Consider the following 72,089-nt stretch of genomic DNA (forward strand, 5'->3'; position numbering starts at 1 on the left):
TTAAATGAAGGTGATCGAATCAGAGATAGGCATTTTGGGACAGAAAATGCGATTGTTGGTCAAAAAACCTAAACACCAAAACTATTTGGCAAATTGACCTGAAAGTTGGTTGGAAAGTTCTTGGGTGTGTGTACGTAGATTTAGAATTGTTCATGATGTATCAATTTGCTCAGTAATATGCAAATTAGGCTAAAGATGTGTCTTTTTATTCAAAATCTATAATGCCAAAACTGCAGAGCAGATTGGGCTGAAATTTAGTAGGAGCAGGCTTAGTTTCTGGAGGTGTTATTCTGCAGTTATTATTCAAAACATTTTAACAAAACTAGCCTAGCAACCATGGCCACGCCTTTAGCAACAGCGAAATGATGGTTCATATTACAAAGATAACAGGAATTAGTAGGTAGGTGAATAAAGAATTAAAAAGAAATGTAAATATGCCTAGCAACAAGACCCCGCCTATAGCAACATCCAAATGATGGTTTATATTGAAAAGATGAAAAGTGGAAAGGGTAACCAAATGAGCAAATTTTTTTTAATGTATGCAAATATGCCCAGCAACAAGACCACGCTCATAGCAACAGCCAAATGGCGGTGTATATCATAAAATAATGAAAGGGATCAGTAAGGCAAGCAAACAAACATTCATAAAATATATGCAAATATACCTGGTAACAGACCACAGCCATAGCGACAGCGAAATAGTGGTGTATAGTTCAAAATAACAGGCAGGGGAAGGCACTTGAATAAAGATTCAAAAGTAAGCACATATGCCTAGCAACAAGACTACACCAACAGAAACTGCCAATTACAGTTTGCTACAACGCCATAGGTGCTATTTTCACCTACCATACAGGAAGTAAAGGTTATACTATGCTTTTTTCTGTCTTTCTGCCTTACTGTCTGTCTGTCTGTCTGTCTGTCTGTCGGTCTGTCTCTGTTTGTGTTTGTGTTTTTGTACGTGTGTGGACACGATATACCAAAATCTACTGCATCAATTATATTGATATTTCATTTATGGTAGCATTGCACACATTTCAATTAATACATACCTGATTCTCATGACCGATCTACCATATTTTGCATTTTAGACAGCGCCACTTATCGTCTGATCCGATTTTTTATGATGAGATGGCGACACTGCAACTACAGTTTCATCTTTTATTGTTAACATTGGGACCGTTATTGAAATAAATAGAAATAACAAATATTGCTTCCACGGCATTGATCATTAATGAAAACATTACCAACCAGCAACATGTACACGCCTATAGTTTTTTTATTAAATTTATTTTATTTTTAAAAATGAGTGGGAGACCCATCGTGTGTAAGGTGTTTCGATGAGAAATACGTACAAAAATAACCAGATGGATTGTTGTTTTTACCTTCCATAAGGAAGGTTATATGTTAAGGGGTGAAAAGTCTGTGAATGTGCCAGTCTGTCAGTCTTTCTGTCTGTGTGTCTGTATCCCATTTTTTAAAAGATCGGCTAACTCAATTCAAATTCAAAAAAAAGTGTTCGGTGGAGTAATGGCAAAAACTTTTAAAACTTTTTACAAATAATAGCCAAATAAGTGACATAAAATGTCAAGCTAATGATCGTACTTTAATGATAACATATCTTCAAAATAACGATAAAACTGTCTATTAATGATAAAATAGTGATACAATAATGATAAAAGTGATAAATAATCATAAAATGAGGATAAACCGTCAATTAATGATAAAATAGTGATAAACTTCAAAATATGGATAAAATCGTCAATGAATGTTATGATAACAATCATGGTAAAATAATGGTAACAGCGTTAAATGATGATAAAATACATAAAGGAATTCTAATTTGGCGGTGATCTCACCCCATAAATATGCGTATCCATTAGTTTGGTATCTCAAAAATTGACAATAGAAAGTATGATACGAGAACCACGTCTTTTCCGTGTGTTCCCAACTGTCAAATGCAGTTTCCAAAACCATAAATCATACGGGGTAATTAGCATTAACAACGCAAACCCTTACCATTTAATAGCTTGAGTCAGAGTGCAGTGTAGGTCGGAAGTATATAAATATGGGCGGCAGTTTCTCATGACCTGACCTACCACATTTTGCATTTTAATCAGCGCCATTAACTGTCTTATCCGAAGTTTTTTGATGATGATGATGATGATGATGATAAGATGGTGACACTGCAACTACAGTTTCATCTTTTATTGTTAACAATAGGACCTTTTATTGAAATAAATAGTAATAATAAATATTGCATCCACAACATCGATATTAGTGAAAACATTACCAACCAGCAACATGTACAAACACGCTTGTAGTTTTTTTTTTGAATTTATTTTATTTTTAAACTGAGTGGGAGACCATGTGTAAATAATGAGATGGATTGTTGTTTTTACCTTCCATAAGGAAGGTAATAAGTTAGGGGTGAAAAGTCCGTGTGTCTGACTGTATGTCTGTCTGTATTTCTGTCTTTGTGTCTGGTTCACCATTTTCTAAAAAGAACAAACCGTAAAGTGTTCCGTAGGGTAATGGCAAGAACTGATTAGGTTTTGAAAACTTGCCATGAATATCAATGAGCAATTATCGTTATTAACGGTTTTCGGTAATAAGGCTATATCTCACGAATGCCACCTTCAAATTCAATATAATTTGGTAGAGACATTTTCAATACCTAAGCACATCTGTCCTGAAAATATTATTGATGTAGCTTTTATTGTTAATATGATATTGGCATACTTTTGGTGATTCACATCTAAGCCACAAAAAGAAAGTTGTTGTTTCTGGTCAGAAAACGTTGTCTAAGTGGTGTGACGATTCGATTCTTTTTTTAATTGTTCATGATTAGTTCTGCAGTTGTCTTCCCTGAAGGAAAAATTGATTTCCCTTGGATCTGCAGTCTGCATTGGTTGGACAAACACGAAAAAAAATTAAGCAGGGTATTGACATGATGCAAACTGACCAGAAACAATTCTTTTTTTTCATGGCCTTAAAAACTCCTGCCATGAGATCGCATGTGCAGGCAATCATGCTGGAGAATTCGCCTACATGAATTCATACGATCTCTTCACTATTTCAAAATTGAAAATCTTGTTTTTACTTCATTTGATACTATTGCGTCTGAGCAGCCTAGGAAGTTGCGAGTGAAAGATATTCCAATACCGGTGATTTCTATAAATATTAGCATTCAGCAGGTGACATTCTAAATTTATTAGTATATAAACTATGAAAGTTCAATTTTACCTGCATTTTTACCGACAATTTTGAAGATCGAACTTGCAAGTAATTTATACATCGCAGTTTTGTAGAAGAAATATCCTGACTGACATACTCTGACTTCAATGTATCAAAATATATGAAGACAGACAACATTGCTGATGTTAGTTTTGAATGACACTTCCTTTAGATAACAATGAACAACCATTCACGTGAGCAGTGTACTCAAATTTGATAGGCCAAATATCTGATAGACAAACAAGAACTGCCGTTTTCATCATTTCCGAGTTATTGCTACTTCTCAGAAAAATGGCGCGCATCGGTATTAAATCCAACCTATGATCATGATAACCCAAACAAATTTTCAGACATGATCGGAACGAATCAGGAATGACTTAGCTAATGATATCACAAAACAAAGCTAAATATATTTCTATTTTGATTGGCGACGACACTGATATAGCTGTGCAAGAGAGTGAAATAGTTTACATGTGATAAGTAGACAAACCGACTTGAAAACTCGTGGCGAATTTAGTGAGACAGAAGCAGGTTCAACACGCATGCTGATGGTGGTGGTGTTTGTTTGACAAAAATATATGTGATAATGGTGATGAAAGTCGGAAGCAGAAACTTATAGGATTTGGCGCAGATGGTGTGTCTGTCAATCTCTGTCGAAACAAGAATGTATACACGTTACCCAGGGACGAAGTAGGGCAATATGACCATATCATTTCACTGTATTAATATTGTTAAACTGTTACGATGCTTATCATGAAGTATGTGAACTTCCTGATGACTAATAACAATTTTATGTGGGGTTTGAATTTCGTTTATTATTAGCCGTGGAAACTGATGTACATATCCCGGGTATCTAGGGGATCACGAAAGCTGAGTGAAGTCGAGGATGGCGAGCTTCCTGTGTTGAGAATAGGAAGCTGGTATTTGGGCAACATTTTTGACAACTAACTTTCACTGGGAATTGAAAAAAAATCACAAATGAAGAGCTAAGTTTCTTGCATAAATCATGAAATTGCAAGACAACCTTTATGGAAGGCATTCAGTTTAAATCTGGTTATATCTTTTGTCATATAGTATATACCAAATTATATGAACTTTGAAGCATGCATTGTTAGACATAAAATGTGTATTTTTTCATCGTCAATATATCTACCAAGTTACCTAAGACCCGCCAAAAAAATTATTATTGAGAGCAATATAATTATTATACGAGATATTGTCCAAGGCAGTATTCAATTACAGTACACTGTAACGGTCCTTGTCTCTCTATTTTGAGATAAAACTGTCATACTATATATAACGCTGCCAGTATAGGTAAGGCTACGAACATGAAGTTTCATCAAGTTGCATGAGTAACTAAATTTTATATATGACTGTGGGTTTTTTTTGAAGTCACAAAAAAGGTAAATTTTCGATGAAAAATGTTGAGAAGGAAAAGACAGGAAATGAAACCTTCAATGTCAGGATCTCGACCATGTTTCTTGCACCATCTCTGTGTTTCATATAACTGAATCAGTCTTGCTCGTGTTTACTGAACGTCTCCCACAGACTTTTCATAGCAATTAAGGCTGATCCAAGGAAAATCAGTACTGCTCCTATCACGTTTAAAACATTTAGAGATATTCCCAATACAAAATATTGTAAAATATATGATACTGGAATTTCAGTGTTGGCAATAATGGATACCGCGGCAACCCGTTCGAAGTAGATACTTTGGTACATTGCTGCTGCACCTAATGCATAGGTTATGCAGCATCCTGCTGTATACCATTGTAATGTTGGGTCCATGTTCCATTGGGGTTCCTCGATAACAAACATGAGTGGCAGGCAGATGATGGCAGTGACGCCGTTTGCATAAAGAAATGCAGTGAGCGTTTGAACGCTTTTACCCACGTAACGGGTGATGATCATTCCACCCGAAAAACCAACAGCAGCGACAAATAAACTAACATAACCAAAGATCACTGTTTTCGAGATATCGACGTGTTCTTTCGCTTCGTCGTTGTTTTCCTGACTTGAGTGATGGTCACCAAATATGAAAGTTGGTTGAGTTATAAGTGTAACCCCGACAGCATTTACCACGCATCCTAGAATATCAGAGATTTTCCACGAATCGCTAAGAAACAACAACCCTCCAAGAAGGCAAAATATTGGTCGTAAAGCAGATTTTACAGCTGTTGCATCTCCAATTGGAAGGACACTCAAACCGTACAAGTTAGCACCAATTGCCATCGTATACAACAGTCCCGCGCAAATAATAAGGATTACTAAGATTTTTTCACGCAGTAGTTGAACTTTGTTGCATATTGCTAATGGAAGGAAGCCAACAAAGCATGTGAGGGTTATCAGAAAAGTCTGCTGTAGTGGAGGTATAGCATCGTCTGACATAAGTCTGGATAGTAGGCCACCAAAGGCGATGGATATCCCTTGGAATAAGGCTAATGATACTCCAACTGAAGACCTCAAAATCCGTCTACAATCTATTCCTCCTAGTGTTAGGTTACAGCATTGCTTACCGTTTTCCCGATTTCCATCAGATTGAACTAGATGTGTTGTTTCCATGATATATTCCTTGTTGACTTTTATGATGACTTGACGGTATATATTCATGCGCTGGTACGCAGTGTGATTGTTTTAGATCCCAAATGATAATTGTTGAGCCGGGACGGAAAGGAACGAATGTGAATTATACGCCCATTTGCAGTGGGCGGACCGGATGGCGGCTCTACAAGGTACCCTAACTTCGTGGGGGTTATTGTCAAATTTGATTGCATACAGTGATGACCGAAGGGATTTCTCACTGAAAAACCATGGTAATAATGAGCAGCTGGTGATTTTCGTAATAAATTTGGTATGTGTGGATTTGTGAATGTCTGTAGAAAGCGTGTGTACATGTGTTCACAGAAAGGTGATATTTAAACATGGTAGAGATAATCTTGGACAAAACATCGTCACTGACTGTGTTTGTTCATTACTTGTGAAAAGCTGTTATAATTCAAACCCGGGATTATAATGCATGCCAATCACACATGTTCAAATAGGTACATACATCCATGAAATTTTGTGTAGTAATCAATGCTATCTTGAAGCAAAGACCCTACAAAACCATGCACTATGACAAGGCCTAAAAAATACTTCTTTGGTTCTGGTTACCCGACCCAAAGACCTATTATTATTGAAAACTAAAATGAGCAAAAGGTTTACACTACAGAGATAAAGCTATGCTAAAACCAAAATTACACAACTCACAGAAATTCTACAGTAGCTTGGTTGAGCACAGTTTCTTGTCTTGACTTGTAACTCTTTGTCAGCGATTACCTTGGCAGGGACGCTTGGGACTTGCTTGTAGACGTCAAAGAAGTAGGCGACGCGCTGAGTAGAAAGAAACAGTGGATCGTTGAGTTGGGGCACTTGTTGAATAAATGACAGTGTCTGGCTTAGTAGATAGCTTGGGGTCCTGGCTATAGCTGTATTCTAGCAGCTTACAGTAGCATATTACTGGCTACAGGGTAAATCAGTTGTGGCACTGAAAGTTCATAACTTTTGGCTTTTATAGCCTGTTGTAAACAAGTCCACATGGCAGAAACTGTCAAAACGTGTCTATAGTCCACTTGGAGACAGTACCACGACATCTAAGCTGGTTGGTCTGACCAGTGACGACAACAGATGCTTGACTGAATGTATGCCGATTTCCCTGGTGACTGAATGTTCACTTTACCCTTAGGTCAGTCAACTTACACTAAGTTGTAAACACCAGGTGCCCATGCACCAATATGTAAATAAAAGAGCTCAACATAATCACCTGTTATCTTGCCATCAAAACAAGACCTACACAGTGACTAATCTAACTGAATTAGTCAGCACTCTAAAGTGAGTTATCTACAAGAATTATTGAACAGGAAAATCATCTCTTGACACCCACCTTATTAATATTTATGAGTTGGTTAAACTGAGTGGCCTCAACCGTTGACACTCTCTCGTTCCCACTCACCGTGGCTAACTACATATAACCTTGAACTTAGGTCTTACCTCTGATTCCTACAAAATGAGAATTGTTTGGAATTTCGACGGACGAACAATAATTTTGCCTCAGAAGATTATATTAGATCTCTGACTCTCTGTCTGTCTGTCTGTCTGTCTGTCTGTCTGTCTGTGTCTCTGCCTCTGTCTGTCTGTCTGTCTGTCTGTCTGTCTGTCTGTCTGTCTCTCAAACACTCTATACAGATTCTGATAAAATAAATGTAAAAGTATTTAGTTCATGAATATAATGCTCTCGAAAAATTTAATTTCAAATAATCACTTAAAGGTAGATGAAATGAAGTTTTAGTGAAATTATAGATTCTCCGTTTGACGTTCTTTGAAGTATTTCAATATACACTAGCATAGATTCGCAGGTGACGTCGATTTTTCGCAACTACTCTGTTGTCCGAATCGCTGTCTGATTTAAATATTCACTTCATCTAGGAATTAGGGTATATACGATCAAGTACAAAAAAAACAGTCACAAAAAACAAGAATTTTTTTATTAACAAGTTTGGTGGCGCCATGTATTAATATCCATTCATATGTACAGTTTGTGTATGGCGACTCACACTTAATTGTAAAGCGCTTTGGGAACGGTGTGGGAAAGTGCTATGTAAAAACCCAACATTATTATCATTATTATTATTAATTCTCACATACAGCGAATTTCACAATACCGTTCAGTTTTTCTGTTTGATACAACTACACAGGAACAAATAAGAAACTGGACATGCTACACCTTAAGGTAGCAAGATTGAATGAGGACAGTTTCTTGCTACGTTTCTTGTATTTGAAATCAACTACATCTGCCACAATACAGACATCAAATGAACATTGCAAAGGACATTTTACACGCTCTTCATCAGGTGTACGTTTGGTAAATACCAAGCCTTAATGTCTGCATAGAGTTGCAATACATTGAAATCGTTTATTTCCCTGAGACTAAATGTAGCAAAAAATGCGGTCTTGCTATTGAAATGAGGCATACATGTATGCAGTTCCATATAGGTTACTGCGTGATTTTATCAAAAATAAATGGTGAATGGTGTTGTAAAATTCACTATAGTTAAATGTTGCAAACTCGTCTGCCATCTTTCAGGAGGCAACAACACTGAATGTCTCCTCGAGTGCAATTTGTCCTGATCAGTCTTCATCCTCCTTTTTGGTAAAACGACTGATTCCCCTAATAAGTATCATTGCATGGTCACTTTAATTTGAAACTACCTAAATTGGTATAACAAACCGTCACACAGTTTTAGCAATGAGTTGACAAAATAAAACAGACAAGAAACATTTCTGAGGTCAGGTAAGGAGTACTTCTTGAGGTCAAAGAAACATTATATTTCTTACTTTAGCTGAACCCGAGTACAAATTAATAACATTGATTTGAATTTTCTCACAAATTTTACTTCTTAACCTTCAATGTCAGGATCTTGACCACATTTCTTGCACTTGCTGAGTGCTTCAAAACTGAATCAATCTTGTTCGTGTTTATTAAATGTCTCTCACTAGTACTAGGAGTAGGGGGGGGGGGGGGCTGATACTATTTTACAGGTCTTAGCATAGATGGTAAGATAGAGAATATGATGATATATGTAAAGTGCCTGTGTAGTCGGAGATATCATTTTTCAATTGTTTAATGCAAGCATCATATGTATCAATGTATAGATTAACCAATTGAAGTCACTTTTTCTTGTGAAAATCTATGAAATTAATATGTACCAAACTGGATAACGGAGACCCCTTTGGAGACCCGCGACTATAAATATAAAGCGATGTTTTGTCAAAGTGATTCCCCCTCCTCCCCTTCGAGTGTTATTTTTCAAAATGACCCCCCACCCCTTTCAAGTGCTGGTCCCGCCACCAGCAACATCACCTCCCCACCCTAGCCCACAGTTAGTTAAAAATGACCGCCCGATTTACACATTCTTGGGTTACTGACAACGTAGTGCTTATAGAGGTTCTACTGCAAGAGGGCATATCATGTCATGTGACGTAGTAGTAATGGTGGCTCTGACGTAGCAGAGTTTGTCGTCTGCCAGTCAAGCGTTTGAATTTTTGTAATCTATAGTATAATATCCTTTAGATAACTACCGAAAATTGCCCTCCAATTTGTCTATTACACACCTAGATGTAATGTTTTGGTCGAAAAACAGAAAAAGTTCGAGAAATATCCGTGCATGAGATTTTTTCCTTTACCGACTACAATAGGTGCACTGTGGGTCGGCAGTATATAGATACTGACGGCATTTTGTATGTTTCTCATGGCCCGATCTACTTTTAGGCTATTTTGCATTTATTTTCAAAAAATGACGCCCTCTACCGTCTGGTCCGATTTTTTTGGATGATGAATTGGCGACACTGCAACTAGAGATTTTATTGTTTTCGTTGTTAAAATTGGGACCCTTAATGAAATATATCTTTCATAGTTTCCTTCTAACAATTTCTCATTTTCTAATATTGCATCCACAACAGCGATTATTAATGAAAACATTACCGACATGTACAAACACGCTTATTGTTTGTCATTTTATTTACTTTAATTTATTTTAAAATAGACTGGGAGACCAATCATTTGTAAGGTGTTTCGATGAGAAATACGAAAAATAACCAGAAGGAATGATGTTTTATATCTGTTGTCATCATCAACGTTAGTATATACCATATTATACGAAATTTGAAGCATGCAATAATTGTTAAGACATAAAATTTAAATATGTGTATTTTGCCATCGTCAATACGTACATGCACCAAGTTAGTGGTGAGATCATTTGGTATTTTATTCCATAACATATAAGACCGGAAAATTAAATTGATGATTTGCCCGGGTGGCTATTATATTTTGGGACATGTGCAATCATGTGTAATACAAGTTATTGGGGTTAGATGGGAGCTTCTTGTTTTTTGAATCATTAACAAAAATATCTACTTGAAACTCATATTTGTAAGTATATGAAATGGTTTGATAGGGGATTTGTATGCGCATCGTATTTACTACGATTTCTGACCCGAATAATTTTTTTTTGTACAAGTAAAATGTCACTTAAGTGCATTTTATACGCACTTCCCCAAACATCTAGTCCATGGTTAATATGTGACAGTACGAAAATGTTATAGAGCATGACAAGAGTAAAACATATAGTAATAATCTTATGGAAAATACCAGTTAATTTACATAATATTTCCTGGGTCTGTAAAACATGTTGCCGTCAAAAAGAAGTATTATGGAGACGAATTATATTTATTATACCAGATATTGTCCAGCAAGGCAGTATTCAATTATAGTACACTGCAACGGTCCTCTTTTCTATTTTGAGATTGAACTGTCATACTGTATATAACGCTGCCAGTATAGGTAAGGCTACAAACATGAGTTTTAATAAAGTTACATAAGTTACTCAAATTTATATATGACTGTGAAGTTATTTTTTTAAACAAAGTCACCAGCAAGGTAAATTTTCAATGTAAAATCTTGAGAAGGATAAGAATGGAAATGAAACCTTCAATGTCAGGATCTCCACCATGTTTCTTGCACTATCTGACAGTGACAGGTGTGTTTCATATAACTGAATCAGTCTTGCTCGTGTTTATTGAAAGTCTCCCACAGACTTTTCATAGCAATTAAGGCTGATCCAAGGAAAATCAGTACTGCCCCTATCACGTTTAAAATATTTAGAGATATTCCCAAGATGAAATATTGTAAAATATATGATACTGGAATTTCAATGTTGGCAATAATGGATACCACGGCAACCCGTTCGAAGTTGACACTTTGGTACATTGCTGCTGCACCTATAGCAGCAGTTATACAGCATCCTGCTGTATACCATTGTAATGTTGGGTCCATGTTCCATTGGGGTTCCTCGATAACAAACATGAGTGGCAGGCAGATGATGGCAGTGACGCCGTTTGCATACAGAAATGTTGTGAGCGTTTGAACGCTTTTACCCAAGTGACGGATGATGATCATTCCACCCGAAAAACCAACGGTAGCGACAAATACACTAACATAACCAAAGACATCTGTTTTCGAAATATCGCCGTATTCTTTTGCTTCATCGTTGTTTTCCTGACTTTCGTGATGATCGTTGAATATGAAAGTTGGTTGAGTTATAAGTGTAACCCCGGCAACATTTACCACGCATCCTAGAATATCAGAGATTTTCCATGGATCACTAAGAAACAACAACCCTCCAAGAAGACAAAGTATTGGTCTTAAAGCAGCTTTTACAGCCGTTGCATCTCCAATTGGAAGGACACTCAAACTGTACAAGTAAGCACCAATTGCCATCGTATACAACAGTCCCACACTAATTATAAGGACTATTGCGATCTTTTCATGCAGTAGCTGTACTTTGTTGCATATCGCTAATGGAAGGCAGCCAACAAGACATGTGAGTTTTATCAGAAATGCCTGCTGTAGTGGAGGTATAGCATTGTCTGACATAAGTCTGGATAGTAGGCCACCAAAGGCGTAGGCTATCCCTTGGAATAATGCCAATGATACCCCAATTGAAGACCTTAAAATCCGTCTACAATCAATTCCTCCTAGTGTTAGGTTACAGCATTGCTTACCATTTTCCTGATTTCCATCAGATTGAACTAGGTGTGTTGTTTCCATAATATATTCCTGTCGACTTTTATGATGACTTGACGGTATATATTGATGCTCTGGTACACAGTGTGATTGTTTTAGATCCCAAATGATAATTGTTGAGCCGGGACAGAAAGGAACGAATGTGAATTATACGCCCATTTGCAGTGAGCGGATAATATGGCGGCTGTAAAAGGTACCCTAACTTTGTGGGGGTTATTGTCAACTTTGAATGCATACAGTGATGAACGAAGGGATTTCTCACTGAAAAACCATTGTAATAAGGAGCAGCTGGTGATTTTCGTAATAAATTTGGTATGTGTGGATTTGTGAATGTCTGTGGAATATGTGTGTATTTACAAAAAGGTGATATCTAAACATAGTGGAGATAATTACAATGTATGTATAAAACGTCAGACTGGGTTTGGTCGTTACTAGCGAAAAGCAGTTACAAGTCAACCCCGGGATTAAAATGCATGTCAATCACACTTGTTCAAAAAGAAGTGCATAAATCCATGAAATTTTGCGTAGTAATCAACGCTATCTTCAAGCATGGACCTACACGACCCTGTACTATGACTGCCTAAGGAAATAAATGTTTGGTTCTGGTTACCCGACCCCATCTAGTTTTTCACTGCCGAGACTAAACTTTTGTTTTAATGTATTTGAGAAAAAAAAATAACGAAAATTGTGAAGTCTCCCAAGAAATATTGGATGCGAAAAGGCATTATGAAACTATTCTTCCAATCTGTAATGGCTGTACATCTGGGTAGAAGAAACCAATTAACACAGAGACCATATGGAGAACAACAGAAAACAGCTACGTGAATTTGGCACTCACATATGACAAATAAATGTTTAAAAGAAATAAAATAAAAACTCTACCTACCCCATCCATTCTCAAATTGAGCATAATTGAAACCACGCAATTTTTTTGTTAGGCCCTACTGTCACAAGATGGTCCGAAATATGGTACAATTTTAGAGACATTATTATGAATAACTTATTTGACTCGCCTCACCAACTTCTTTGGCTCCTCGATAACTTATTTGACTCGCCTCAACAACTTCTTTGGCTCCTCGATAACTTATTTGACTCGCCTCAACAACTTATTTGGCTCCTCGATAACTTATTTGACTCACCTCAACAACTTATTTGGCTCCTCGATAACTTATTTGATTCAACAACTTATTTGGCTTCTCGATAACTTATTTGACAAATAAGTTATCCACAATTATGTCCCTAATACAGCGCCATAGCACAACTTTGACTTAATTTGGAACGGGTCGAAAAGTTGAAGGGTGGAGTATGGAGATGCAGAAAGATGCACACAGGCACAGTGAAATGTACTGACTTGGCCAAAGACCTATTATTACTGAAAACTAAAATGAGCAAAAGATAAAACAAATATCCTCCTATAACTGCTGTTGATTATTGGCATCAACGATTTGAATCGGCATTTTCGATAAATTATTAATTCCTGCATCATACTTCATCAAGGACTGAAAACTGGTATATCTTACACATATGCATAATATATCAATATCAATCATGATCTAATCATACACCACCTACTCAGTATCATTCTCACATTTTGCGCCAATGTTTTGGCGCCAAAATGCACATAATTTCCATAATTTAGAAAAAAAAGTTAAAATAAACTACTTCCTTAAGACTGAGAAGTACCTTCTTTAAATGATATCAATAACCAAATCGCGCTCATAGCAACCTGTGTTTTAACAGTTTTATCAAGTAACTGAATATCAGTTGTTCTATAATACCATTGGCAAAATTTTACTTTGCTGCTATGAAACTAACTGCAGTTAATTACATAATGAATTATCATATAATAAAAAGAACAATGACTAGTGAGAGATTAGATAATATTATTTTCAATCTATTCTGTCATTTCTTCAGTAATTGAATGGATATTTGAGATTTTACTTTTTTCTTAATATAATTATAATTACAAATTAGAAATTTTCATGAAATTTTAGAGCGCTAATCGAATGTGTTGTTTTAGAGGCGCCACACTTTGGTTCAGGAATTGTTTGTTATTCTTATTTAAGTCATTCTTACAGGCCATTTTTACCTTCTGTAAGGTAGGTTATATATTAGGGGTGAAGTCTGTGTGTCTGTGTGTGTATGTGTGTGTCTGTATCACCATTTTCGAAAAAACGGCTGCATCAATTCAAACGAAATTTGGAAGACATGTTTCGTTGGGTAATGGCAAGAACTGGTTAGGTTTTGGTAAACATCCCACGAATATTAATGAGCAATTTACGTAATTAATGGTTTTCGGTAATGTACGTCACCCATCATACATGTCGCATACATGTGTGCCAAGGAAATTAAAGGCTGCCCTCAGTGGTCATTAGCTGGTTAGTCGTGCAAATGTCGGTCAGCGCATCACACAGCGTTTGTGCCAACCTTATCAGTGATATTTAAAGTATTGGGTAAGATTGTACAGCTTTGCATGTTTTGATGATGACTTTTATTTCAACTAAAATGTTAGATGGAGACTATCACGTTAGAACGCTAAAAATCACAGGCTATTTTTGGCACTCACCGGGGCCAGGGAGAAGTTCAGCACCTCGCCATGTGAGGAATGCCATTTTGATCTCACAAATCAAATATGTTTGCAATAGACTACTTTTAATTTATTACAATAGGAAGCATTGCCATACGGCTGTAGTATAAGTAATAAATGTCATATAAAATCAAAGTAAGTTGATTATTTTCCAAGCTGGGTTGTTCTTTTATTTGACGGATAACAGTAACATTACATGTGATAAAGAAGAACAGTTGTGGTTGTTTAGTCTACTGCACCATGTGTGACATCCTTTGATTTCCGAAGTCCATACTGAGCTTAACATCCAGATCAAAACTTTAGTAAGCAAGTCTTCAGTTACCCCCAAAATGCTAATAGTTGGTAGAGGTAGCATAAGTTGGATCTGATTACCAGAACCAGATGTGTCCAAAAACATGTGTACTATACGGGCAGGTACTTTGCTAGAAATGTTATACACCATAAGCTACGCCATCTCACATTCTGAATATTGGAAATTACTAATATATAACATAACATAACACAAGTGGCTGTGTCCATTTTTTTACAGTCACCAAGCCACTGCCGTTACATGTCCCAAATCGGAAAAAACCAACAGCTTATATAAATTTTATAACAAGGTAGGACATGCTTTTGACTATTTTTGAAACAAGGTTATCAATTTTTGGCCTATCATGCACTATTTGTAATTTTTATACACACCATGTTGTGGTGATTACATATACCATTGCCCTGCCATCCTCGATGTACTTCTTTCCCATATCTGAAATCTCGAACTCATATTCATAACTGGTAAAATATGTACAAATTTTGTGATTAACTTTAAACAGTAATTTTATGTATAACACTTAATTTTTTTCTTCATGTTTCATCTTCAAATGAGTGTACTGCAAATCTGATGCATTCTCAACCATCATGATCGAATCTCCTTTCATATGTTACTACATAGTGCAATGCACGACCAACTTTCACAGTACATTATTTTTCTACATTGTCACTAAACTTTGGCAAACAATATCATATTAACCAAAATTTTGTTTTTAACTGTAAAAGTTGTTGTCAAATCTGATAACGCCATTTATTATCTTTGAAAGCTGAGTTTTCATAACTATATGGAATTACACAGATAGGTCATTGTGCCCTAAAGGTTCAATGACCAAAATCAATCAAATAAAATACACACACACACACAGACACACCTATCTACCTACCTACCTACACACACACACACACATACATACATACATACATACATACATACATACATACATAGTACATACATACATACATACATACATACATACATACATACAAAGGCAAAAACCAAAGGCAAACAAGACATATTGTCAAAAGTCTAAACAAAGAAAAACATTAAAGCACAAAGAATATCAAACAATCACAACAGAAAACAAAAACAAATGGAATAATGACAATACACAAAAATATTTACATCATAATCTTTATAGCAATGGGCAATTAACAATCAATGAGGAAGAATAACTAATTGCACATGTTATGTTGTATTCCATCAAATCTCTGTAAGAACGAGAATATCAGAACTTCCCTAGCCTAATGGAAGGCATTCAGTTTAAATCTGGTTCTTTTAACTTTTCATGGAAACGATAAAAATAAACATAATACACTTGCCTGTGTTGCGAAGCCAGCTATCACTTCTCTGTCAGTCTCTGTCTATCTGTCTGTCTGTCTGTCTGTCTGTCTGTCTCTGTTTGTCTGTCTCTCTGAGCTAAATTTCTTGCATAAATCATGAAATTGCAAGACAACCTTTACGGAAGGCATTCAGTTTAAATCTGGTTATATCTGTTATCATCATCAACGTATCGTATATACCAAATTATATGAACTTTGAAGCATGCATTGTTAAGACATAAAATATGTAGTTTGTCATCGTCAATATATGCACCAAGTTAGTGGTGAGATCAACAGTTCAATGTAGGATAAAAACCTAAATTCTTTTTAAACCTCGTACCCCCTCCCCACCCCACGCCCCTTTTTGACTAAATTAGCCAAAATTGAAAAATGTTTCAGACAGCACAATCAAGTACAAATCACAAAATGGTTATCAGATAACCAATTACCTTAATAGTTACCTAGAATCCAGAGCTTACTTTCTGTTTTAAACGTAGCCATATCAGGGATACATATAATGTCATTTGCTATTTTGTACCATAACATATACGACTGGCAAATCAAACTGATGATTGGCCCAGTCGGCTATTACATTTTTGGACATGTACATTTATATGCAATGCAAGAAAGGTAGTTATTATTTAGTGAACCATGAACAAAAATACTGAAACTCACATTGTTATATGTGGCAAGTAATAATATGAAATTATTCAATAGGGGATTTGTATGCGCATCGTATTTACTACCATTTATGACCCGAACAATCTGTTCACGTATAAGTAAAATGTCAGTTAAGTTTTATACGCGCTTCCCCATATGTTTAGCCCATAGCTAATATGTGGCACAACGAAAGTGTTATAGAGCATGACAAGAGTAAAACATTGTAATAACTTATCTTACAGAAAATACCAGTTAATTTACACAATATTTCCTGTACGTGTCTGTAAAATATGTTGCCGCCAAGACAAATTATTGTCGAGACAAAATATAATTATTATACGATATATTGTCCAAGGAGATAGTTAATTACAATACACTGTAACGGTCCTTGTCTCTCTATTTTGAAATTGAACTGTCATACTATATATAACGCTGCCAGTATAGGTAAGGCTACAAACATGAGTTTTCATGAAGTTGCAATAATGACTAAAGTTTATATATGACTGTGGAGTTATTTTTTAAAGAAAAGTCACCCACAAGGTAAATTTACAATGAAAAATCTTGCGAAAGAAAAGGAAGGAAATAAAACCTTCAGTGTCAGAATCTCGACCCTTTTTCTTGCACTATCTGTGTGTTTCATATAACTGAAACAGTATTGCTCGTCTTTACTTAAAGTCTCCCACAGACTTTTCATAGCAATTATGGCTGATCCAAGGAAAATCAGTACTGCCCCTATCACGTTTAAAACATTTAGAGATATTCCCAATATGAAATATTGTAAAATATATGATGATGGAATTTCAGTGTTAGCAATAATAGATACCACGTCGACCCGTTCGAAGTAGATACTTTGGTACATTGCTGCTGCACCTAATGCAAAGGCTATACAGCATCCCGCTGAAATATCGCCGTATTCGTTTGCTTCATCGGTGTTTTCCTGACTTAAGTGATGAAAACCAAATATGAAAGTTGGTTGAGTTACAAATGTAACCCCGACTGCATTTACTACGCATCCTAGAATATCAGAGATTTTCCACGAATCACTAAGAAACAACAACCCTCCAAGAAGACAAAGTATTTGTCTCAAAGCAGATTTTACAGCCGTTGCATCTCCAATTGGAAGGACACTCAAACTGTACAAGCTAGCACCATCGTATACAACAGTCCCACGCAAATAATAAGGATTACTGCTAGTTTTTCAGGCAGTAGCTGTACTTTGTTGCATATCGCCAATGTAAGGAAGCCAACAAAGCGTGTGAGGGTTATCAGAAATGTCTGCTGTAGTGGAGGTATAGCATTGTCTGACATAAGTCTGGATAGTAGGCCACCAAAGGCGATGGATATCCCTTGGAATAAGGCCAATGGTATTCCAATTGAAGACCTCAAAATTCGTCGACAATCAATTCTTCCTATTAGGTTGCAAAATTATTTGCCACTTTCCTGGTTTCCATCCGATTTAACTAAACGAATCGTTTCCATAACGTATTCATTATCTGCCTAATATTAGGACTTGACACCGTAACGCTTTTTTAAGTCCATTGTAAATTAATAGAATATTTAAGGCATACGCGCCCTCTCTGGCAAAAATAAGCAAGTTGCTGGATTTCGGACGTCATATACATCGACTGGATTAATATTGACATTGTAAATTGTATATGGTAACCGTAAAATTGTATTCCCTGTAATATTCGGGCCGATCTTCTATCGCCAGTTGTGGTCATTTGTGTGTTTCTAACGATAGGTATTGAGACAAGTTATGTTTTCAATGTTTTCAGTTTGCACACATGTTGAAAAGAGATGATTTAAGTACAGCCATGCCAATGGTACCCGGTTTTATTCAATATTGTCTCTTAAATTAGTATCAGACCCAGCCGTAAAAACCTAACGGCATGGATGTGAAAATCCTCACCATGTAGTACAGAGTTATTATTTTTCAGTTGTTAACAAACATCTGCCATATATGTTTTTAAGTACAGATTAAACAAGAAAGACAAATTTCAACTTTTTGTGTGAAAATCTATGAAATTGTTATGTACCAAACTGACCTCTCGAGGTGAGACACTATTTTGGAGGTCTCGGCTTGGATTGTATGGAGAATATGATTAATTTTTTCAGTTGATTACAAGTATCATGTTTATCACAATATAGATTTACCGACATTATAAATTACAACAGTTTATGTTTTTAAAGCGAATACTATCAACTCTTTCAAAAACACTCTAGACAGTCACTGGGCTGAATACAAATACATCATTAACATAAACTTGGATAGTGTTTGATTTATATACATGTTACTATTCGTGGAACTTTGGACTATGGGCTGTTGAACATTTGAGTTTTTTTTTACGTTTGATCGGCTCATATATAGGCTTTTAGTCTTCAAAGCTGTACATAATATGATATGATGATATGATATGATGATAAAGTGCCAAACTGAGTACTGGGAGTGCGAGGGGGGGGGGGGGTTACTATTTTACAGGTCTTAGCATAGATGGTAGGATAGAGAATATGATGATATACGTAAAGTGCCTGTGTAGGCGGAGATATCATTTTTCAATTGTTTAATACAAGCATCATATGTATCAATGTATAGATTTACCAATTGAAGTCACTTTTTCTTGTGAAAATCTATGAAATTAGTATTACCAAACTGGATAACGAAGACCCCTTTGGAGACATGCGACTATAAATATAAAGTGATGTTTTGTCAAAGTGAGTCCCCATCAAGTGTTATTTTTCAAAATGACCCAACCCCCACTTCAAGTGCTGATTCCGCCACAAAAAACATCACCTCCCCACCCCAGACCACAGTTAGTTAAAAATGACCGCCCCATTTACCAATTCTTGGGTTACTGACAACTTAGTGCTTGTAGAGGTTCTGCTACAAGAGGGCGTATCATGTCATGTGACGTAGTCTTATGTGGTTCTTACGTAGCAGAGTTTGTCGTCTGCCAGTCAAGCGTTTTAATTTTTGTAATCTATAGTATAATATTCTTTAGACAACTAGCGGGAATCACGGCATGCTTTGTGTGTTACACACCTGGATGTAATGTTTTGGTCGAAAAACAAAAAAAGTTCGAGAAATATCCGTGCATGAGATTTGTTTCCTTTACCGACTACAATGGGTGCACTGTGGGTAGGCAGTATATAAATACTGACGGCATTTTGTATGTTTCTCATGGCCCGATCTACCCTTAGGATATTTTGCATTTATTTTCAAATATTGACGCCCTCTACCGTCTGGTCCGAATTTTTTTTTTTTGATGATGATGATGATGATGATGATGATTGGGACCCTTAGTGAAATACATCTTTCCTAGTTTCCTTCTAACAATTTCTCATTTCCTAATATTGCATCCACAACATCGATTATAAATGAAAACATTACCGACATGTACAAACGCGCTTATTGTTTGTCATTTTATATAATTTTATTTATTTTGGAATAGACTTGGTGACCGATCATTTGTAAGGTGTTTCGATGAGAAATACAAAAATAACCATATGGAGTGTTGTTTTTATATCTGTTGTCATCATCAACGTATAGTATATACCAAATTATACGAAATTTGAAGCATGCATTAATTGTTAAGACCGAAAATGTGTGTCCTGTCATCGTCAATATATGCTCCCAGTTAGTGGTGAGATCAATAGTTCAATGTAGGATAAAAAACTAAATTCTCTTAGTTAGGCCTCAGATCCCCTCCTCATCCCCCTTTCTAACTAAATTGGCCAAAATTGAAATGTGTTTCAGACAGCACAAATCATAAAATGGTTATCAAATCACCAATTACCTTAATATGTACTTAAAATCCAGAGCTTCTTTTCTGCATTAAGCCTAGCCCTGTCAGGGATGCTTATGATATAATTTGGTATTTTAATCCATAGCATATAATACCGGAAAATTGAATTGATGATTATCCAGGTGGCTATTATATTTTGGGACATGTGCAATCATGTGCAATACCAATCTGGTTAAAATCCGATGTAGATGTCGGCTAATCGTTCATTGCTATTTTACCTTCGTTATTTTGCCTGAATTGACCTTCATTGTACATGTTACGGTTTTATTCTGATCGCCTCCTCTACATCTGAACTGGTGCCCATGCCCACGGTGTTCTAGCTAGCCCTATCGGTAGCCAATCAATCAAATTCTATAGTGTTGTGATTAACATGATAATGTGTAAGAGATTACACGACAGGGATGTAGATAACAAGGTTACCCCGTCAGTTTTTTTTTGTCTTCGGCTGCGCCTTGGACAAATAACAGACGGTCAACCAAAACAGTCCTAATAAAAACAGAAGATGTTCTCTGACGTATAGTACACTACAACTATCAGTTATACAAAACTGAAGTTTCACACAAATTTTACTTCGTTAACATTAATGCCAGGAACGCCACCATATTTCTTGCACTGTCTGTAGTCTGTATGGGTGTTTCATACAAGTGAATCAGTCTTGTTCGTATCTCTCTCTCTCTCATTAACTATCCTTATGTTATTATTTTATCCTTATTTTATCATGACTTTTATCATTATTTTATAATTAATTGACGATTATATCCATATTTTATTATCATTTTATCATTATTGTGTCAGTTTTATTATTTTATCATTATTATTTTATCGTTAGTTGACGATTTTATCATTTTATCATTAATTTACGGTTATATCCTTATTTTATCTTTATTTTATAATTAACAATGCAAACTCATCACTTTGGATCGCTATGGTCAGGGTGCACTGTGGGTCGGCGGTATGTAAATTTATAGGGTGGGTGGGGGCAGTTTCTCATGACCCGTTCTACCATATTTTGCATTTTAATCAGCGCCATTTGCCGTCTGGTCCGATTTTTTTAATGATGAGATGGCGACACTGCAACTACAGTTTCATCTTATATTATTAACATTGGGAACTTTAATGATACAAATCATTATATTTTATCATTATGTTATCATTAATTGACGGTTTTATCCTTATTTTATCATGACTTTTATCAATATTTTATCATTAATTGACGATTATATCCATACGATATTATTATTTTATAATTATTGTATCAGTTTTGTTAGTATTTTATCGATAGTTGACAATTTGATCATTATTTTATTATTAATCGACGGTTTTATCCTCATTTTATCCTTAATTCATAATTAACAATGCAAACACATCACTTTGGGTCGCTCAGGTCAGGGTGCACTGTGGGTCGGCTGTATGTAAATATGGGCCGCAGTTTCTGATGACCCGATCTACCATATTTTGCATTTCAGACAGTGCCATTTACCGTCTGATCAGAATCTCGTCTTTGTTGTTGATGAGATGGCGACACTGCAACTTCAGTCTAATTTTTGTATTATTAACATTGGGAACTTTATTGAAATAAAAAGTTCGTAGTGTTCTAATATTGCATCAACAACATCGATTATTAATGAAAACATTATCAACCAGCAACATCTACAAACACGCATATAGATTTTTATTAAATTAATTTTATTTTTAAACAAGGTGGGACACCCAGCATTTGTAAGGTGTTTCAACGGGAAGTATAAAAATAACCAGACGGATTGTTGTTTTTACCTTGCGTATGGAAGGTTATATATTTGTGGTGAAAAGTCTGTTTGTGTCTGTAGCACCACATTCTAAAAACCGGCTAGCTCAATTTAAGCGAAATTTCGTAAATTGTTCCGTAGGGTAAATGCAAGAACTAATTATGTTTTGGTAAAACATACCATGAATATTAATGAGCAATTTACGTAGTTAATAGTTTTCGGTAATTATGCTATATCTCAAAAATGCACACTTCAAATTCAATATAATTTGGTACACACATTTGCGTTACCAAGGCGCATCTGTCCTGAAAATATTATCTATGTAGCTTTTAGTTTTAATAAGATATTGGCATCTTTTCGGTAATTAGACATCTAGGCCACAAAAAAGAAAGTTGTTGTTTCTGGTCAGGGAACGTCTGAAGTGGTGTGACGACGCGAATTTTTAATTGTCCATTGTTAGTTCTGCAGTTGTCTACATTGAAGGAACACCTGATGTAGGGAGAGAGTTTCCCCTTGGATCCGCAGTCGCCATTGACTGGGTATTTAAATGATGCACACTAACCAGAAACAATTATTTTTTTTACTTGGCCTTAAAAACTCCTGCCGTGAGATCTTTGCTCAAATGTTCTATAAAAGCTTCACATTATTACATGTTGCAGGTGTCCGTGAGCATCTGCAGGCAATCATGCTGGAGAATTCGCCTACATGACTTCATAGGTTCTCTTCAATATTTCAAAATTTACTCCATTTGATTGATACTCTTGCGTCTGAGCAGCCTAGGAAGTTGCCAGTGACAAAATGTTCCAATGCCAATGATTTCTAAAAATACCAGCATTCAGCAGGTGACATTCTAAATTTATTGGTATATAAACTATGAAAGTTCAAATTTACCTGCATTTTACCGGCAAGTTGAAGGTCGAACATGCAAGTAATTCATACATCGCAGTGTTGTAGAAGAAATATCCTGACTGACATACTCTAATTACTCCAATGTATCAAAATATATGAAGACAGACAACGTTGCTGACGTCAGTTTTGAATGACACTTCCTTTACATAACAATGGACAACAACAACAATAACAATGGTCATTTGTTATTTTGTACCATAACATAATACGACCGGCAAATCAAATTGATGATTGGCCCAGTCGGCTATTACATTTTGGGACATGTACATTCATGTGTAATGCAAGAAAGGTAGTTATTATTTCGTGAACCATGAATAAAATAAAAATATTGAAACTCACATTGTGAAATGTGGCAAGTAATAATATGAAATTATTCGTTAGGGGATTTGTATTCGCATCGTATTTACTACCATTTATGACCCGAACAATATTTTCACGTACACGTACAGTATAAGTAAAATGTCAGCTAAGTGCGTTTTATACGCGCTTCTCCATATGTCGCACAAGGAAAGTGTTATAGAGCATGACAAGAGTAAAGCATAGTAATATCTTCTCTTACAGAAAATACCAGTTAATTTACAGAATATTTCCTGTACGTTTCTGTAAAATATGTTGCCGCCAAGACAAATTATTGTCGAGACGAATTATAATTATTATACGAGATATTGTCCAAGGCAATATTCAATTACAGTACACTGTAATGGTCCTTGTCTCTCTATTTTGAGATTGAACTGTCAAACTATATATAACGCTGCCAGTATAGGTAAGGCTACAAACATGAGTTTTCATGAAGTTACATGAGTTACAAGTTTATATATGACTATGGAGTTAATTTTTTAAACAAAGTCACCAACAATGTAAATTTTGGATGAAAAATCTTGATAAAGAAAAAGAAAGGAAATGAAACCTTCAATGTCAGGATCTCGACCATGTTTCTTGCACTATCTGTGTGTTTCATATAACTCAATCAGTCTTGCTCGTGTTTATTGAAAGTCTCCCACAGACTTTTCATAGCAATTAAGGCTGATCCAAGGATAATCAGTACTGCCCCTATCACGTTTAAAACATTTAGAGATATTCCCAATATGAAATATTGTAAAATATATGATACTGGAATTTCAATGTTGGAAATAATGGATACCACAGCAACCCGTTCGAAGTAGATACTTTGGTACATTGCTGCTGAACCTAATGCAAAGGCTATACAGCATCCTGCTGTATACCATTGTAATGTTGGGTCCATGTTCCATTGGGGTTCCTCGATAACAAACGTGAGTGGCAGGCAGATGATAGCAGTGACGCCGTTTGAATACAGAAAAGAAGTGAGTGTTTCAACGCTTGTACCCAAGTGACGGATGATGATCATTCCAGCCGAAAAACAAACGGCAGCGACAAATACACTAACATAACCAAGGATAACTGTTTTCGAAATATCGCCGTATTCATCACTGTTTGCCTGACTTCGGTGATGATCACCAAATATGAAAGTTGGTTGAGTTATCAATATAATCCCGATAGCACTTACCACGCATCCTAGAATATCAGAGATTTTCCACGAATCACTAAGAAACAACCACCCTCCAAGAAGACAAAGTATTGGTCTTAAAGCAGATTTTACAGCCGTTGCATCTCCAATTGGAAGAACACTCAAACTGTACAAGCTAGCACCAATTGCAATCGCATACAACAATCCCACGCAAATAATAAGGATTACTATGATTCTTTCACGCAGTAGTTGTATTTTGTTGCATATCGCTAATGGGAGAAAGCCAACAAAGCATGTGAGAGTTATCAGAAAAGTCTGCTGTAGTGGAGGTATAGCATCGTCTGACATAAGTCTTGATAGTAGGCCACCAACGGCGATGAATATCCCTTGGAATAAGGCCATTGATACTCCAATTGAAGACCTCAAAATCTGTCGACAATCAATTCCTCCTAGTGTTAGGTTACAGCATTGCTTACCGTTTTCCCGATTTCCTTCAGATTGAACTAGATGTGTTGTTTCCATGATATATTCCTTGTCGACTTTTATGATGACTTGACAGCACATTCATGCGCTGGTAGGCAGTGTGATTGTTTTAGATCCCAAATGATAATAGTTGAGCCGGGGCCGAAAGGAACGAATGTGATGAATCATACGCCCATTTGCAGGAGGCGGGTCAGATGGCGGCTGTAAAAGGTACCCTAACTTGGTGAGGATTATTGTCAAATGCATACAGTGATAAACGAAGGGGTGTCTCTCTGGTAATAATGAGCAGCTGGTGATTTTCATAATAAATTTGGTATGTGTGGATTTGTGAATGTCTGTAGAATGGGTGTGTGTTCACAGAAACGTGATATTTAAACATGGTAGAGATAATCTTGGGAAAAAAACATCGTCAGTCTGGGTTTGTTCGTTACTAATGGGATTATAATGATGTCAATCACATTTGTTACGAGTACATAAATCCATGAAATTTTGTGTAGTAATCAACGCTATCTTGAAGCATAGACGACCCTACAAGACCCTGTACTATGACTAGGCCTAAAAATTATTTCTTTGGCTCTGGTTACCCGACCCTAGCCAGTTTTTCATTGCCGACCCTAAACTTGTTTTTACATATTTGAGAAAAAATAAAATCGAGAAAATTGTGAAGTCTTGCAAGGTATATCGGATGCGAAAACTGACATCAACTAAAAAAAAAGACATTATAAATTATTAAAACTGTTCTTCCGATCTGTCCATGCTCCATTGACGTTCCTCGATAACAAGCAAAAACGGCAGGCAGATGATCGCAATGACGCCGTTTGCATACGGAAATGTAGTAAGCGTTTGAATGTGTGTAACCAAGGAGCGGGTGATCGTACCATCCGAAAAACCAACGACAGCGACAAATACACAAACATACTGTTTTCGAAATATCGAAGTATTCTTTTGCTTCGTCGTTTTCCTGACTTGAGTGATGATCACCAAATATGAAAGTTGGTTGATTTATAAGTGTAACTCCGGCATCATTTACCAGGTATCCTAGAATATCCCACATTTTCCACGAATCACAAAATAACAACAACCCTCCAAGAAGACAAAGTATTGGTTTCAAAGCAGTTTTTACAGCCGTTGCATCTCCAATTGGAAGGACACTCAAACTGTAGAAGGTAATACTTAGTGCCATAGTATAAAATAGTCCCATGCTAATCATAAGAATTATTGTGATCTTTTTCACGCAGTAGTTGTACTTTGTTCGATATTGCTAATGGAAAAAAAGCCAACAAAGCATGTGAGGGTTATAATATTTGCTGTAGTAGAGGTATAGCATCGTCTGACATAAGTCTGGATATAGGCCACCAACGGCGATGGATATCCCTTGGAATAGGGCCAATGATATTTCAATTGAAGACCTCAAAATCCGTGACAGTCAATTCTTCCTATTAAATTGTAAAGGTTTTTGCCACTTTCCTGGTTTCCATCCGATTCAACTAAATGAATCGTTTCCATGATGTATTCATTATCTGCCTAGTATTAGGATTTGACAGCGTAATGCTTTTTTAAGTCCATTGTAAAGACATTATATATTACAACATCTCTTGTGAAAGTTTATGATTTTTAAAGTGCCAAACTGAGTACTGGGAGTGGGGGGGGGGGGGGCTGATACTATTTTACAGGTCTTAGCATAGATGGTAGGATAGAGAATATTATGATATACGTAAAGTGCCTGTGTAGGCGGAGCTATCATTTTTCAATAGTTTAATACAAGCATCATATGTATCAATGTATAAATTTACCAATTGAAGTCACTTTTTCTTGTCAAAATCTATCAAATTAGTATGTACCAAACTGGATAACGAAGACCCCTTTGGAGACCCGCGACTATAAATATGAAGCGATGTTTTGTCAAAGTGACCCCCCTCCTCTTCAAGTGTTATTTTTTTCAAAATGACCCGCCCCCTCCCCCTCACTTAAAGTGCTGGTTCCGCCACCAACATCACCTCCCCACCCCAGCCCACAGTTAGTTAAAAAATGACCGCCCCATTTACCCATTCTTGGGTTACTGACAACGTAGTGGTTATAGAGGTTTTACTGCAAGAGGGCGTATCATGTCATGTGACGTAGTAGTGATGGTGATTCTGACGTAGCAGAATTTGTCGTCTGCCAGTCAAGCGTTTGTATTTTTGTAATCTATTTAATATTCTTTAGACAACTACCGAAAATCACGGTCCGTTTTGTCTGTTAAACACCTGGATGTAATGTTTTGGTCGAAAAACAGAAAAAGTTGGAGAAATATCCGTGGATAAGATCTACCCTTAGGCTATTTTGCATATATTTTCAAAAATTGACACCCTCTACCATCTGGTCCGAAATTTGTTTAACGTTGAACTGGCAACACCGCAACTAGAGTTGTGGAGTCATGATGGATGAATGGTTAGCATGACCAGCTTGGAATCTACAGGTTGCAGGTTCGAGCCCTGTCGCTGCCTGCTGTTTGTTTCTGAGTGGCTAAAGTCCTTGGGCAAGATTTGAACCATGAATGTGCCTCAGTCAACCCAGCTGTATAACTGGGGACCTGGTAGGATGTAGGTTGCAATGTGAAGGCTTTAATCCTATGCGCTTATATGGATTGTATGCTCCCCGGTGAGTTGAGGAAGACTAAAGGGCCGTTGTGCCGTTCTGATCCGAGCCAGGGGTAATAATTGTAAAGCGCTTTGAGCACGGAGTGGGAAAGCGCTATATAAGAACCCAACATTATTATTTATTTGCATTGTTTTCATTGGGACCCTTAGTGAAATATATCTTTCATAGTTTCCTTCTATCAATTTCTCATTTTCTAATATTGCATCCACAACATCGATTATAAATGAAAACATTACCGACATGTACAAACACGCTCATTGTTTGTCATTTTATTCAATTTAATTTATTAGACCCATCGTTTGTATGGTGTTTCGATGAGAAATACAAAAATAACCAGATAGAATGTTGTTTTTATATCTGTTGTCATCAGTTGTCATCATCAATGTATAGTATATACCAAATTATACGAAATTTGAAGCATGTATTAATTGTTAAGACATAAAATATGTGTATTTTGTCATCTTCAATATATGCACCAAGTTAGTGGTGAGACCAATAGTTCAATGTAGGATAAAAAAAATGAACTCTTTTAGTTATGCCTCAGACCCCCCCCCCCCTTCCCCATCCCCCTTTCTAACTAAATTGTCTAAAAATTGAAATGTGTTTCAGACAGCACAATCAAGTTCAAATCATAAAATTGTTAACTGCTTCTTTTCTGTTTTAAACCTAGCCCTATCAGGGATACTTATGGTATCATTTGGTATTTTATTCCATAACATATAAGACCGGAAAATTGAATTCATGATTGCCCGGGTGGCTGTTATATTTTGGGACATGTGCAATCATGTGTAATACAAGTTATTGGGGTTAGGTGGGAGTTTATTGTTTTGTGCATCATGAACAAAAATACCTACTTGAAACTCATATCTTTATATAATTATGTAAAGTATATGAAATTGTTTGATAGTGGATTTGTGTGCGCATCGTATTACTGCTATTTATGACCAGTACGTAATCTTTTTTCGTACAAGTAAAATGTCAGTTAAGTGCATTTTATACGCACGTTCCCAAACATCTAGTCTATAGGTAATATGTGGCAGTACGAAAATGTTATACAGCATGACAAGAGTAAAACATACTAATAATTTTATAGACAATACCAGTTAATTTACATAGTATTTCCTGGGTCTGTAAAACATGTTGCCGCCAAAAAGAATTATCGTGGAGACGAATTATAATTATTATACCAGATATTGTCCAAGGCAGTATTCAATTACAGTACACTGTAATGCTATTTATCTCTCTATTTTGAGATTGAACTGTCATACTATATATAACACTGCCAGTATAGGTAAGGCTACAAACATGAGTTTTCATAAAGTCACATGAGTTACTAGAGTTTACATATGAATGTGAAATATTTTTTCTAAACAGTCACCCACAAGGTAAATTTTGGATGAAAAATCTTGAGAAGGAAAAGAATGGAAATTTGAGCATTGCAAGGGTGATTAGTTTTGTTAATTTTGTAATTGTGTGATCACTTTGAAACGACCTAAATTGTTATAGCAAATCTTCACACACTTTTAGTCGAGAAAAGAAAACAGACAAGAATCCTTCCTGAGGTCAAGTAAGGAATGACGGTCGTTTTCCTGACTTGAGTGATGATCACCAAATATGAAAGTTGGTTGAGTTATCAGTGTAATCCCAGCAACATTTATCAGGCATCCAAGAATATCAGAGATTTTCCACGAATCACTAAGAAACAACGATCCTCCTAGAAGACAAAATATTGGTTTCAAAGCAGTTTTTACAGCCGTTGCATCTCCAATTGGAAGGACACTCAAACTGTAGATGAGAATACTTAGTGCCATGGTATACAACAGTCCCGCGCTAATCATAAGGATTATTTTGTATTTTTCATACAGTAGCTGTACTTTGTTGCATATTGCTAATGGAAGGACGCCAACAAAGCATGTGAGGGTTATCAGAAAAGTCTGCTGTAGTGGAGGTACAGCACCGTCTGACATAAGTCTGCATAGTAGGTCAACAAAGGCATAGGCTATACCCTGGACTATGGCCAAGAATATTCCAATTGAAGACCTCAAAATACGGTGACAATCTATTCCTCCCAGTGTTAGGTTACAGCATTCTTTACCATTTTCCTGGTTTCCATCTGTTTGAACTAGCTGTGTTGTTTCCATGATATATTCCGTGACCACCTTTATTAGGTACGCAGTGTGTTTGTTTTAGATCCCAAATGGCAATTGTTGACCAGCGACCAAAAGGAACCAGTCATACCCCTCTTTGCGCTGGACCATTGAAGTCATTTGACATTAAAAACGGAATCGCGTGACAGCTCGCATCGGGTTGAAACATGAATATCAGTCGAACAGTTTTATGTAAATTCATTGTATTTTATGGCTTCGTTAACGTTTGTCCATATCGAAAAAAACTTTTAGCAAAGGTCTGCAATGGACTTCGAAATAGACTACACATGCTTTCTTAAAGAACTAAAATAAAACCACATGGGACTTGAAATTGGACATATTTGTTTACAAATAGTTCTTTTTTGTTTTTTGTTTCATTTCTTACTTTACGAAAATTTGTTTTTTTGTTTCCTTTTTTGTGCTTTTTGAAATCATATTTTCCCTACAAGGTACCGTGTAATAAAGTAATGATTTGAAAATCGGGTGTTTTTGCTAATTGTAACAACAGTAACTCCTTTTTTGGTTTTAATTAACCAGCTGTACTATGACTACCTTATTAATTTTTTATGAGTTTGTTCCACTGAGCGCCCTCAATTGTTGACCCTTCCTCGTTCCTACTCACCGGGGCTAATTACATTGTTAGAGCACACGTGGGAACGAGGAAGAGTGAAAGCTCTGTAGAACAAACTAATAAATAATTAATAAGGTAGTCATAGTAAAGCTGGTTTATTAAACCCCAAAAAAGTCTCTCTCTCTCTCTCTCTCTCTCTCTCTCTCTCTCTCTCTCTCTCTCTCTCTCTCTCTCTCTCTCTCTCTCTCTCTCTCTCTCTCTCTCTCTCTCTCTCTCTCTCTCACACACAAAATACTCCAATACAGATTAGTCTTAAACACTAAACATAAAATTATTTATTTCATGAAAATAATGCTCTCAGAAAGTTTAATTTCAAATAATAATCACGTAAAGGTAAATGAAATGAAGTTTAGTGAAATTACAAGTTCTCAGCAAAACGTGCAAAAGTTTACTGGCATGTACAATCTTCTTATGATAAATTCCATCGATTTAGACAGTAGTCTGTCTAGCACCAGACAACCAGCACGTTATCTGAGTTAATCATGGAACACATGGCACTTCAAATTTTAGGAACTAATCACGTGTATATATGCTCGTAAATGCTACAAGATTGCTTCGAAAGTGAAGACTAAAATTCCCCGATGATTTCTTTTCAGACAAGCGCTGTGAAAATGTAAATACAACCACTTGTACGAATGAGGACGGATTTATCAGTTGTGTGGAGAAATAAAATCATTTAGAATTTGTATTATTTGAATACTGTACTTGAACTTGACGCAGAGATACTTTATTGTGACGTATCCGTTATAGTGCGTCATGCTATATGCACGTCACTCTGTCTGTCTGTCTGTCTGTATGTATGTATGTATGTATGTATGTATGTATGTATGTATGTATGTACGTATGCACGCACGCACGCACGCACGCATGTATGTATGTATGTATGTATGTATGTATGTATGTATGTATGTATGTATGTATGTATGTACGTACGTACGTACGTATGTGTATGTGACGTATATATGTATGTATGTATGTGTGTGACTGTATGTATGTATGTATGTATGTATGTATGTATGTATGTATGTATGTATGTATGTATGTATGTATGTGTGTGTGTGTGTTTGTGTGTATGTATGTATGTATGTTTGTATGTATGTATGTATGTATGTATGTATGTATGTATGTATGTATGTATGTATGTATGTATGCGTGCGTGTTTGTGATACGATAGATATATGTTATAACACAAAGTTCACAATTAAAATAATCATTCTGCTGATGTTTAATTGAAATCATTTGTGGCAATTTGTTCAGAGGAAGAAAATGTAAAACATTTCGACCATGGAATCATAAATTTCCAATATAATAATACAAAAAGGTCAAAGATCACTGAGAAAATACATGTACTTATCCAGAATTGGTTGGATATCATCTTAAGGCATGTATCTTTAAAAAGGAATCGTAGTTTGCATTAGAATTATTTAGCAAATGCAGTTTTGCACACACATGAATCTAAAAGTTAGTTATCGATAAGTTTGATTACAGCAAAAGCCATATGTCCACTTAACTTTGTTAACAATAGCCATTTTACTAATTCATCAAGAATCGCATGCAATTATATTTTTCCAGCCAATTTGTCTTTGTTAACTATGAGTAAAACCGTACAGAAAACGAAAGTTGTTTAAGTTTTTCCTGAAGATGTGACCATGAAAAAAGTCTTTCAAGTTTAAGTATTTAGAACAATTCGTTATACACAAACATAGATGCACACGTGACGACGATTGTTCGCAACTATTCTCTTGTCCGAATCGCAGTCTGATTCAAATATTCACTTCATCTGGGAATTAGGGTCCAAACTTCCAAATACAAAGAAAATGGGTTTAAAAAACAGAAGCAATTTTGATTAGCAAGTTTGGTGGCGCTCATCGCCATTCATATGTACAGTCGGTGTCTGGCGACTCACACTCGGATAATTTCCTCGGTTTCCTTCTTACTTTGTGGTGTGGATTCATGAGCTTTAAACTTTCTTCCCAGCGTTTTGTCATTTCTTCCCTTCCCTCGTCTTTAAACAGTTCTGACATAGTCAAATGTTGCGAACTCATCTGCCATCGTTCAGGGGGCAACAACGCTGTGTGTCTCCTCGAATACAATTTGTCCGACTTCCATCCTCCTTTTTTGCAAAACACCTGATTGATTCCACTAACATCAGGTACGACAGACTTCTTATGATTAAACGTTCTGCTCTCTTGACGACTTCGGACTCTCTCCTGGGTCTTCTGACGATCGCCTCCCCACATGTGCGGGTTAGGTTCGTCGAGTCTGAAAACCCTCGATCTTCCCTGAGCTACTCGCAAAATCTCAAGTTCTTGTGATCTGGCCATGGGTAAATCTTCTGTCGAGTGCGGCAACACTTTCTTTGTACTGATTGGGCGTACCAAAGGAACGGGAGTAAATCTGGACGGAGGGCGAATGAAATTGGACGGGTCTTCAAGAGAAGCTTGCATGAGTCTTTGCTGGAACGTGTATTTGTCCATATGTTCAAGAAAGGTCTGTTGGTCGGATACAAAGGTTAAACAAGGGAAATATTCAATTACATTTATTTACCTTAAAGAACACATATACTATAAAACAAAAGCATGCACTCTGGAAAAAAACACGGTGCAATATTAATATCAAACTCGTCAAAGGAACGAATGATGCATATTAGAAAGCAAGCACGCCATGTTATTTAAAACGTTAAAGATCAAAAATGCATATCAAATTAACACATTTGCATAATCCAAAAAAAATGTTAATTACGAATAAAAACTGTTGTGAGTCGAACTACCAACAAACACGTGACTACTGAAATCGACAATACTGACAATACATTGACGTGAACACGGTGATCTTTTTTTTTTATAAACTCACTCGATGATCTGTAATAAGTTGCTGCCATGGTTACCACTTCCTAGCTGGTATATATCGTGTTGATAGGCTCATGTATGCCTTTCCAGTCATGGTGTCGAACCACATCTGTGGGAATGAATTTCTGGTTATTTGTCTAGATCACCACCTGATCAACCTTTAGAACTTAAGAAGTTATCAGTATTTATATATAGAGATAAAAATGTGGAACTGTATGAGAGATTCCGGGCTCCATGCAGTGACATTGATCTAGAAAATGGTGAAAGATATCTTACTTTATTAATTAGAATGTTCTATGAACTCAGGTCAAAGGTCAAAGGTCAAGTCAAAGGTCAGGACAATGAAAGAAACACCGGATGTGAACGATTTGAAGGAAACGATGTGTATTCTAGACTACATGACATAAACTAAAATATTTGATGAAGAATATATATAGTTAGTGGTTATTAGTGATTTAAGCTTACTCAGTCATGCGCAGTTCAGTTGAAGCATGCAACTAAAGTCTAAAGGATGAGAGCGCCCTCAGCGACATGCAAGAAAAGCCAAATAAGTCACGTGCCCATAGCCATGCATTATACTAGTGCGGAAGCAAATAAATCCTCTAGATCCCGCATCAAAGTTCTACGTTGTTTTATTTTTCAGTACCCCTTCACAGATAGAAGGTGCGTGACTACTTAATTCCTGTCTCCTGCAGCGAGCACTGTTCCTGGATGTACCACGGCTGCCTGGCACTGGTCCAGCTGACCACGCTTTCTGACGGCCTGTAGTCTGTGTGGTAACGGACACTGCCGAGACTGTTGATGCTGCAGTTTGGGGTCTCCGATAGGCGTACGCACTTTGTGCTCTTGGTGCCTGATGCATTTTCACTCCAACAGCGACAGGTAGGACACTGCACGATCTCAGGTATGATATGACCTTTGATTTGCACTTCTCATCTGGCAGTGATTCTTGTTCCTGTTACAGAAATATAGGCTAGTACCGCCATCTTTGAGATGGTGACATTTGCCACTCATAGAAAACAATAAAGCAATATACCTCAATGATAAACAGCCCCCTCCCAAAGTGATAATGCCTCCACCCACCCACCAAGTTTTGAATTGAATTATATGCTCCTTCTGAGAAAAACAAAACCTGGGACATTATCAAAATGTTGAATATTGTATCACTTCCTATAGTTTGATGTTCTTTTTCGCTCCCTCCACTACTATGCTAACATTGAGAATTATGCGAGTAGACTTTAGTTCTTCCTGTCCAGTTAAACCGTGCTTCAAGTTAACATAATGTGGGAAATACCTCAAGATATAAATCGAAAAAAAATGTTAAACAGTTTAGAACTGTAATTCATGTTAACCTAAAGCCGATTAGGTAATCTTTAAGCTATGGTCAATGATATCATTATAGACGTAGCATATATATCTCCATATATATACACTAAAAAAATACTTAAACGCAAAAGCGGGTTGGGGAAACAGGAAAAATTAGTATTTATTAGGAAAAAAATCGGTTGTATCTGGCAGTGATACGTTAGGACATAATCTTGTAATTAAAACGGTTGAGGGTATAGACATTTTGTCATCCAGGACGCCAAGGGGACAGGTGTCTATGAAAACTGATATAAAATACAATATTGACAACACAATCATCTCGCATCACAACACTTATGGTATACAACATACATACAGTTTGAAAAACAAGTCAAGAAGAAAAAAAAAGTAAAATGGATCGAAGTTCTGAGTTAAATATAAAAAAGACATCTACTACTATGATCCCAAACGTTATCTCGATAAATGGTGTGAAGGTAAGAATGTGTGATGCATAACATATATTCTTTTGGGGGGGGGGGATGTTGTCATTACTGTGACTCTTGCGAATATCACAAATACATAATCGAATCTACATTCTGCATGCACCAACCAAACAACATGCAACATGCGTATAAAATACTTGGAATACTTATTACGTGTGCAAGTGTCACATGTAGGATTTAATTTGAAAGAGAAAAGCCTATACTTGATCTATAGATTTGCTGTTACCATTACACAAATCACATACATATATTCATAACAGTGTGGAAGTTTGAGTTGTTGGGAGCTCTAGAATTGTAGCCTTCAGTGATTGGCTTAGATCACATCACGTGGTGTAGACTATTGACCAACATATTGACTTCAATTTGCATGTAATGGTACTACTCGCGTTCTAAATTTCCTAGGGTAATATTCTTGTAGCATGGAAGTCTTATTAGGGATTTGCTTTGACTATGGAAAGAATATGTGTCTGAGAAAGTAATGTGTAATACAACACTTATTGCCTGGCCTTATTCGGGCACTATCCTTCCTTATGTAAAAATTGGACGGACGCCATTGCCTCACAAGATGTAGTGATATCATAGATCACCCAGGGACTCTAATCTCCTCTCTTTAGTTAACAAGGTTCTGAAGACAGTTTCTTCAGTCTTTTTGAGTTAAGGTTTAGTATTATTTCGCTTTTAAGGTTGTTCTGCTCTCTGAGGCATATGATACAAAATATTAATTTTATAAATACACCAAAGGAATTTTCAAATTTACTGTCCCAATTTATTTTACGTCAAATCATGTTGTAATAAGTAAAAATATTTGTGGGAGTCGTCCGATTTGAATGTATACAATTTGTTGTTCGCACATCACATCTACAATCAAATACCATTCACAAATCGGGCATTATATGTATTTTTGCATGCAATTGATCAAAAACATACTCAAAACGTGCAATTTCGGTTTAAAACAAGCAAATTATAACTCCCCTATTGTTGATTGTCTGTGCATTTGCTCTCTTGAAATACCTCGAATCTGGGTGTAACTGTCCCCTCGCAAAGTCCCAAGTCTCCGCAAACGTGGAGTTAGCGCGTTTGGTCTGACTGATATCCGGGGACTTACCTTTCTATCTACCGTCATAATGTTGTATCCCGTTGCCGTCATGTCATTACTGTGCTCACACTCAGTCGGTGTATGACCAGTAATAGAAACTACTTTTTTGCTGCTACATTTGGGGGAAAATGAAATAAAAACATTATTATTGAGGGGGAAATATGAACAACAAAATGGCAGGTAAGTCAATGAATTATATAATATAATGCAAGAAAACGCAATGCAAGTGAAAAATAGTGACAAAAATCTAGTGGCAGCGGCAAATCTATTTTCATATCGCATCTCTCACAAATTGGAAGAAGAATGACTGTAAAGAAAGTTGGTTTTCTGAAGTATCACATTTTTGTACTAACGTGTTCGTTTTCTTTTCCCTAATTGGTGACATTTCAAAATACCCCATTGGGATATTGGGAGAATATATACGATTTTTTGTGAAAAGAAAAAATATGCATTTTTGTCACTATTTCAACACTTCTAAACATACAAAAAAAACCACTCAAATCAAATCGGTGAGGTGGGTTTATTGGAGGAATGAATGACTAAACAAATGGATGCGTGAAAATGATGATGATGATTGGTTATTAGTTCAAAAATCTAGTTATGTAGTCAAGAAATTGCGACAAAAATCGGATAATTATCCGGTGGGGGAAAACCACAAGCAAAGCCACAGTGTACAAACATCACTATATTGTTACGCTTGAAGTTGAATTGCAATTACGTGTGTGAAAAAGAATTGAAGTGCGCCCTCAAAAACAATGTGTGCTATACCTTTCTGTCAATCCTAAAACTTGAAGTGCGGGTATGCATGAAACTATGAACAAACATTAGGCAAATTAGTCAAGCGATATTATGAGTATGGTTTGGGTCAATTATTTAATTAAATAAAACATGAATGATATTAATAATAAGGTTATTCCAAACTAGCATTGTGTGTTCATTTCTTCTATTACGTCATCAGCATGTGAAGTTACTAAGGAATGTTTCAGTACTGCGAAACGCCATAACAAAACTATCTAGTGTAACTGGGGGACAAGATAATTTTGATCGAGTTTGTCTGCATATCAATTGAGTTCTACCATGGTGCTAAAACACACGATAATGTGTGGTTTGTTTTTTTAGTTGGTGATTTGGTGATGTGTGGGGAATCTGAACTCGTTACCCTACATACAGTAACTTAAGTGGTCATATCTAATATCGTCCCAAGTGGTCATATTATCACTGAGGAAGTCATTTCATTGTGTTAACATTGGTAGGACTGCAGTTCTTAAAAATGTATTTGTGTACGAGACAAAACATATATGAAAATGGCTTGTGACGAAAAAATGAAAGAAAGAAAGAAAGAAAGAAAGAAAGAAAGAAAGAAAGAAAGAAAGAAAGAAAGAAAGAAAGAAAGAAAGAAAGAAAGAAAGAAAGAAAGAAAGAAAGAAAGAAAGAAAAACCTTTCGTTTGGGTGTTATGTTGTGTTGCTATTATGAATCACTCATTACAATATTTTATTTTCTTCCCAAATGGGAGGTCATGTTATGGAGCTGTCTGTCTGTCTGTCTGTCTGTCTGTCTCTTGACAGGATATAAACATTGACGTCAACTTGTTATATAAGTATATATTGGAGATTAGTAGCAAATAACATCTAAGGTTACAATGCGGGTCATGTACGGTTAAAACGTGAGAAAGATTCAAATTCACATTTCCTCGAAATCGATCGCGCATACAATTATTAAGCTGCCAACATCACTATAGTATGTAAGATTAATATACATGAACGTGCCTTTAATTTCGATTGTGGTGTTTCCTTTTAAGTTTTAAAGCGTTACAATATATATTTTTTTGTTATTGAGTGCGAAGATCAGACAATTATCCCTGTACATTTCTATGAAGGGAAAATAAGGAAAGGTCGTGTTTTATACAACTTTTTAGTATGGTAAATTGAAAAAAAAAATGGCTGAGTACATCAATCAGCATCTATAAGCAGTGTTCGTATTCACCATGTCAATCTCATCGATCTTTTAAGATACACATGCACGGTTGAATGTTTATAAAACGGTAAAGTATGGTTCCTAGTACAATCTTGGAAATCAATATTTTACATATAGTAAATGAACAAGAAATGTTTGAACAACATTTTTGGAATGGAAAGCCCTAGAATAATACTGTTAAATAAACACTAAATGTGTTTGCATTAACCTTCTACTCAGGAACGACAATGTGCAATACTGATAGAATCGATAATGTCTGAATGAGAGCATTATAAACTGCCTGCGATACAAGCAATGTATATTTGTAACGAATCTAAAACGGGGTCGTTGAACAGTTATTATAGGGTAATTCTAAATCTGGGTAATTTCCGCTTTCAAGCTTGTCATGTAGACTGTAAGATCTAGATACGTCGTGATATTAAGTCATATCAGCGATGACTGCTGGTTGACAGCGTGCCATGAATGTCTACATATCTTACAGACTCCTTGTCTTTGAGATCTGGTAACAAATTCTCGTACGAAGAAGTGTCATAACACCGGCAGAATTACAACTGTACTGTAGCACAATTATAATGTAGTTGAAAATTGAGAATTCTGGTCTCATTAAAATAGGTATTCTCACCTTTATAGAAGCATGATACTTTCTGATTTTTGGTGATTCATTTCATGGCGAGAATTTTTTAGGAATGCATTGTTTTGTATAAATTCCATATCTATAATATTTCGGACATGAAAAGCAGCAATCAATACAGGTCAGTGGTCTGAGGTTTACACACAGCATTGTGCTCCTCCCACTATCTTCACTAAGGAGTACATACATCATATCCTTATACTCAAGTACGATATTCAAAAGGTAAAATTGCAATTCATCTACACTTAGTTCGACGAACACCTTTGATTCCAGCAGAATGAATATCATGTTCGAATTCAAAATCTGAGGAGAGGCCTGGGGGTATCCATATTTGAAAACTTCTAAATTTGTGAAACAACGAGAAAATACCGAAATAGTACATGTACCCGGGAGTACTATACATGTACCCGAGAGTACAGGCTGCTTAGTGCACATTTCTACCAAGTTAAGTGTGACCGAATCTTTCAACGCCGTGAAGTCAAGAGGTCAGTTTGGAAACAATGGCATAGCACATGTGTCACGTAAATGGTGGCATTAAGGTGTAACATGTAGACTATTACTGTAACACTGAAATAACAAGCAATTAAATTCTAAATTCTCGGTCAGTACAACGTAATTAAGTTTTAACATATACAGGAGATCTTCTCTTTGGCCCTTAATCGCGCATTTTAGGAAAGAGTAAAAAAAATGTGGGGGGGGGAGTCTAATAAAAGAACTACGTTACTATGGTTACCGGACATTTGTGGAAATAAGGTACCACCAACAACACAAAAAATCCATAATGTCACAGGTGAGATTTATCAAACGTCGGGTTTTTTATTAATCAAGGTAAATTCGGTCTTTTAACCTGTGGTTCTTCAAAGTGCCTTTTAAGCCATAAAAAGCCAACTTATTCACTGCCCCATGACTACATGTTTAAGCATGTCTAGTTGGGCTTGAAACATGAGTACTTTTAACATCACCATCAATCAAATAGTCAGAATACTGACCAGTCACCAAGGGTCGTCCGGTGTTTCCGCTAGTAAGGGTTTGGATTATAGTTACTGACAGAGGTAAACATTTTGTACCGCAAATACACAAAGTGTCAAGTTTTGGAGGGGACTGCAGATTGCAATTTATCACGATGATCAAATTATGTATATACGTCTGATTTTAAATAACCAAAAACAAACCAATAAACAAACAAACAAACAAACAACAATAATTTGATTATCTTAATAAAAATATTTAGCATAAGAAACTGCCAGTCCTTCAATTTTCGTAAAAGAATGTAACCACATATTTTTAAGATCAAAATAATGTCATAACCATTATAATTTTAATCTATATTCTGTAAGACTTTGTATACATTAAACGTGGAAAAAGTGAGGACAGGTTGTTGGTGTCGTACCTAGGACTAAGTTATTTCATAATTGTTCTTCTTGTTATCGTACTTGATAAACTTGTATATTGCGAACAAACAAACTCAATTTCCTGACCACCCACTAGTAAATACATCCCTCACGACTGTTTACATACGGATATCAAGTCATTGTACACAATTCACATAATTAGTGGAGAGGTTATTCAACTAATTAGAGTTTCAATGGGTGAGAATTTACGAAAACAACGAAAATGCATAGCTGCTGGGGCTTTAAGCTATATATGGCCTTGTACTCCGCCCAAATTAATTACACATACATGTACATGAATTTTCGAAGCAAGCGCTAGCGACTCCAGGCTACTAACATCCCTCCGGGGTACAATAACAATTACACTCCTAAAAAAGGTGTTGTTCTCACTGAGCAACTCAACAATGGCGACGGTATGCCTCGCAAATGAACCTTTGTTAATTTATGGACCCATCGCATTTTGAAGTTACCGTACATATGACTGTTGTTATTAGCCTTACTGATACCCACAGAACGGTAAAGTCATACATAGGTTCAAAAGTTCCAGATAGATGTTCTAGAGTTACTATTTTGCATTCCGTTTGCTGTATCTTTGATCTGTACGTTAGTCAACACGCTAATGAATATGTGACAATATTTTGATATAGGCCTGGCACCATTTTGGTGTGTACACAGCTCAGTGCTGCAGGTTATAAGACCTTAAAGGCCAGGTTTTCAATCCCTGGTTCTCTAATTAGTATTATCAAATTAATAGAGCCAGAAGGATTACATAGGACCATTGCTAAGTTTTGGACTAACGTCTCCATAGATCTGATAGACAACTGACAGACAAATCCGAACTGGGCTTTTAAAGTTCTACATTATCAACAGGTGGCGCCATTTTGGAAATTCTTGTGTTCCATTAATAACCACCACACAGGCTAACAACGACAATATATCGACTCGTAAAACGACATTTTATGAAGTTTTGGACGGTTTTGAATAAAGCGAACATCGATTTGTGGTCGGTAAAAATAGGGTTTAGTTACAGTGTTATGTAGCTACGATACAGCTTGGTACATTTTATCAGGTAAATTAACATTCTTGGTGTATGTTTAATTTCAACCTCTGTGTCAGTGAAATAGCATAGCTCTGATTAACTGTGTCATGAATAGACAATTTGCTACATTAGAATTCGACAACTATGCAAACAGGTCAATTAAACACCTATTACCGTATTGTTCAACTCAAAACTCGAGTATACAGCGTCAATAAAGGGATTACTTTCGGAATTAGATTGGGTTCGGTAATCGCATATTATTACATGTATAGTCTTTCCTATCAAGCTATATAGCTGTGTGTGATTCAAAAATTCGAAACTTCCGTTTTATGAATGACGTGATGTGTCCTGTTAGTGAATACGTCGGAAACGACCTCGTGTCATGCAATGTACTGTAATTCCGCGTTTTATGAATGATATGTAAACGCAAATGCGTTCTGTGTATTTGTTACAATATCTGTAATATGTATTTCGAAATGGTTATCACTATGACAACGTTTTTATCACTATGACGACGTTTATCACACATGTTGTTCTTATAAGTTGTTATTTTCATATTGTAGTCAATTTTTATTTTTTTTATTTATATATAAGTAGGTGTTCTAGCGACAATTTTTACCATTGGTGAACAACCACTAGACCCAGACTAGAAAAATTGGCTGATGACCAATACCGCCATCTTGTATTGTGCAGCCATGCATGACTACGTGCGTCTAGTAATAAGTGCTTGCAAAGTCGTAAAATGTAGGTTAAAAGAGTGGTCGGATAAATCTTTTTATTTTATTTTTGACACCTTGATAGATATACCAGATCCTGTATAAATACGAAATGCAACAAAATTCAACAAACTATTTAGTTTAGAAGCTCTCCGTTGACTGTCAATCTGAAAATCTCTTTTCTAAAACCGGTGCTGAAGGAGATCTTCAAATTCAAAGCCAATGGATAGCCTCCAGTTGATAATGAACTGTATATTCTATCTGTCAACCCTTTCACTTATCTACAGAACACTGACCCCGTCCGAACCCTTTCTGAGGCGACATATTGCTCCAACCCGTCACAGCCCCCCCCCCCCCCCCACCAATCGTGGCATGGCTATGACATTGTTAATCGATCAAACTTTTTGGTTAACCATCAGGCTAAAGTAGATGAAATTTCTCTACATTTCTGTAACATTGTTTTCCAATGAACTGATTAATATACTATGTATGTTGTCATTTGTTTTTATTTTGCGAGCTATCTACATAATTGTGTGTTTTTATTGCAAATACACGGGATTGGAACTAACTCTTAGGCCTAGGAGAACGAAATAATTAATGTGTAAACATATGGAAATTAAACAAACATATACCTGTATTAAAATACACATAGAAGTATCTATTTAAGAAAACTCACTGAAATCTGTAATGTTTTTTGGGTGAAATCTACCAGCGTTTTCTACATTATTGTGTTTGGATTCACATTCAAATAATTTAAAGCTGTTGTACAAGTTATGTTGTGGGCTGTAACGAGGTGAAAAGCTGCCAACATTTTCTACACATCTTGGATACACCGTCAGCACTATCAAAATTATTTAACATAAGGTATGAAACTATATGTCACAGTTTTACCAGAGCGCCCCCACCCCCACCCCGAGCGCCCCCACCCCAATACAAGTGTTCCTAACCTTGATCAAAAACACTACGGCTGTCGTCATAGTCCTAGCCTAGATAGTACCTTGTATGAAGCAAACCGATCATAAATCACATCGCTAAATTATAGTGATTTAATGATATGACGACAAAACCGCAGTGATTCATCTTCCGGAGTTGAACCCACTATACACTCCCTATGTCTATCAATCACCACTAACAGTCCATAATTTCATCCATCTATATACGTCTTAATTAAATAGCTATACACGTACACTTCAGCACGGTATTGATACAACCGTCTTAGCTAACCGGACAATGTACCGACATCTCCTATCTAATCTTTTTTTCACTGGTTTCGTTGTAATAATCGCGAAGTATCCCCTTATTCATAATCCTCGTTACCCTTCGTATGGATCGTATTCAAGTTAATAGACAACCAAACCTGACTAATCACATCAAATGCTGTCCTTGCATACTTCCTCAGTTTCGCAGACTACTAGCGCCAATTTCAAGACAATAAATGGTCAGGTATATACACAACACGGTTCACATCTGACTCGACATTTCACACGATGCATAGCTGTTATAATACCAGATTTCGTTTCAAATAAGGAGGTTTTTTAACTTGCCGCACTACTTGAAAATCTAAGTTTAGAAGGTTTAATACGCACTTTTCAGTCCCACCTGGGTCTATTTCTTTTGATCAACCACACAATAAACGTATCATGAAAGAGTCACTAAAACTTTAACAGCTACGATGACGTAAACATAAAACTTTTACGCTTTGTATATGCTCGATTATAGGTCGCTGACAGATGTAGAGTTTTAAAGACTCAACTCCTTTAAAAACTTCACCTTTAATGACACTTGTGAAGTCAACCATTATCTGTTCTCAGGCCTAATCTCTCCCTTTAGTGTATCAATTGAAGCGTTACAGACGTGACATGCTAACTTCTTGTTATTCTGCTGTGCTTAGATGTAGCGGAGAAGTGAATATTACAATCGCATTTTGCATTTTATTTAGTGTTGTTGTCATGGTAATTGTTTTTACAATAGCAGACACGGTGAACAAAAGTGTTCTCATTTTATGTTGTTTGATTTTAAATATCTATGAAAAAGGAAAACCAAAAATATATTTATTTCTACAATCCATACCTTGTGATTCTTGTTGGAGTAATTCCTTAGTCTCAAAACAAACAATTGTGTTTGTAAATTTTTAAATACATACCGTAAAATGATTTAACCGTTCGCGGCTAGTTAAGTACACATCGTTTCGTCAATTTCAGACACTTTTGTATTACATAATCCCGTCAGTATCTGGTAAAATTACGTGTGTTTTTCACATTCCGACGAAAGGTAATGTACAAAACGTACATAACATGGCACGCACTAACCATTTCACGTCTACAGGTAGACTAGGGGAGGGGTTTTCCCTCCCCTGTCTATGAATGCATATGGAGAATTTGTAAAAGAGAGGGGCGGGGAGACTTTTTTTCTCAAATTAAATGTTGTTATATATCCCAAAAATGTATCATGTGATTTTACATTAGTACAAACATGAAATACATATAATGTTCAAGAAATGGTTTTAAATTCGTGAGAAGTTTCTCGCAGTCCTTGGTATATAATAGTTACATTCATTGACTTCATTTATGAATGGGTTGTTTGATTTGTACACTGGGACTGTGTACTGAAATAACACCACACTAACGTAACACACAACATCTTGTTTAAGTGTTACCACAGCATATAGTATATAGGCTCGGGCTTTTGTCATATAGGTGTGTCTCTTGTATACGTTCAAACATAAACACACTCATTCGTCAACGTTGTAAATTCCAGTATGATAATGGTGTATCTCTCAAAGGATCTAGAACACACCCATTTCGTTATTTAAAATTACTCAGCCATTTTCTGATTTATCAATCAATACGTGAACGGGTACGATGTTTTGCGGTGTTATACTTGGGTCAGTGGACATAGTCTGTAGACCCCCCAACCCCCAACCCCCTGCTGTTTATACAACTGTTTTAATTAAAATGTATTGGCTACCCTACTTACGCATAAAAATAAACCAGGGACCACTGCAGTATATAAACCGAGCCTAAATGAGACATCATTTACCGTTATTTTGAAATTTTGATTATAATCGCTTATCAAATAAAATATTGGTTATCATGTTCAAGTTGTATGAACCCAACTCAGACAACTTTAGTGTATCGTTAGTGGTCTGAGGGTGTATAAACCAAGAATATATGTTTATATATATAACAGTATCAAGCAAGATACACAGGACCCGTTACACAGTGTTTCACAGTTTTTTTTAAATTGTGTAACGGCTACTGTGTATCTTACTTGATAGCAGATACTATGTTATTAACACCGCTGTACATTCATATGTATTGAGCACTGTTTACTCCAGCATAGACATTTTACATATACTGAATATATATATATATATATATATATATATATATATATATATATATATATATATATATATATATATATATATATATATATATATATATATATATATATATATATTCAGTACATATGGATCAACCCAGAATATAATATGTAGTGCATCACTTTACTGTGGTGTTAAAGCTACACTAGCTGTACCGTGCCTATAACGTTGGGTTGTTTTTTTAACTGTGTTGTTAAATATAATGACATACTTGTAACATCATACACCCTGAACAGTATTGAATCATACATAATATGGTAGGTAAATCAACGAAATACAATTTTTTGGTCCATACCCAAAAATCAGCGCCCTCAATAGAGTCATGACATTAACTTGTTACTGTTCTGCTTATGGGTAAAATCAAGTTGAACCTCTAGAATATACAAGTCTTAATACTGGTATTTTCACATTTTTTGTAATGTATTGTTAGTTGTAAGATTGAAAAAATATACTCAGTTACAGCTTGTGTGGCTTTAAAGTTTTTTTTCACCGCTTTTCAATTACAATATGTTGGCTCTTGCATGTAAATACGAATGGGACGTCAGAGCAGACAGTCATTTTATGTTTACGTGTGGTTAACTCACAATACAACCATCATCCATGTTAACATTTCCTTAATTATACGCTGGAATGCAGTCCATTTCTTTGCATGACTGCATCCATAGTGTCTGACTTCGTGATTTCATATATACACATAGTCGTAATTCCCATGTACGAAGAATTAACTGTAGACTAATCCATTTGTTATTACTGTATTTCTATTTTCCTTTCGGCTACATGTATAGTTCGTTTGCCGGCTATGTGATGAATGTCACGTAGGCTGCACTTTAAACTGGGTTACTTTATCTCAATATTATGACATCGGGAGTGTGTTTACGAGCTTTTTATTAACTCGGAGGTGTTAGTTCGAATACTTGGTTGTTTGAGTGTAAAATATACGTAGTCAATTTATTATATTTACCGTAGTGTTCACCCCATCAATATATTTTGAACTACATGTACATGATTTCAAAACGAACAGGTGCAGTCTAGTGAGAAAGGGAGGTTTTTTAAGGACGGTCTGTTTTGTTTTTCAGTACTATTGTATGTTGTCTGACGTTCCTGATTTAAAGTTGGTAACTATGGTGATTGCGATGAATAAATTATTAGGTAACGGAAAAGTAAACAAAAGACACCAGCAAGAAGTTCAGATTTTTGTTTCATTAAACTATGCATGGAATCTCGGAGTTAGACTTCTAATACCGTTAGAGCAACATTATCATAAAAATCTTTGCCCGAATTCCACACCTTGCGTCCAGTATCATAGTGTAGAATATATTCACGTCATGTATTTATGTTAATAAATTGGCGTTTCTTTATTGACAAACCTGAGGGGTCACATCGATCGACCCTGGCAATATATATTTTAACAGTCACGAAAGCTGAAAGACTTGTATCACGTAACAATGTATGCCGGTCAATATCTGTTCTGTGAGAAATGCAACACGGGTCTGGGTTGTTATCGGTATACAGCCACGGGTATCCGGTATGTTCATTCGATCCAAGGTTGTACATTTCAATGTTTGGAATTTAAAAAAAAAACATAGAACGAACGTGTCACTGCTGTAGGGGGTTTAGCGAGTACACAACAATGTACATTTCTCTGTACCTCCAGGCAGGACAACTGTTATGTAGTGTTCTCTCGGTTTTGTTCCTAAATAAACTGAGAAGTTGCCGATGGGATTTAAAAATGTTTGAGTTGTGCATTATTTAAAAGCCTCGACACTTCGCCAGGCTGTATGTGATACGTTTTTCGTATAAAACACAACAAACAAATCGGCAAGAGATACACACCTAATGGTTAATTTCGTCAGTTTCACCTTGTACATTTCAATGTCAATATCACTAACTGGGGTTCCAACAGTCTTGAAATTGACAATCTAGTAACTATTATTAAACAAGATAAAGCAATCAATAAATTTCATTGCTCTTTTACAAACGTTTACTATGCGACATGTTTCGACATATAAATCGATATGAACACATTTTAAAGATCCGGGTTAGGTTTAGAAGTAGAATCTGGATATGAACAACTGACATCTTGGAGAAGTATAAGTTGAGAAAAAGTTGGTCCACAGAATCAGTTATACAAGAAGTTGGCCCATAGAACAATAGAATGGCCCTCCGTAATCCGTAAGATTACATTAATGCGAGAACCTGGGATTGAATTCCACGCCTTTAAATAACTTATATGTCGTCTGCAGTTTACGAATACGAATTATGGAGCATACTTAATTATTAATATTCCACCAGTAAAAAATTCCATCAAAATCCATAATTCTACCGAATTCCTCTTCTTTTTTTTATAAACATCACTTAAAGTACAACTTCAACATGTTGTAAAAGTTATATCGTGTAACAACGAATGAAGCCTTAACGAGAAACTTTAGCGATTTAATGACCACGTTGTCGTGGCAACAACAGCCAAGGCCATATGTTTTTGTAGCAAAACTTCACGAAATTGGCCTATGATCCCTCATTGTGAGATGTTGTGTAATGTCGACTAGACAGTCCCTACTGAGCAAATATCACTAGAAGGTCGTGTTTACGTCATTAAACACAAGAGATATGCCTTATCTACACTATGACTTTTCAAGGCAAACTTTATTTTAAAATGCTATTAGCGCATCTAGTGTGTAAACTTATCAAATTATGGAGTAACTACTGTGTATTTTCGTGTATTGGATGTCAATTTCTTGCGGTGTTGTCATTTTCATCATGATCAATTTCTAGGAAATATACAACGGGCAGAATTACGACATCTCATCTTTTGTTTTTAAATTGTTCTTGGTATGTTTTTGTTAGATAAAGTTTTAATGACATTTTGTTGGTATCTAATATTTGACCAGTTTCGTTATCGTGGTTGGGTGTTGGAAAGTCGCCGCAAATTGGGGTTATTCGTACGATGAACCAGGGCGAGGTAAATAGCGATATGAACACCATTCATCAAACTTCACGGGTCAGGAACTAATGTATATGACAGGCCACACCTGTATGACCCGGTCACCCCTCTAGCTAAACTTGAACCATGGATGCATTATGATTGAATTCGATGGATTGAACTCTGTCGACAGAAAAGGTGTCTATGTATGTTTGTGTGCTTTATTCATAAATAGGGGCCCTATTTGAATTAATCCTCCCTACCTCAATGGTTTCATATACAAAATCTTAAGATTAACACAATATACTAACAAGGCAAGAATGAACAATTGGAAACAATGCATGTACATGTACTGAGGGTTCTCTATGACAAATGGCTTTTTCAGGGAGTTGTCCTGCATCTATATTTAAGCCAGTGTGAACCTCTTAACACATTGCGTGTGAAAGAGTCGCTTTTCCTCCACAACCCACGCTTTGTGTATATCACAGCTAGGGTGTAGGGCTTCATGCTTTTTTGCCAAATAATGGGCGTGTATGGTGTGACTGTAAGCAAAAAAAAAGTTTGAACAAAGGTTCATAACGCGTGTACTGAAATAACGAATAGCTGAATGATGAAGTGTGCACAATAAATTTTGACTCACCCAAGGCTTCGATCGATAGAGAATCCATTCTGTGGCGGTGATTGCCGACTCGTTGTCCGGGTGAAAGGCACGTTGTTTGTATTATATCCCGCCGCCGCCGCCGCCGTCGTAGTTGATGTCGCAACACAAAGTCGTGCATTTGGCAGCGATACAGGGGGACCGTTATGGAAACTGTATTTGTCTGCGGGTGCTTCGGCTGAACTCCCCCTACTCGTACTGCCGCTACCCGACTGTTGCAACGGGATATAGTCGTTGGTTTCATAGGTAATACCCGTTTGTTGATTGTAAACGGGTCGGTATTGTGCCACCGATGGTCTGCCTTGAAACTCAAAAGTAATGTTAGTCTCTCGCGGTGAATAAAAATGCAATGGTTTCCTACTCTGTTGGTAGTTTGACAATTCATGTCTGGCACACTTGGGACAAGATCCATACACCGTCGACTTCCCGCTACCGTTAACTGTGCCATTTTGAGTTTGGTTATTGTATTCTAAAGGAGCATAGTAAATAGTCTTTTCTTTCCCGAAATTGTCGTGCGTAAGTTTCTCGAGAGGTCCTCCACTGGTATGCAACCTTCTGTACTGCTCAATGTATCTTCTTGGGTCACTGTAATGTATAAATTGAAAGTTCTCTCTCTGGTGTACAGGACGTGACTTTTTCCCTGAGTTAGGCCGACCGGAATTATTTTTCAATTTTTCAGGTTTTCTATATTGCACTTTGGTGTCCGGCAACCAGCCACAGATTTCGTTACAAAACTTGGACACGTTCCGAGAGACTTGAGGTGACGGTAGATTACTTGCTTCTACCTGCAGTAACTGTTTCTGTATGTCGTCATCCTGCAAGACGTGGCATTGCTCTCGTCCCATATTCCCTGTCTGGTTAAGCTCCCCCAGTGTTTCCCCTCCATCCATGAAGTTACACTTACGGCAGGTGCACGATACATAACCGAATCTTGTATTGTAACGGAGTCAGTGTCCGACAGCCTATATACCAGACCGACCGTACGTGACTCAAGATGGTGGAAGAGTTTTCAGTTCGTTTAAAACGTATGTAATTCTGTGTCTCGAACACGTAAACACCGGCTTAGTTGCCTTGGCATGAGTAGTCTGGACTACACCGAGATAAAAAACAACCGTAGCACACTGTAGCCGCTGCAACGATTCCTGGCAACTCACCGCTTACTAACGATTTTTACCTGCGTCTTTTGTGTTCTATTGTCATCACGATCCAAATAATTAGCATTCAACAACAATAGCCCAGGGGAAAACAGTCCCTCTAACTCAGAAAAGAAAAGACAGACGCTGAATCGATATATACCGAAGCCTCACAAAACAAGTTATACACTGTTTCACCAAACAAGTTACTATTTATAATCTGCAAGGATATGGCTGGTATGTTGAAGTCCAAAGTTGACATGCAAGACAAGTCACTCAGTCGTACTTCTGACCCAAGTAACCAAGGTGACGACGCGGCTGTGATAGTATGGTGCGATATTGTATATAGTCGCAACACGGTGTTTGTTCCAGAGTTTTAATCCGAGCACTTAAAATAGCCATAACAACGATACTGTTTCGCCGCAATAGTATACGGCTGAATTGTCCGACCCTTATTATGAGTGACCGGCCGAGCGAAACGCTTCGATGTCGAGTATTATACGCACTCTCTGAAGGGAAGGGGAAAATAATGGCCTATGTTGGGAAAAATAACACACCCGTTTATGAGATCTCACAATTGCATGGGTCATTGACAGGATATCGATTAACGGGAATCCTGTATCGATGACTTATTATCAGTAATACATTTTATGCACCATTTTGCGTGTGTGATTCATCGCACTAGAGTTAATTCTTTGTAACCACGCCATCGATACACCGTCCTAAAAAATAACAAACAACAAACCTAGCACACCGTGAACATTTTATACAACGAAAATCATAAACCCTGAAACAGAAGGTCGACTGTCTCGACAAAAATCTCACTGATATTGCTACATTTTTTTTGTCTGGCTAGACAAATATCTCTTTGATGTTATAAAATCTCGACTCGACAAAAATATAATCAATATTTCCGCATGTTATCGTCTGGCACAACAAGAACTGAACTGTAATTGATACATTTTAGTCAATTGACTGTCTCAATAATATCAAAGAACGCGCCAAACTTAGGCTTACATGGGACGTATAAATTTGGCTATGACCTCCTAAGATGATGTTTGTCATGCCAGACAAGGGACAATTGACGAAACGCTATTGGTAATTTTTTTTTCTAGCCAGCCGATAGAATATAGATTTATTAATGAGATTTTTGTTGAGCCAGACGACGTTTTGTTTCAGGGTTTATGATTTTCACTGTAACAGGCCTACAAGTAAAAAAAATAAGCACACACAGAAACACAACAATATGTACAACACACTTAAAATATACATAAATGAATGAAATAAAGGCATGGGTAAAAGGGAAAAATAAACTAGTGTATAAAATTACATTGCAAGCAAGTTTTTTGATTCGGACTTTTATTACAGTGGCATAGAGTCACCTAGCAGGCTGTGTTGGTGAATTGGTACTTAGAAGTGTGCTCCTAAGCCCATTGTTGCTTCAATTTGAACGTGGGAATTTTGATACATCAAGTAAATGTTGACACGGCTCAGCGACTGGCAACATATGTTAACGATGTGGGCTAATAAAGAACATGACATTTAAAATATGTGCGGAATTACCGTTACATGTAACATGACATTTCAAAGTACATTTGACATATTTTACTGCATTATGATCTCGACTTCTTTATTTACTCCATCAGACATATATGTACACGTTCATTCTATGGGAAAAACAAGTAGTGTGATCGTGTCTGTTTTCTTAGATTACTCAGTGGCAAGTCACACGTTAGAAACAAATTGTTTGGTGTGAAATGATAGACCGTGACACCAATCGTAATATGAGGCAAGGTATCTTATAAAGTAGTGCTGTATATAATATGACATGTGATTTATGTAATTTCAAATTGCCAATGACAAAGAATATTAAAAAATGGTGTAGGGCCTATCACCCAGCTCATCGGGCTTACATGTCATGTCTCTATAAAATTAAATAAATACTCAAGACTAAAGAAACTTGGAATTTGGAAAGAGCATGCGCAATCAGGTAAAGTTACTATATATGTCACCCATCCCCACAACGAGAAACAGACCGGGTACCTGATGAAACAAATGTGTCAAAGTTGCAATAATATGACTATACCAAACCGCTAATGTACTGATGAAGATATTTACAAGAGTTGTTCCAATCATAAAATGAACAAGACATTACATTTTCTATAAGGGGATCAGGGTTGGGAATACAGCCTTTAACTGAACGTACGTGCAAGCTTTCTTCCCTTTCTGCATCAATTGTTTGGGTTAACTCTTCCCGTTTGAAAGCATTTCTCATTAAATGGTGACCTTTTGGTAGTTATTGTTTCAAAAGTTTATCAGGTTGAAATATAACCAACACGTGACGTGTGTACGTCACAACATTCATCAGAGACAATGAAGAAAGGAAATAACCAAGACCTTAAAAAGTACAAAATAGTACTTCTTTCAACTTGTTTTTAATTCCCACAAAAATCTAGTATAAACTAATTCTCACGTCTAAAAATTCATAGCAAAGTCTCCAAAGTCATTTGTATTGATTTCGAAAGATAGACCGAGAAGAACCATAAATTGTGCGCACATGTAGCTTCCATAGTCGCTGTCGGTAAACTGTGGAGTTATTGTCTTCAGCATGCGCCAGACATTATGTTCACGTTCCTTCGTTTGAAATAAGAGAGGTGGCGTTATGATATGAACGTACCCATAACGTAAAACTGTCCACACCCAGGAGAAACAAAAGAACACTTTATCACCCGTAAGGGGCGCACTATAACTCAAAGTAGTCGGGGCTTGACGTGGTTTTGTTGTAGCTGGGAGAGAACGGTATGCGCATTATAGCTGGTTGGTATTTTTTGGATTGTATGAATTACTTTGTGATAATAACCTCGCCGTTGACAGAAAGAGTTAGAGATTAGTTCATTTTTTTTCAAGTAAGAGCTGATCCCTTTCAAGTGATGATACTTCCATGCACAGTCTCAGCTAATCCTTTGATGGGTCCTACGTGACTGGCAGAGTCCAACTGCAATACACATGTAGACATACTTTGAAACGTTTGAAGGAAGTTAAATGACTAGAAATTTGATAAGACCTTGCACTTTATTGTCTGGTTATTTTTCCTTCTTTTAAATTTCCATTGGCAAAAAAATAAAAACAACAAAACTACGGGCAAAAATCAAAATTATTCAAAATCATAAAGCAATCTCCAAGTGCTAGGAAATGTTGTACATGTAGGTGTCATACACGCAATGTTGTAGAGAGGAATTTTACATATAACATCAAATATACAGAATACAGGATATATATACAGAACAAAATATACAAAGTTAAATAAAAACAATGAAAATAAAATGAAAATGTCCACAAATGGAATTTTAAAAGAATTTTTGTTCCGAGAATGAAGAAGAAAATCACAGATGCAGGTTGGTACTTGGGACAACAATCGAGTAATTAATCCGAAAACGTGAACAGGCAACCATGGTGGAGTTTGAAGGGTGGGAGACCTTCATGAGCAATTAACTAGCTAAAACTAATTATGGTGTCGTGATGGTTGAAAGCTTAGAATGCCAGGCTGGTTCTGAATATGCATATGGATGAGGATTTGGTTTTTATTTTGGATTTTCAATCCAATATATATATATATATATATATATTAAAAATCCCCCCCCAAAAAAAAAATACATATATATATATACCTCGGTGAGTATCAATCTGCTGAGACAGTGCTCTATACCGCAGTGGCAGAGCGCAAACTATATATATATATATATATATATATATATATATATATATATATATATATATATATATATATATATATATATATATATATAAAACAATTTTATCATGGCTTTCTAATTTAAAAAAAAATATAATAATTGTAAAGCGCTTTTATATCGTCTTTCACGGAGTGGGAAAGCGCTATATAAGAACCCAACATTATTATTAGACAAATTGCTAGTGTTCCCCTTGTGTAACAAAGAAGAGGAAGAAGAAGAAGAGGATGATGATGATGATGATGATGATGATGATGATGATGATGATGATGATGATGATGATGATGATGAAGAAGAGGAAGAGGAAGAGGAGGAGAAAAAAGAGGAAGCACCATTAACCAAGGCACCACCATCTACAACATCATCAAGGCATAGCACACTCAAAGCTCGCATTATGGCTGAAGCAGCGTCAGCAAGACAGGATGCTGAAATCAAGAAAACGATCGCAACTAAGGAAGCAGAGTTTCAAAAACAACGTGCAATTCAGGAAGCTGAACACAATGCTACACTGAGAATACTGCAGGCAGAAAAGAAAGCAGCCAGCCTGAAGCATCAGCACAGATTTACCAACAAGTACTGGATGAAGAGATTAGTGGAATTAACTTCACATCACCAGAACAAACTTCGAATGACCATGCTGTACGTTTTCGCAACAAAACAGAACGGAAACAACTTAACACACAAGCATCACCATTTCTCCATAACCCATCACCTCCAACTCGGGCAAGTACGCCCTCTCCAGTCGAACGAGTAACTATGTATCCGGCTACAACATACACTGCCAGTCCACAACATCAATTCAACACACCAGTGAGTTATATGGCACCAACAGCACTACCCACTGAGTATATTCAACTACTGGCCCGCCAACGGCTCCCAGTACAAGAACCCGAAGTCTATTCAGGTGATCCCATCATGTTTCTACCCTGGAAAAGATCCTTCGAGTCTATGGTACAGGCAGCGTGTGTTCCAACAGCAGAGAAATTACCATTCCTGAGTAAATATACAAAGGGAGAACCAAAGACCTTGATTGACAGATATCGTTTAAGATATGTGAAGGATGTTGAAACAGCATACCAAGAAGCCTGGAAAGAATTAGAAGAGAGATTCGGCAACCCTGCAGTCATCACCTCAGTAATCATACAGAAGCTTACTTCTTTCGCCAAGTTCAGAGCCGATGACAACCTGAAGCTCCTCGAAAGAGCAGACTTGTGTGTTGACACTGTAGCACACATGGAAGAACTACCACACCTCATCACACTTGACACACCTCATGGCATGAACCCAATCGTGGAGAAGTTGCCAGCCTTTATTTTAAACAAGTGGAGAGAGAAAGTATCAGCCTATAAACAGAGCCGCAAGCAATTCCCACCATTCAGCTACTTCACCAGATTCCTGAAAGACATAGCAAGAAACAAGAACGACCCTGACATCCCAAAACTAAGCAGCTCAAATACTTCATCAGACAGGTCAAGGACCAGTCAACAACAACGAACCACGGCACATGTACGTGCTACAAAAACATCAGATGATGGCAAGAAATGTCAATTCCATGATGCTCCAGGCCATGACTTGACTGAGTGCAAGGCATTCGCAAAACTACCAATATCAGAAAGAATCAATTTGTGTAAGAAGAAGGGACTGTGCTTCAAATGTACACAGAAACATCTCGCAAAGGACTGCACCACTAAACTTGAATGCACTGTGTGTAAAAGCAACAAACACTTGACATGCCTCCACTCTACACCAGAAGAAAGAGCTAAACAGCAAGAACACAACGTAAAGGTTGACAAGAGCAAAACAAAAGTTGAAGACAAACAGGAAGCCACTACAAAGTGCACAAAGCTCGCCAAGTGTCCAGTAGGACGATCATGTGGAAAGATAGTGCTCGCAAAAGTCTACAAACAAGACAAGCCGACAGACTACATAGAAACCTATGTTGTAATAGATGACCAATCAAATGCCTGCATGGGGGATACCCAACTCTTCGATGCACTGAAGATAAACGGCCCCAAGCTAGAATATGAACTCTCAACATGCAGCAGCAAAGAACTTAGAAGGGGAAGACGTGGCAACAATCTTATCCTCGAAGCAATGAACGGTAAGAAGAGGTTCCCACTCCCCATTGTACTTGAGAATGACAACATTCCAAGCGACAAGAATGAAATACCAACACCAGAAGTATGTAAGGCTTTCAACCACCTGAAACCCATCGCAGACAAAGTTCCAGAACTGAGAGAAGATGTAGGAATCCATCTCCTCATTGGCAGAAACTGTCCAGAACCTCTAAAAGTCAGAGAAACAAGAAATGGACCAATCAACTCGCCTTGGGCTCAACGCACCGACCTAGGGTGGACTGTTTCTGGAGAAATGTGCCTAGAATCAGCAAGAGGAACAGTTAGGGCTTCTGTGCACCACACAACAGCGAGAATTAGTGACTCAACCCTTCAGGGAACACAAACATTAATGAAAGACAAGGGCTGTGACCACCACATCCACATCAGGGAAATTGTAAACTCAACACCCACTCCAATGGAAGCAAACGTCTTTATGGAAACACCAGATGATGAGGAAATGGCATTGTCAATAGAAGACCAACAGTTTCTGCACATAATGAAGGAAGGAGCCCATACTAACTCAGAAGGTAACTTAGAACTTCCCTTACCATTCAGAAAAGATCCAAGACAGCTACCAAACAATCACCCACTAGCTTTCAATCGATTCAACAAACTGCTGAGTCAACTTCGCCGCAAACCAGAGATGATGACACAGTACCTTGAATTCATGGGAAAAATAATAGAACGCAAACACGCAAGCCCTGTCCCCGAGAGCGAACAAGATACTAACAATGCATGGTACCTACCACACTTTGGTGTGTATCATCCCAAAAAACAACAGATCAGAGTAGTATTCGACTCCAGTGCAAAGTATGGAGTCTCCCTCAATGACACACTTCTACAGGGACCAGACCAAATGAACAGCCTGCTTGGCATCCTCCTAAGGTTTAGGTGTGAACCAGTTGCAGTAATGGGTGACATAGAACAAATGTTCCACAGTTTCCATGTCAACAAAGAACACAGACAGTATCTTCGCTTCCTCTGGTTTCAAGACAATGATCCTGAGAAGCCAATAATACAATATCACATGAATGTTCATCTCTTTGGCAACGCTTCATCCCCTGCTGTAGCCACCTGTGGTTTAAGAATGATTGCTGAAGAAGAACAAACATCTTATGGGAAAGACACCAGAGACTTCATACACATGAACTTCTACATCGACGATGGACTGACCTCACAGCCAGATGCAGCAACAGCCATCAGTCTCATAGAAAGAACAAGACAGGCACTAGCCACCAAGAATATCAACTTCCACAAGATTGTTTTCAACAACAAGGAAGTTATGACTGCCCTCCCAACTGACATACAGGGCAAAGACCTACAAAGTTTGGACTTCACCAAGGATACTCTACCTACACAGAGGTCATTGGGTGTACAGTGGTCTCTACAAACGGACTCCTTTACATTCGAAGTCAACATGAAAGAGAAGCCGTTCTCACGGCGGGGAGTTTTGGCAATAGTAAACTCCATCTATGATCCGATGGGTATATTAGCACCAGTCTCCATTGAAGGAAAACTTATCCTTAGAGGCCTCATGAAAGAAACCATGAAAGAAAAGGACACAACTAGTGTGGGATGGGATGACCCCTTACCTCATGAATACTTACCTCGCTGGACCAAATGGCGTGACAGCCTCAGCTATCTTGAAAGCGTACATCTACAATGCTGCTATACCCTCCTGGGTTTGGACCTGTCAGAAGACGTGAGTGCCCCATCTTTTCAGATGCCAGTGATGCAGCCATAGGGGCAGTTGCCTATTTGCGCCAAATCAACAACAACGGTAAGGTCAACGTAGCGTTTCTACTCTGCAAAGCGAAGGTTAACCCAACTCATGCAGTGTCTATCCCTCGCCTAGAAGTATGTGCAGCTGTGCTAGCTACTGAGTTAGCAAGAACTATCACATCAGAAATGAGAAGCACTATAGACTGTGTTGTCTACCACACAGACAGCACTATTGTACTTGGATACATAAACAATGAATCAAAGCGTTTCCATGTTTACGTGGTAAACCGAGTTCAGAAGATTCACCGAATGTCATTACCAAACCAATGGCGACATGTCTCCACAAGTCAGAATCCAGCAGATCTAGCAACACGGTCAGTTCCAGCTCAACGACTTACGTCAACAACGTGGCTCAAGGGCCCAGATTTCCTCTGGCAACCAGATGATGATCCCCCTTCAGCAACGCCCTTGGACAGTCACCAGTACAACTATCAAATCAATGAAGAAGACCCAGAGGTACGTAAACAACCTCGGGTTCTGACAACGGCTATTACAAAACCTAAACACAGACAACCAGACAACCTAGGTTCAGAAAGATTTCAACGATTCTCATTGTGGCTCTCCCTCAAGAGAGCAGTGGCAAACATAATCAACAGAATACTGCTACATAAGACTAACAACAAAGAAGAAAAGGAAAAACGAGCAGCTGACAAGCAATCTACGCTCAACACATTATTACAGGCAGAGATTGTAATCCTCCGCACAGTACAGAAAGAGGCATTCCCTGAGGAGCTCAAGGTATTATCAAACCCAGAGTCACCAGATAACAACAGTGTAAAGAAACAGAGCCCCTTGTATCACTTGAATGCATTTATAGACCAAGATGGACTAATTCGTGTAGGAGGAAGACTACGTCAGGCTGACCTCGATCTCTGTGGCCGTCATCCAATAGTTCTACCAAAGAACAATCACATCTCAAGGCTCATAATAGAACATGTTCACCAAGAAGTACAACACCAAGGACGGCAAATTACACTTGCCGCTACAAGAGCCAAAGGTTACTGGGTCATTGGCCTACATGACCTGGTAAGGACAGTACTACACCAATGCACCACTTGCAGAAAACTAAGGGCTAGACCCCTCACTCAACTTATGGCAGTCCTTCCCACAGACAGGCTAGAAAACACTCCACCATTTACCAATGTCGGAATAGATGTCTTCGGACCCTGGAGTGTGGTGACAAGGAAAACCAGAGGCGGTTCATCAAATGCAAAGCGATGGGCTGTAATCTTTGTATGTCTGTACACTACTGCAGTGCATACTGAAGCCATCGATTCTATGGATACATCAGCATTCATCAACGCTCTGCGCCGCTTTATAGCCATTCGCGGTACAATTAAAAAGCTTAGATGTGACCAAGGCACTAACTTCATCAAGGAACGAACTCAATTCAGCCATCAATGAATTGGACCAAGACCATATTGACAAATTTCTCGGTAAGAACAACATTGAATGGAACTTCAACCCTCCCCATGCATCACACTTTGGCGGTATCTGGGAAAGGCAAATAGGCACAATACAACGAGTCCTGGACTCCATGTATGTTCAACTGGGTAAACCACAATTTACCCATGATCTTCTAACAACACTAATGGCCGAAATATGTGCCATTGTCAACGACAGAACCACCTGGAAAATTCATCCAACAAGATCTGTATGGCAGACAATGGTGGCGATGCGTACAATATCTCGCTGATCAATTCTGGCTACGATGGAGAAAGGAATATCTTCAGAGTCGTCAGACACAACAAAAATGGAACAAGTCTACCATCAATCTCAACGAAGGAGACGTCGTTCTACTACGAGAAAAGGAATGTTCACGCAATGATTGGCCCCTAGCACGTGTTGTGAAAGTGTACCACAGCAAGGATAACAAAGTCCGTCAAGCAGATGTCATGGTATGCAGGGACAACACACGACGTATCTATCAGAGACCAATTAGTGAATTAGTACTCTTAGTAAGACATACTGAGTGACACATTGATTGAATGTTTAAGAATATAAATCTTTAGAATTACTGTAGAACCTGAATATTTATCATTAGAATTGATTACTTCTAATACTTCTAAATTAGAACTCTTGGACTTGAACATCTTTATTTGATACTTCAAACATAGAATTATTACCATATATATGCATAGAGAATTAGTAAAAACACAGCTACTACTGTATTTTTAGACGGGGAGTGTCATGAATACAAGTTCTCCTCACTTTGAACTAATTCAACCTATAATTATGGCGCCCTCAAACACACTGTGATCCTATTTAGATTCTTTCGTTTTACTGTTACGTAACAGAGTTATTTAGTTTACTTAGTAGAGACAAAGGCCTTTTAACTTCAACACGGACCATTTCACGCTCGATCGAAGCAGGACTTAGAGCCCCAACGATGTAAGTTACTTTCTATTTATCATACAATCCTTATTACTGATGAATGTGACATTATACAAGAAGAAGATTTATCCAGTATTTATCACCTTTTACGAGATTTAAGTCAAGTTTCTTACACGAAGTCCACCTTCAAGGCATTTTATTGACTCTGTATTTCCTGTGTATTTCTTATACAGTTTCACCGCTTCTTGAATTAAACCAGTCTAATCTAATGCACTTGGGGTTGGTTATTTCTTGGAGTGGTTGACACTTAGCGGGTACATAAGGCAATTTGGACCCCGCGATATTTAGGAATAAAACTTTTTTTTGGAGACGATCGCACAATGTCACACAAGCTTAATAAACGAACTTCGTTCATGGGGGAGGGGGCAGGGTCTGACATCAATGCAATTATTGAATTTCATTTTTGCACTTCTAACTAAATTTTGAAAACTTTCATGCATTCAATGATGACATATTCTGTATTTATTTCTGAGATGTTGATAAGTTGATTAAATTTACTTTTAATATGATATAAAGTGTTGGGTTTCCGGCAGTAGTATTTTAATGTGTTTACCATCATGTTTTTACATTGCAGTGATCCTAGTGATGTGACTGCTACAATTTTCATCATGGTATACACCATATATATATAAACGTGACAATGTCACACTTGTGAACATTCGTTTAGGGGGAGAGAGGATGGGATTTTGTCCTAAATGAACAAAGTCCCTTTATCGGGCTTGTGTGACATTGTGCGATTGGCCCCTTACTCAGATTCAAGTTCTTTTTACTGCTGGAATTCTTGTATCCATTGTTTGATATTTTGTATTTCTTGCTGTCTTGCTTTTATAACGGATGGTGGATCAGCAGGATTAGAGAATCTGAAAACAAAGAAATACAATGACTGAGTTACTTAGTGGTGTTTTCTTATCAGCTTGACTTTCACAAAATCTTGAAATTCGTATTCAAAGGACGAATGGATTCAGTACCCGGTTTCTACCTGTATTCATTGCTTTTAATGAAAAGAACTTAAAAACAGGCACTAAAATGTTTATGTAATGAAGAATTGAAGTGTAGCTGGCCCTGCCCTGCCATAAATGCAATATTGAAAGTTTGAAATGAAGGAAAATTGTCTTTTTCTTGCAATTGTACAACACGTCCCTTTTGATAAAAAGAGAAGCAAGTTTGATTTTCTTATAGCAGCCAAGATTTAGTGGAGTTCTGGCAGAGAGTCAGTTGGTATTCATTTGCATATGTGGTGTCACTGCTTTCTTTTACTCTTACAGTATAATTACCACATCTTTGTTTATAGCATCACTTGGATATGCATGGAAATGCTAAATCTAAATGTATATGCTGAAATTTCCCCCTTTTCACAAAGTTACCATTTAAAAACAAGGTTGTTGACAAACAATTTCATCTGCTATCCTCTTATGCAATTCTCTCCCTCCTTCAAAGAGGAAGAGCACTCAGTATTGTCCAGATAAAGATTGCATTTGAGGATAAATTTGGCTTGATCTCAACGACATTGAGGGAAATTAAAAAATTCCTGTTCTAGATTTAACTCTACCTTAAGTCTAAGTGATGGGCACCTCCTTCAACTAAAATAGCTACCAAACTTTTTGAAACTGATGCATTTACACCACCTCTTCTCCATGGATCCAAATTACCATTTGAAAATACAATGTTACTGGCACTACTAATATCTGTTAAAAGAAGGAAACATTGTTTGTCATGGTATGTGTATGTCTATCATGATACATATTGCAATAGGGAACTAGCAAACCCGCCACGTTGAATGTTGCATCATGGGAAATATGATAATAAATACTAATCAATTAGTATTGTAAACAATGTTATTACATTGTTTGTAACCACAAATGATCAATTCATATTTACCCTGACCATTGTGGGGGGTTTATTTTATCAGTAGCTTCAGATCAGGTATTACAATAACCATGGATAATCCCATAGTCCTTTGCATCTAAGCATCCCCTCAGTCTGGATTGCAAGTTCCCTTTTCGCTAAAAGGCCCTTGGTGGATTAAAGCAGTCATATGGATGAGGATTGGGTATTTATTTTAGATTTTTAATTTATGAAACAATTTCATCATGGCTTCCTACCTGAAAAATCAATGTGACACAACAAACACCAAGTCCTTGCTTGTAACTCAATACATTGCAAAAGATTAATAAACGTGTAAAATCTCTGTAAGCACAATAAAAACCCTTTTATACAAATTTTTTTTAAAGCTTTTTGCAATGTATTGAGTGACAAACATAGACTTTGTCAATGTTGTTTCACATTGATTTTTCAAGGAAGAAACCATGATGAAATTGTTTTGTAAATTCAAAATCCAAAATAAATACCCCAATCCTCATCCATATGTTGATACGTTGATTCAAATTTACTGCTAATGTGATATACAGTGCTGGGTTTCTGGTAGTACTTTAAAGAACTTTTCTATGCTTTGAATACATCAATCGTAGTGGTATGACCGCTACAATTTTCATCATGGTTTACGTCACATATAAACGTGTCGATGTCGCACTTGTGAACAGTCATTTAGGGGACGGGCATTTGTCCTAAGCAACAAAGTTTGTTTATTAAGTTTGTGTGACATTATGCCTTAATACATAGTCTAATGTGTGCCATTACCTTTGCCCCAGAACTGTACATTAACCCAGTCATTCCTTGGTACAATGTTCCATTTCTTCTTGCAGTATTCATCTCTCATTTGCAAAGTAAATGGCAGTTCAGGAAACATGTCTGTTACATTCGTACTCCCAGCTGGCATAATGAATTCAGTACATGCCTACAGGTATAAAAGTACACGAGAAATGAAGATATTTCAGAAACAAATTCAGAAGTACAATGGTATAAGGAAAGAAACTATATTTGACAACATAAATGCGCACAGTAATAATAACAATAAATGCTAATAATGTTGTTTTTTATATAGCATTCACATTGCAACCTCTATCCTACCAGGTCCCCAATTATACAGCTGGGTTGACTGAGACACAGTCGTTGTTCAAATCTTGCTCAAGGACTTTAGCCAGTCAGAAACAAGTGGCAGTGATGGGGCTCAAACCTGCAACCTGTAGATTCCAAGCTGGCTACTCTAACCTTTCGCCCATCATGACTCCATGAGTACCATGGTAGTAAATATATTTGTATTCTGCTATTGTACAGAACTAATGCCAAAGGAAATGTCATTACCTGGTAATCCCACGCCAGACTGGCTGAACCTAGACCACATCCAGTTGGATCTGCACACTCTACAAATTCAGTTTCAATATCGTAACATTTCAGTGTACCCTGTGTTCCATTGTAATATAAACCTGTATGGATTTTTAAAGTAAAAAGAAGAGAAGTTAAGGAACCCCCAAAAAATAATTGTTCGGTTCCCGTAACCCGATCCAACCTACTTTTTCATGGTTGACCCTACAATTTTTATTTTAGATAATTTGAAAATATTGAATTTTTTTTTTTTTTTTTTGCAAAGTTGTGAGAGAAATAGTGAGATTTGATGACATTATTGTCTTGTGATCAAAACAACATGGTAGAATACAGTGTAGTACACAATGTCTTCTGCATATCATCTGGAAAGTGCAAACACATCAATGAGAAATCTCTGTTGACCTCTATGTACAACTGTAACAACCTGAACCAGACCCCCCCCCAAAAAAAAAAAAAAAAAAAAAAAAAATTAAATAAATGAATAAATAAATAAATAAATAAATAAATAAATAAATAATTACATAATAATGAAAAAAAATAAAAATAAAAATAAAAAACATATACCTGCTGCCTTGGCTAAGCCCTGTAAGTAACCTGAGTTGTCAAGAATATAACTGCATGCCACCTGGAAGAGATAGTAGTTGTGACAAATGTTATTTTTTTTTACAGATATTACACTATTGTCACATCATGTGTCATACATAAACAACATTACAATACATAACTTTATGATACTACATCATCATTACATCCCTCTGTATGATCCACACTATAAACACAGTATGTCACTATAACATCTTCTTTTTTCTTTTTTGGGGTTTAATTTTTTTTTTTTTAAATTATGCTGGGAATTGCTCCCAGCGATTTCTGTTATGCAGACATATACACACAAACACACACAAATGCTACAGAGATCCATTCGGGTTTGAGACTACATGGCAGGGCTATGTTGCATGCTCTATATCACGTTGCTGTGGAACTGTCAAGGCTTTCCCAGTCAGTCCACAGGCTATCTCAGAATCTCACAGACCCAGTAAACATAGCACCTGCGGGCTCCGTGTGAGTAATCTTTTCAAGTCATTACTCCAGGAATCCCCCCAAATTCACACTCGTCTTGTGAGTGAGACACGGCTAAGTGATACAGCCTACCCATCGAGTCTGTAGAACACTCACCCTGGGTTTCGGTCAGTCACAGAAAAATCCTGTTTCCAGTGGGATTCGAACCCGTGACTTCCCGACTGCTAATCCTGTGTGCTCACCACTACACTACAGGGAGCTTGTATATCACATTTCACTACAACATCTGCATTGCATGACTTCATACAAACCACAAGATACTACATGTATACATTTCCTCATACATTTATCTAAGACAGTGTCTAAAATATGCCTGTAGCCTCAGTAAAACACATTGTACTTTACTGAGGTGATGCACCCAATCATGTTACAAGGTGATGTATGCACATTTTACCATATTCCAACCCCCTACAACCCCCATCCACCTTGTTAACTCGGTCCTAAGCTAAGCAAATAAAACACTGTGAATTGAGACATATACATGAAACAAAACTGAGAAAAAATACTCTATGCCATTTCCTTAGAGATATTTCAAATGCCTGTTGTTAATCCTTTCTAATGAGTATACAGTTACATAAATACATGCTAACATGACAAAAGATAAACATACCTTCACTGGATTAGCTGGTAAATTTGCTTCAAAACTGGCTGGGTATGGATAATCAAGCATTGCTAGCAAAGTAAACGAGTTCCTGACCCAACCAAGTAAATGTTCCACCCTGTCTTTAGTAAGAGGCTTACAAAGTCTGAATATCTCTGTTAATTGTTGTAGACCTAAATGTCAAAAGAGTAAAAAGAATAGTGTTTATTGGGGACACATAGAGTTGAGGTTTGTTCAGACTATCCACTATTCTTGTGCGGTTTTTTTAAATACAGAACACATAATTTGCATTGCAAAGGGTTTAATTTTCACTGAAAAGGGAACTAAGCTGTTTGGCTGGGTGTAATTTAAGCTTATCAAGGAAGGTATTCATGGTAAATATTAGTAAATATATTTTTACTTGGATTTTATTGGAAAAACACTTTGGCAAAAAAATTGAAAATGTTAAATTAGTATCTCTCATTTATAAAAGGATTTTTCCCACATTTTATTTTAGTGGGAAAAAACACACGTCAAATTTCATTTGGCAATTCCTTCTGTGTATTTGTTACTTCAAAGCTGACATACGATGTTGTATGCATACCTGTTTGTCCCTGGTTGACCAATGCATTGATTTCTGTAAATGCCTTCTCTACCGCAGTTGGACACTCTGAATTGGCAAGCTGAAAATCCTGGAAAATGGCATGATATTGAATCAATGTTTTTACAAAAGTTGGGGAACCTCGGTAACAGCAAGGGGAAAAAAGAGGCAAAATTTACATAGTTTCCCATACAATCTATCATAATTTTGCTTGGGAGCCCTTATCAAAAACACTGAATAATGAAAAAGCTCAAATGGGTCATATAATAATCTCTACAAAAGCACTTACAGGACAATACCAGCTAAAATAGGATAACTATAACATGTAAACAAATGGTCTGGATCAAGATAGTCTGGATGCCAACATGGTACAGTATATGTATGGGTCATCTCTAACTCTGTCTGGTTAGATGAGAAATCATGAACCAAAAGTTGTTCATGCAAATGAGTACACCCCCCAACTATTATAATGATGTAAACAGTGTATAAGTAGCATCCTGGGCTGAAAAATGTACCATATTTGGACATTACATAACTGATGCCAATAAACACTAACTTACTATTAGGCAGAATTCTCTGACATGATGTTAATGAGTCTGTGGGTGCGGCTGTGTGGTTGAATTTGAAATTTCATATTATGACCTCATTGAGCTCGACGTTGGATAAAGCCTACTTCAGATTCAAACTCAATGTATAGCCTCTAGACAAGGATCAAGATTCTGTACAGTTGGACATTTTTCCTACAATATACTTAAATTGAACTGAAAATGATATGGAATCAGCTAAAAATGTTTTATAGAACTAATCTATCACTATGGCAATATAGGGATAACATTGTTGACTTAAAAGTCCATGCTGAATTTAAGAAGTTAATCTGGATGTGAAAAAAAGGTTATTTGGCAGACCTATAGAAAAACACTGGTCCTGAATAAAAGATATACTGTAAGATACGTCGTAACGTTTCCCCCTCACCAGCCTCCTCTCACAGTAGGGTAGGAAAGGCCGATGTGTGAGGGTGCCCTGTCACGACGTACCTTACACACTAAATAAAAGGATTATTGTAATTAATCTTTATGGGCCCATTGCTAGGATAACACTAATTCATGTCAGAAAATTGCTTAGAGTCATGGGCCTTTAAAAGTGGCACAAGCTGAGTTTATAAGCATTTTATTCAAGTAAACAACTTATGCAAGTCTTTTATAACATTACGATTGTTTTCTGGCATTGTTATAACAGTTGATTCCATAGTGGGAATTTCTTGAACATTTTTTGATACATATAATAAATTATGTTATCGGACTGTTTATAAGCTATATCCTAATACCAGGTTTTGAGTACAGTAAAGTGCAAGTAGTCGTTAAAGTGTACTTCAGTGGTTACAATAATGTGTGTACCTTTTAAATATCCATTAAAAACTGTCTAAATACCTATAAACTCAGCTTGTACCCCTTCACAATATCTATATTATGGAATTACTGGAAAGTTGTTTGAACTTGAAGTTATACAGGTCAACTTACGTGTGTGACATCTTGCCAGAAGAAGCTATCTCTTGGTACTTGCCTTGAAACCAAATATATTGGTGCACTAGCTGCTATTGCACCATTGACAACATTGGGGTATTTAAACCTCATATAGGCACTAAGCATTCCTCCATAGCTGTGGAGAAGAATATATATATAAGTGTCTCTCTGAAGAGAATTAGTAGCACAGAATTATAGACCTAATGCAAAAGAATAAGGATGTTATAAGTTGTATGTATGTATGTATTGTATGTATGCATGTATGTATGTATGTATGTATGTATGTATGTATGTATTGTATGTACTGTATGTATGTATGTATGTATTGTATGTATGTATTGTATGTATGTATGTATGTATGTATTGTATGTATTGTATGTATGTATGTATGTATGTATGTATGTATGTATGTATGTATGTATGTATGTTTTTGTTGGTGTATGCATTTCTGTTCAAAATTAGACTTAAAGGAATTGTCATTGCCATTTCTGTCAATCACTCACCTTCCTCCAAAAGCAATGACAGGACATTTTGTTGCATCTAATGAATTCTTCAAGTGATCTATGAGTACTGCAAAGTCAGCTAATGCCTGTTCTATTGTTAGAAGACCAATGTTCTTCTGTGTAAATGATGAATCACCAAACGGTAAAGACTTTCCATAGTATCTCTGAAAAAAAAAGTAAAAAGTAAAAATTAAACCAGATTTATAGATTTTCATACTGATATATTGTCTTTGAACATATATTATGGATCATATACCCTGGTTGTTCTAAGTCACAACAACCCATGTCTGCATCACTGCTTCTGCTCAAAATATGAGTAAAAATATTCCAAATTGATATTATTTTCCCCCCAATTTTTCATAAATTATGCTTGAGGTATAATTACATTATTCCCTAATATTTTTCTTCATTTAGCAGGAAATTTCTGATTACTGATACTGAATAATTATGACTCAGAAAACAAGTGGAAATTTTTTTTTAGCTGGTTTGTTTCTAATCTCTTCAAAAAACCATATCTAGCAACATACGAAAACAAGTTCATAAGGTTGGAACTTCAAATAACAGAATAATGTGTTTTGACACAAATGCCAAGTTCATAAAGAACTAATAGGGAACTTGCAAACCCGCCATGTTGAATGTTGCATCATGGGAAATGTGATTATAAATACTAATCAATTAGTATTGTAAACAATGTTGAGACATTATTTGCAACCACAAATAATCAATTCATAATTACCCTGACAACTGTGGGGGGTTAATTTTATCAGTAGCTCCAGATTAGGTATTACGATAATCCCATAATCCTTTGCATCTGAGCATGCTCAGTCTGGATTGCAAGTTCCCTATTACAATCTATCCTACTGGTCTTGCTGTTTTGAATGGCAACAGTTGCGCTGTCCTGTCCTATCCCGGATGCTTCTTCAGGTCAACTGATATGATCTAATGATATGACACCAAGTGTTGTTTAGATTATAATTACTTTGTTTTGAACTTCATACCTGGATGATTTAGAACATTCATAGACAAAAGCCAAATTCATTTTTTCTTTCTTGTCTATGTTTTGGTAACATGACATGGTTGCCTTCCTCAGGACAAAGTGACAATTATTACTGTTGTTGATCACTAGAGGGCAGTGTGATGAACAAACAGTCCCAGATGATAGCTGAAAAATTTGTTTCAGACATGACTCAGCTGAAACCTTTTCTCTTCCTCCTTGTCCCTCTTCATTATCACAGGTGAGAACTGTCTGATTCAGATCTCCTCCTTTATCTGATATATTTGTCTGTCATTTTTCCTGTCCACTACGTACCCTTCCTGTCTAGACTAATATTGCTTGCCTGAGTAGTAATTTGTTATACATTATACATCCATGCAAATGTGTCTGTTTTTTTTATCTTGACTGCTCCCCAAGACATTGACACACTCTGTTGAATTTTCAGGAGGTAAATGTACATGATAAATCATTTACGGCCCAGATATGGGTTTTGTGGACCTCAGTAGTACAGCTTACAGCTGCAGTCAGGCCAGTCTACTGAACAACTTTGGTCTGCAAAACCCATATCCAGGCCATAAAGATTAGTATTAGCACTTGACTATCATGTACCAGGTGATAACTTACATGTTCTGCAAAAATAAGAAGTGCTTTGAACTGTGGTGCTATTTCAAACATTAAGCCAGTGTTATCTGCAAATGCCGTGACTGGTCCTTCATTGCCAGTGTAGAAGAAGATAGGACCAGCTCCTACTGCCCAATGCTTATCTGTAATTATCAGAACATGTTTACCACTGTTATTAGTCACTGTAGATGCATGTGTAAGGAAACATGTCCTACATTATGGGCCCCTTACATTCTCGGGGAGGGGGGGGGGACTGGCAATTCCATCCAAACACAAAGTAAATGATGGAGGTGCCAGTTCCCCTCCTAAAGAATGTAAGTGATACCGTACAGTAGTACGGTATCACTCTTCTACCAGCATGATTGATATCCCATGAAAGGGTGGGTGGAGGGAAAGGGGGGGGTGGACTGGTCATAGGGGGGGGGGGGTAAACATGGAGCTTCGTAAATACCTAATAAAGTTGTAAAAACCAGAACGTCATTACTTTGTATTATAGCTGCAATAATTGTAGCGTCTTGTTGCGGTTTTGTGGGGTTTTTTCGTCTGTTTTGGTGACTTTTTAAGTTTTTGTGTTTAACCCGCACCTAACGCTACAATTCCTACTGCAGGAATTCCAATCAGCTGGTGCGATGCGGATCTGCATCGCACGTATCAATCCCTATTTTCGCCAAAATATCGACCTACCTACGGAAAATCTGACATTTCCTAACCGCAACACTTCTTAGGAATCCCCCGCAGCACAATCGACGGCCCGATCTGCCCTTTCCCCCGTCAAAAACGGCCGCCGAACATGCGAGACGAGACAATTTTGAAAACGAAGGTCGTTGATCACGCGATACATTTGCCGAGATCTCGTAGCCGCGAAAGTTTTCAAAATTGTCTCGTCTCGCATGTTCGGCGGCCGTTTTTGACGGGGGAAAGGGCAGATCGGGCCGTCGATTGTGCTGCGGGGGATTCCTAAGAAGTGTTGCGGTTAGGAAATGTCAGATTTTCCGTAGGTAGGTCGATATTTTGGCGAAAATAGGGATTGATACGTGCGATGCAGATCCGCATCGCACCAGCTGATTGGAATTCCTGCAGTAGGAATTGTAGCGTTAGGTGCGGGTTAAACACAAAAACTTAAAAAGTCACCAAAACAGACGAAAAAAACCACAAAACCGCAACAAGACGCTACAATTATTGCAGCTACTTTGTATTATTACCATCCTTGAATAGAATACTGGCTCACAAGTGACTGTGGACATTTGCATAATATTGCCAACTTGTATCTCACCCATGTCAACACCTATGACTTACTTGAGTATAACAAAAACAGTTGTTATATGTACGAGGGGCGGCTGTAGTCGCAGCTTGTCGCGAATCCCGTGATGATCACACGATCAGAGCAAAAGCGGAAATGCCAGTGACTGCAACAGTCTGAACATAAATTTTACTCACCGTTGTACAAAAATCGCTGCTGAAATGTCTGATTTCCATAGATCTCAAAGTTAAAGTGATCTATGTACTGTTCAAAGTACTTTTCTTCATAAACCGGTTGACCAAACACGTAAGGAGTAAACAAAACCAGCGAGACCAAAACACCACTCAAACTCAGCGCCATGTTTAGTTTACAGGTCACATGATAGTGATAGGTCAAGAGTCATAGGGGCGGGACAGTCAGGTGATCTATGAACGTGATGTATCACATCAGTGCAGAGGATGTATGAGCACACTGACTGGGGTAAATAAAGTTGGTTTAATGATGGAAATATTTACTTGTACCTCCATGGTTTTAATCACAGACACTCGAATCAATCTGTATAATATTTGTAAATGTATGGTAAATACATCGTCGCAATCCACGGCCTGTTTACGGCAGACATATTGCATGCTATGGTCAGATATTGGAACCGTCTAATACTACGAGAACAGACTAACTAAGATAATATTTCTTTGGGACTTTTCACTTAATTACTGTAATTGGTCTTCAGAAATTTGTAAACTTTTTGATGAGTTGAATTTAAATGCATATTTTGATGTTCTTTTTCCTCTTGATTTATCCTTAGTAGAACAATATTTATATCATCAGTATTAATTAGTCTGGGTCAGAAATATCAACGATAAACTTAAGCTTCGTAGATATGTTATTTTCTAAGATAATTATATCACTGAACCATACGTTTCTATGAGTCTTTCACGAAGTCAGCGATCTTTTATGGCAAAGTTTCGATCAGGGGTTTTACCACTACGTACGTTTAGAAACTGGGAGATACACTGAGAAACGAACCAGTGGGCGATAGACTTTGTGTATTTTGTGACCAAACGATATAGAAAATGATATTCACTTTATTTTACATTACAGTCTTTATGAATGCATACGTAATACTTACATTAACACGGAAAATAACACTGAATACATCACACTGTCAGACAATGAGAAATTAAAGTACTTGGTGACAATTCAGGTTAGGAATACAGCAAAATTCATTGAAGCCGCCTTTTAAAGACGGAATGAAATGTTGTATCCTAGTTAAAGAAAAACGGAATTCTCACTGTATGTACAATTACTTTTTTTTCACCATAACCTCTCTATATTGTCAATATATGTTCAAGGTGACTTATAAGCCCGATGGGCTGGGAGGTATTTTATTACCCATGTCACTATAATAAAAAATACTTACTTACTATATGAAAAAGATCGAGGCAATAACGTTTGCCGATCTCTTGCCACGATCACAGTATACGTATATGTATAAATATATGTTGTAATAGCTCAT

At 36.9% G+C, this 72,089-nt stretch overlaps 6 protein-coding genes across 6 annotated transcripts; 2 read left to right on the forward strand and 4 right to left on the reverse strand.

Annotated features, from left to right (window-relative positions):
* Positions 1-4,746: 4,746 nt before the first annotated feature.
* On the reverse strand, positions 4,747-5,796 carry LOC144440642 (uncharacterized). The gene has a single exon (XM_078130028.1). The coding sequence runs from the start codon at positions 5,794-5,796 to the stop codon at positions 4,747-4,749; it is 1,050 nt and encodes a 349-aa protein (XP_077986154.1).
* Positions 5,797-10,828: 5,032 nt separating this feature from the next.
* Positions 10,829-11,878, reverse strand: LOC144440643 (solute carrier family 35 member G5-like). The gene has a single exon (XM_078130029.1). The coding sequence runs from the start codon at positions 11,876-11,878 to the stop codon at positions 10,829-10,831; it is 1,050 nt and encodes a 349-aa protein (XP_077986155.1).
* A 17,438-nt stretch (positions 11,879-29,316) lies between these two features.
* Positions 29,317-29,934, reverse strand: LOC144440644 (uncharacterized). The gene has a single exon (XM_078130030.1). The coding sequence runs from the start codon at positions 29,932-29,934 to the stop codon at positions 29,317-29,319; it is 618 nt and encodes a 205-aa protein (XP_077986156.1).
* A 24,744-nt stretch (positions 29,935-54,678) lies between these two features.
* Positions 54,679-57,783, forward strand: LOC144440646 (uncharacterized). The gene has a single exon (XM_078130031.1). The coding sequence runs from the start codon at positions 54,679-54,681 to the stop codon at positions 57,781-57,783; it is 3,105 nt and encodes a 1,034-aa protein (XP_077986157.1).
* A 287-nt stretch (positions 57,784-58,070) lies between these two features.
* LOC144440647 (uncharacterized) lies at positions 58,071-59,225 on the forward strand. The gene has a single exon (XM_078130032.1). It carries the CDS (start codon positions 58,071-58,073, stop codon positions 59,223-59,225), a length of 1,155 nt encoding a protein of 384 aa, XP_077986158.1.
* Positions 59,226-59,709: 484 nt separating this feature from the next.
* LOC144441103 (dipeptidyl peptidase 2-like) lies at positions 59,710-70,867 on the reverse strand. Its single transcript, XM_078130632.1, has 11 exons — positions 70,771-70,867; positions 69,337-69,476; positions 67,719-67,882; positions 67,213-67,351; positions 65,699-65,786; positions 65,125-65,288; positions 64,002-64,062; positions 63,417-63,538; positions 62,853-63,009; positions 61,765-61,900; positions 59,710-61,075 (listed from the first exon to the last, which is right to left on the reverse strand). The coding sequence occupies exons 2-11, from the start codon at positions 69,385-69,387 to the stop codon at positions 60,982-60,984; spliced, it is 1,176 nt and encodes a 391-aa protein (XP_077986758.1). The 5' UTR covers positions 69,388-69,476; positions 70,771-70,867; the 3' UTR covers positions 59,710-60,981.
* Positions 70,868-72,089: the final 1,222 nt, after the last annotated feature.

This window comes from Glandiceps talaboti, chromosome 10 (assembly GCF_964340395.1).
Source record: "Glandiceps talaboti chromosome 10, keGlaTala1.1, whole genome shotgun sequence".
In the NCBI taxonomy this organism is placed as follows: domain Eukaryota; kingdom Metazoa; phylum Hemichordata; class Enteropneusta; family Spengelidae; genus Glandiceps; species Glandiceps talaboti.

Excerpts from the sequence above, each read along its gene's own strand:
- LOC144440643 (XM_078130029.1), bottom strand. The coding sequence starts at position 11,878 with ATGGAAACAACACACCTAGTTCAATCTGATGGAAATCAGGAAAATGGT.
- LOC144440646 (XM_078130031.1), top strand. The coding sequence starts at position 54,679 with ATGTATCCGGCTACAACATACACTGCCAGTCCACAACATCAATTCAAC.
- LOC144440644 (XM_078130030.1), bottom strand. The coding sequence starts at position 29,934 with ATGGAAACAACACAGCTAGTTCAAACAGATGGAAACCAGGAAAATGGT.
- LOC144440642 (XM_078130028.1), bottom strand. The coding sequence starts at position 5,796 with ATGGAAACAACACATCTAGTTCAATCTGATGGAAATCGGGAAAACGGT.
- LOC144441103 (XM_078130632.1), bottom strand. The coding sequence starts at position 69,387 with ATGTTTGAAATAGCACCACAGTTCAAAGCACTTCTTATTTTTGCAGAA. Across the intron at positions 67,352-67,718 it reads GTCATTGCTTTTGGAGGAAG|CTATGGAGGAATGCTTAGTG; the intron begins GTGAGTGATTGA and ends TCTTCTCCACAG. Across the intron at positions 63,010-63,416 it reads GTCTGGCGTGGGATTACCAG|GCATGTACTGAATTCATTAT; the intron begins GTAATGACATTT and ends TTATACCTGTAG.
- LOC144440647 (XM_078130032.1), top strand. The coding sequence starts at position 58,071 with ATGTCATTACCAAACCAATGGCGACATGTCTCCACAAGTCAGAATCCA.